Raw genomic sequence first — 72,089 nt, 5'->3', positions numbered from 1 at the left:
CTAAATAAAATTTTTTACTATATGTAACACGCTACGTATTGCGCTATTTCGACTTTGCAAAGAATTCTGCGGCAAAGACAACGTTTTTCAAATTGATCACTGATTTCGATTAAAACCTATCCAGGAAAAATTTTCTACCGCCGGAATTCTATCCAGAGAATAGAAAATCAATAGAAACGCGAAAGAGTTACCATTTTCAATGTCTCAATTTTGTGTACACAAATACTTTCACGAACAGAATACGAGGTTCATAAAAATACAGAATTAATCGAGACTGCACACCGAGCAGAAGTAAAAGAACAGGGAGGTCCGTCCAATTAAGCGTAAAAAGTTAATCGAGCGTTTACGACAGTATAATTCTCTCTCGTCTGCGGAGTCGTTACGGTTCGCGGGATCGTTTCTCGATCGAAGGATCGTCTCGTACTGGACCAGACGAGCTTTCCCAGATCATTAATATGTCTGTCGACGCACGAGGCAGCCCTAGAAAACGGCAAGAAAAACGGTATAAACCGGCTAAAATATCACGAGACGCGGTTAATAAGCCTTCGTATTACGCGATTTCAACGAGATCGGAACTGTTGTCACTTCGATCGTATCGGCGATTTTAGCGGATTTAAATACGACCAAAAGAGCCCCAGCTGACCGCGATAAATTATCCGGTCCACCGATTATTTCCTTGTAACACCGCCAGGCCAGCCAACCTTATTTAGAGAACTCGCGACCGCCCCAAGCTGGAAGCGTCCACGCGGATTCCCGAGCGCGGATACTCCCAGAATAGGAGAAATTCCCTGACAATCGGCTTGCAGACCGCGATCCTTCTCTTTCCCGATTGGAAGATACGCGCCGCCGATTCGGAGCGCCGTCCTCTTCGTCTACGTGGAGCGTGCTCGTCTCTCCGCGGCTAGAAACCTCGAGAAATCGCGGAAACCGGGTCGATCCGAAAGGTCAACTCGGCGACATTTCGCCGCGGAGGAGGATAGCTTATTTGTTATCGATAAGTAGAATTTAGGTTGAGGAATTGGACGGAGATGAGTCAGCGCTGGAAATTGGGTCAGGTAGTTTGCAATTTGGGAACTGTTGGTTACGGAGATTAGGGAATAAATTGCGGAGAATGTGTAAGGCGTTTTAATAAAATGTAACGAAATAGATAAGTTTTATTAGTAATATAAGATAATATATAAACAAGTATTATAAGTATAAACGTGGAGTCTGACTATCACAGTGAGATTAACGAGTACGTAGATTTGTCTCGGACAAGTTTGAACAAGCACGCGAGCATACCGTAACACAACGTATGGGATCCGAATATCACGATGAAACAGAAGAGTACGTAGATTTATCCGTTGAAACCAGACAGAGAACAACCATAGTACGTACTATTATCAACCAATCGAACATATTCAAAGGATTCTTAAAGAAATCTAGTAGAAACTGCCATTACCCCATTCAAACTAACAAAACGCTATACTTTGTAATAATAACGTATTTTCCACATACCACGCGTCACCATCATTCTACTTACACCGTTCACACCACTCAATAACGCTTACAAACAAATTCAAACCTCGCAGCATCCATAATTATCCCCGATTCCGCGATACACGTCGACAATGGCACACTATAACTGGAAACCAACGAAATTTCTCCGATTGTAAGTGGGCCGCGCGGCGACGTGTTAATTCGCCGCGTTCATTGTGCCAACGGGGTTCTATTTGTCGAGGTAGATTTACGAGCTCGGCTCGATGGATCGAGCGGGACGGTTGCGTGCAGGTATCGAGGGAGCTGTCTCGTTGCCGGGTTCGAAGGTGGCGAATGATGAAACACGCCGCCGCTACGAACAGTCTCGTCCATCAGTAAAATGACGTGGAATTAGTAGTTTCGAATGGGATGGCTGGTTGCAAATTTGAATTTCATCTGGCGGCGCGTGCACGCGTCTTCTTTCGCGGGGTTAGCATTCATTCGCCTCGGTGAAAGGCATCGAGGACACCTATATTCGTTGGATTTCCTTATCGTATTTATACAAAGAATGCAAGTGGTTTATTAGTACGGAAGTCTCCGTAGCTGGTGCTCGAACGATAAAAAGAGCCGAGTGTGAATGAAACTATGTATGAAATTATTTCTGATTATCGAAATTATTTAACCTTGTTGCGATCCTTAAATTCTTATATTTTTCTTATTCCAACGATGCGCGATAAACATCGTACGATCTTGCACGAGGCAACGATCGTTCGGAACGCGGTGAACGCGGCTTCCACGGTAATCGCGACGCACCTGTGGCCGTCTGTTACTCGCGAGCAACTTACTCGAAAGCGATCGCATCGATCGTGGGTACTCAAGTGCGGACGAGTTGACTTTTCCGACAATAATTGCGGCCACGGTGTGCCGATTGCGGCGTCGGTGATGACTCTCGTTTTACATCTTGGCTCGCCGTGAAACACGAGAGAGGAGTCGAATTATGCGCGCTGCTGGCAAAAAGAACGAGAAAGTTGGGAAATCGTGCTATGTTTACAGGAAGCTCATTTATTATCCTAAAGTAGCTTTGACTCTTTGTTTGCACGAATGAGACGATCGCCTAAAAAGCTAAAAAGGTTTTAGAAGTCTGTTCAGACGTAAACGAGTTAACTCGTCACGCGAAATGTCAATATCTTGGATGAAAATGTTCATCCATGAGGAGTAGAATCAATCTAATTGACACTAATTTTTCATCAGCTTCCAATTAACTCACTATTGAATTTGTACGAGTACGTCCGAAAATATAAGCTACCGAAACATATCACTACATTATACGACGACACAGGAACATTAAAATTTACCATGCAACAAGTATATATTAACCGAATGTTGAATAAATATATAGTCGTATACAGGGTGGTTGGTAACTGGTGGTACAAGCGGAAAGGGGGTGAATCTACGCGAAAAAAGAAGTCGAAAATATGGAATACAAATTTTTCGTTCGAGGCTTTGTTTTCGAGAAAATCGACTTTGAATTTTCGCTCGGTACGCGTGCACTGTATCGTTATAACGGATCGCACTGTAGATTGTTGTCTCGATTGACGCCATTTTTTTAATTTTTAAAATTTTTAAATTTTTACATTTTTACATTTTTACATTTTTAAATTTAAAAATTTTCAAATCTTCAAATCTTCAAATTTTCAAATTTTCAAATTTTCAAATTTTCAAATTTTCAAATTTTCAAATTTTCAAATTTTCAAATTTTCAAATTTTCAAATTTTCAAATTTTCAAATTTTCAAATTTTCAAATTTTCAAATTTTTAAATTTTCAAATTTTTAAATTTTTAAATTTTTGAATTTTTATTCTATATTTTCGACGTCTTTTTTCGCGTAGAATCACCCCCTTTCCGCTTGTACCACCAGTTACCAACCATTCTGTATAATGAAATCTACGCAAGACAGTCATTTTTTAAGTTTCACGGCATATCCTCGCTTTAGTCAAAAGTAAAAAGTTAAGAAACGCTGCAATTAACACGTACATCAAGTATACTGCCAAATAACAGTAACATATCGTAACCAAAAGAGAACAAATGAAGCGATGATTCTAATAGAACGAGGAGTTTCCGTAACATCGATGAGATCGGTAGGATACAAAGGTTCTTTGCGATCGAAGCAGTGGCAAAGTCCTCCAGTAACAAACGCGACGTTCTTGGCCACGGCCACAGTCGAGGTTAAAACAGGAGGAAATCGAGCTTGGCTAGACAAGGATAAACGGAAGAAGAATTTAAGGAGAGCGAGCTGACTTCTGCCCCATGAATATTTAGGGCCCTAGTGCTCCTGCAATGGAGTATTTATTCGCGAACGCCGGTTTTATATCACTCAAACGGGACGAACCTTCGCGATACGTCCACCGGCGCTGCCGGCTTCTCAAAGGGGCTTTCCCGATGGGGGTCCGTGTGCTCGATCGCCAAGATCGAGTTTCACCGTCCACTTGGTCCCGATCACCGTTGAAATATCACCTGGATCGAAGCCACCGATCGACGATACCGGACCAATCCACGCGTTTGCTAATCGCGGATTGTCTGTTATCGCTTCTCCTTCTGTCTCTTGTCGATTCGATATTCCTACTTGCTTCGAGTCTTCGTACAACGAGCGGTTCCTCGATTCTCAAGTAAAATCGAATTCTTTTCTTAGGAACTACTTGGGAAGAAGCTATTTGAATAAGTTGTAGCTTTATTATGATTGAGTCTTCGATTAAAACGATTAAAATGTCGTACGATTAAACGAGCGCTTTCTATGTTAGGCGAATGAATGAAAGAAATACAGAGAAAAGGATCTAATTTGCAAATGAACCACCCACGGCAGTGTTCAAAATTTGATGTATTAACTTCCAAACTAAATCATTTCTTTTCCTTCTTCAAATATTTTGTAAGATAGAACAGGAATAAGGATATCAAGGTATAGGGATAACAGGTATAAGAAACCGAAACGAATCGACGAATGAACTTAAACATCTACTTACAATATAACTCACAATATCAATATATCAATGTTTAATTGTAAGAGGTTCTCAGGATTATTTGTCAATATATAAACTCGTTACTGGCTCAATTTACCGCCCAACAGACTCCCTTCTAACACACCTCCACACAAATGATTTCATGGGGCATTGTCATCGTAATCGTTCAATTAAGTCGATGAAATCAAGCCCGTCGCTAATTGAATGGTCGTTGATGGAACAATTAGCTGTAGCAAGTCGTTAGAGAGGGCATAGTCGACGTTCAATCGTTCTCGATTTCGAGTTACAGGTTACAGGCAGGCGATAAATTAAGTCGCGAGCCTCGGCTACGCGCGTAATTAAGCTTGCCGGCTCGAATTGGGCCCGAGTATACTCGTCTGAGAGTTTCCCTCTCGCGGAGTTGTCGGTTAATCTCCTTCGATCCACCGTACTTCGAGGCTCATGCGTGAAGATGAGGCGCGGCGCGACTCGGTCCCTGGATCATCGATCTTTCCGGCTCGCGGCGTTATTTTTACGCCGTGCAATTGAGTTACGTTTACGACGGATCGATATGCAGCGTGTATACTATCCTTCCACGGGATTTCTTCCTGTTCCAGACGAGATATTACGTCTGGAAGATGGGTGTAAGATGAGATTCTTGCAATTTTTTTATCTCTCCTCTTTCTTCCTTTCCCTTTAAAAATTTGTAAGGCTTTTTAAGCTTCGCTGTTTGAGGACTTTTGAAGTTTTGTATACTCCAAGGATGAATATTTCGATTAACAGAACATTTTGCAAGTTCAAAAAATATTAAGGGTGAAGCAGTAGGAAATAGGGATATATGGAGATAAAAAAACACATTATTCTGAAATGATTATCGTTTAATTATCAAGATGAATTACAAAAAGTTATACCGACATTTAAATCTACACTTGCGTCTCGTTCGCATTTTAATATCTGCCAGATGTTGACTATTATTATCGATGTATAAAAATCAATAATGTTCTCCTTACAAGCCCGAAACCAAATACAAAACCTATCTCGTGTGAATAATTACTAAAAAAAAAAGCACTAAAAGATCTTGAATCCAACATAATCACCATTTAAAATCCAACTCATAAAAATCTCACCTGCATCCCATAAAAACTGATGTCTTTTTCTTCCCAAAAAACGAAAAAACGTGAAGAAACAAAACTTAACAAGTCTAAATTATGCTTCCACGCGCCTTTAACATCGGCGCGGTACAGAAGTCATCAAGAATCCGCAACCTCGTTGCTGGGTTCGCCGGTTCTTCCTCCGAATGGTACACCATCAACGGATGAAATCGAAGAAAAACGAAAAACAGGGAGTAATGCGAACGAGGGCTTCTCGGAGTTAAGTGGGACGATAGGCGGTTCGAAACGGTGGCACGCGTGATTGCGAGCGATCACGCCGTCTACTTTAAAGGTTAATGCCGGGACGCCAGAAAAATGGCGGAATTAATGCGTCGCGTGTGCTACCGGTTGCGTGGCCGATCGCCATTCCCGGAGCGAGCAACGGGAAAAAAGGCGACGTTCTGCTCGTGGCGTGGAAGCGGCGTAAACGCGCGTGCAGAGAAATTCGACGCGGCTCGGAAACTATCGGGAAGTCTGTTAACGGAATCGGTATTACCGGCCCGCTGCCGGCTATAATCCGGATCCACTCTGGGATCAGCACGATTACAGGCTGCCGCCGGTTGTGTGGTCTACAGCTGGTCCCAGGGTGGTTCCGTTTCGTTACAATGTAGAAAAACAGTATACTCGTAGAACCTGCTACTCCACTCGTGTATTCTATTGTGCGCTGCATTCTGTTGCATACCAGTAGACTGTTGCGTACTTGAACTCTACTTCGGACCCGTAAATTGAACTATTTGGTGGAATAACTTGGGTACATATATCTGAATTTTTGTTTACGGTAGATTTATACGTATTATATATCGCATATAAAGAGAAAAATATATCTCTTTTGGTAGAATTGTGATTTTTAAGTGCATGATATTGTAAAGTATAACAAAATATTCTGAGGAGGTCGAAGCTACGGAAAATGACTTCGAAAATCGAACACTTTTTTGGAACATTTTTCTTGATTTGGAAGAGGTGTTTGCTGGTTGTCCAATTTTATTGCGATTATATAGTCATAACTTATGTCATAACCATATAGAACATATAGAACTCATAAACTAGTTATTCTCGCATGTTATTTATATAAAATAAAAAGGAAATCGATTATTTGGGTTATATGTCGAATTTAAAAAGTAGTTTATTTGTCTATTAGTAAAGAAAGAAAGTACTTACTTGTGCTAAATTTCCGACGCTTTCATCTTCTTGTCCATCTACCTCGCTTGAATTCTATTGACACAACTATGGTGAACTATCGGCGCACAACTATCGTAGAAGACTCTTATGGCAAGTAAGACTGGATTGACAGAATTCGGTTTTTATTCTTATTTGTTGTTTAAAAGGTTTGAATTTTCGTTCTTCGGATACAAATTGAAAGCGAATTCAGGAAAAGCTTTATATCTGGTACGCTCGAGCTGCCTGATTTCTATACCAGAATCCATCCTTTATGGATTTAAGCAGATCTGATTTGGTTGTAACATGAAAGAAAGTATCTGTAATCTGGTACTTGTAGACAGGTTGATTGGTAAACCAGAAGTGTTTCCTAATGTGGATTTAATGAAAGTATTCGGTGAAATTCGCAAGAAAGTGAAGAAAAACAAATGCTTTAATTTGACTCATCTGGCCCCACAAAACCTCTGATCCTTGTTAATAAACTACTAATTCAAAGATTTGTAGTTCGTTGGAAAAAATACAGCGTGTCTTCTCAAAGATATCCAGCTTTCTTCTAAATTTCTTCGCGTTTCAGATAAATTTCTGCAACGAAAAATACAAAGTCTCGCTACGAGCTTCGTTCCGTCGTTATTAACTTTCTAAACGTCATGCAGTTCTACGTTTCTTGAAACTCATTTTATTTACATATCCTTACCGTATAGCGCTGTAACCATAGGACTATAGCATTTTATTGTTAGGTACGTCATTCCCATAATCAATCTACTTAAAAGTGTCAAAGGATTGCAGATCTTAAGAAACCCAAAAAATTGTTCAATCCTTATCACAGAAATATATCACATCTCCATAAAACTTTCTGCAAATCTCTACGGAAGAGCCAGCGATCAAGGGATTTCCGCGATGTTAGCATCTTCTAATCGAGCAGACGATCGTTCGGACGTTGCATTCGAGGCAAACGCCACTTAATAGTTCATAAACCCGCGATACGCGAATCGCGTTGCCCGCGGCTCGTTTCGAATCGTCCCGAGGAGATTCACAGATCGTAAGAACGCGACGAGCGTTAGAGAGTCGTACTATAGTTCGTTGGGACAGGGCTGAACGAGCTTTACTCGCGCGAAGGCTCGCAACAGCGGACTTTTGACGCTCGTAAGTTCCCGTGTAATGACTTAGAGGATTGCGGCCGCCACGGTCACGGACGTGTAATTTACGCGGCTCGTAAGTCGCGAGAGGTCCGGCGCTCGCAACGGTTCGGTTACAAAGTCGCATGCCTCCGCCTCTGATAGAACGGCTCGTAATTTTGACGCTAACGATCGGCGAAACGCGGATTGGATCTCACGCGGCCAGTCCCTTCGGCCGTTCCTTCTTGCGGAAGTGCTTGGATAATTGGGAAATGAAAAGCTGACTGGATAAGGGAATTGGATGCTGGCTGAGGCTAGCGGGGAAATGAATAATTATTCGACGATGAAAGTGGGTGCGACTGGATCGTTGAATTAGCGGATACCGAGAGCATGCTGATTCGTCGAGCGAATAAGTGGGGTTTTAGTAGATGGTGGATTGGCTGTATAGTTGACTTACGTAAACAGCCGAAGTACTTAATTTTTAAGCAAATTTTAAAGTGTCAAGTGTGTTGTTCGTATTATGAAAATTAATCGGAATTAATTTGTTTTTTTTCTAGCTGGATATTGGTCGGGCTAATACGAAAATGAATAATTATTCGACGGTGAAATCATCGATTGATCGTTAAACCAATCGTTTCGTTACGTAGTCTGCTACGTATAAAACATATACTCGTACCATTCGAAAGTAAAAGCTTAAGTTCGAAAAGATGAAGCGAAAATTATAAAGCGATGAATTTAAAATAAGGTGTATTAGCTACGAATCTAAAGCAAAATTTGTTAAAATTACTGAAAAATCGATCGCGAGTCGACTCAGGCGAGACATCGCCTCGATTACCGTCCAACGCCGCGAAAAGCGTATTAGTTTCGCCGGGCGATAATATCGCTGTATATCCCTCTATCCGGTATATCTTCCGATAGTATCTCTACAAGTGCTCACACACCCCCATGAGACTCGCACACCTTGCGCTAGCCGCACCATGAACACGAGTATTATCCTGTAGAGGCACATAAGCCCAGCCCTCGTAAGTGTATCTATATGCATCACGGCCGGTGCATCTCGAGCGCCTCTTATGGGTTCCGTTGGCGTTGTACCATAATATTATTAGATAAACGGCGCGCTGCTAGATAGTGTGTGCTTCTATATGGTTTACATAAGCGGCTGTGACCCCGCGGGGTCCTCTTCCTTTTCTTCCTCTACCTCTTCCTCCTTAGTTATTCTATACACCTTTCCTTCTTCGTTTAGTTCGCTACGAAACATCCAACTACGTTAAGCTACGTCCTCACTGAAGCAACGACGAGGAACTCTTCGTTGACGTTCCGCGTGCAGACTACAGAGAAAGAACATGTTAAAAGCAGTTTTAGAATTTACTATTGTTGTTGCGAATCAATCTCATATTACCAAACCTGTCGGTATATTTAATTTTAGAGCCGAATATATAGTCGTCCTCAACCTAGAAAGATATTCCTATTAAGATACTGCTCGCCTTGACAATTATACCTTTGGTTTTCATAAAATTGCATCAACTTATCGGCTATTTTTAAAAGAGTTACATCTTCTTGAACAAATGTCGTCTTGAAAGAAAATCTAAATGTCCCTCCGATTACGTTGGTTCGTTATGAACAAAATGTGTTTAAAAATTTTGTATCTACTGTTATGTTACACCGAGAAGTTGCTCGTCGCTGCTTCAGTGAGCACGCAGCTTTAGAATCTCGCGATCCGACACACCGTAGAACTGGCAAGCGACAAGTGCGATCTTCTACCTTTCTCCCCTTCCTACATTGCCGAGCCTGTCCATCCTCATCCCTCTTTTAAAATTGTCCCACCACCGTCTACAGCCACATCGTCGTTCATCTCCGAAGGGTTAATGGGGTTTCAGGGAAATTGCTTCGCGCCTAGCGATGGATAGAAACTGCGCACGACATGCTGTACGTACCTGGATGAGAGATGTTTGCTTGTCGCTGAAAAGAAGATCGAGGGAACGAAGGCGGAGGTTTTAATTAAGCAGGAAGATTTAGCGTCTCGTATAATTTCTTGATTAAGAGAAAGATTTACGTGGAAAGATGGAAGCAAGTGGAAGGTTTGAAACAATTTGGAACTTTTTCCTTGACACTGTCTTCTCTGTCCTTTTTAATTCAAGAATTCAAAAAAATCGATCGATAATTATCAATATAATAATATGTCTTCTATTACCATTGTCCTAAACAATTATTTACGTAGCGCATAACTACCATAATTAGACTGCGAATATTTATGCAAATTCATATCTTTGCAAAGAGATTGATAAGGAAGTGAAACTTGAATCGTTTAACAAAGATAATTCTGAAAGTACAGCGATTTAATAAACAAAATTATCATAATGACAAAAATACAAACGTTCCTAGTTAAGAGTTAATCGGCATAAGACACCATTATAACGATCCTAATCTCTATGCAACGTCTCGAAACAAACTGCAAGCGATACGTCGTCCAATTTAGGAAAATCATCTCCAGCTAGAAGACCGGATTAGTCGCACGAGCGTTTCCTCGTGATAAAGCGTCGTCTTCGATTCCCGTGCGATAGCACGCACACGCGTGCTCAGTGGACGAGATCGGATCAGGAAGTGTAAGATAGGATGAAGAATGTTCCGGCAGAGCGTCGGGTCCTTCGGATCTTCATTAATAATTGCCTCTCTTCGCATCGGATCAAGTTTCTCCGCGCGAAGATGCGTTGCGTACCTAGCGATCTTTCGTGAACGAAGCACGAGCGTGGCTATCTTGAAACACAGGGAGGAAGACTGAGGATGAAGACGTCTAGCGAGTCGTTAACGAATTCATAAGGAAACTCAATTAGGCGCGGGGAGAAAATCGAAAGTCGATCGACGAGATGAGCATTCCTTCCCTGGCGCGCCTGTCTTTCACTTCCTTCTGCTCGTCTGGCCCGATGATTCCGTCCGATTCCGCTTTTTTCTGCCTTGTATTCTTTTTTTGTAGAACGCAGGTTGTCCGCATTGTGCATCCTTGATTACGAAATCTTTTTAGGCCATTCTTTCGAAACGTTTTTCTTTTATTAATCATTCGTCTTTATGAGTATTATTTTTGTCGTTCAATTCCACAAACATATCTCTTACAGATTATACAAATTTTATGTGAAAAGTAACTGCATTTACTTATTTGAACTGGCGAGCATATACATTTTGACAAACATCGTTCAAATCTCCAAAGACACGCGATTGTAAGTCCAGTTTCGATAAAAATCCTCGGATCTATCGTTTCCACCACTTTAGTAGCTTTATCGTTAAATTCAGCATCCGAACCCAATAGGAAATAACCAACAAACTATCTAAAAGCAAGACAACAAGCTTCACCTTGTGCCACATTTAACTACCAATTTCGATCCAACTTGGAGACTTTTCCACGGTTCCGTAACCTTGTTTCCATGTGAAAGATCGACGGAAAACGGCGGTACGTAGCTGGATCGTGGGTATCGATCGAGGCGCGAGAGATCGTCGAAGAAGGAAGGCCGGTGGCGCGCGGTGCAATCGCGAGATTTCCGTGAGAGCCGACGTGATCGAAAAGCCAATATCTGTTGCGCTCGATCCGCTCCGGCCGCACGGAGAAACGAGCCTGATCCGCCTAATGAACCGATCGCTGTATCGATTAGCGCCGGTTAAGAGCGATCGATTGCGTGTCTTGTCAAATTTGTCAACGGGCGCGAACCGGCCGCAGACATAACGATCCCGTCGGCCAGCCTGCCGAGCTTGCGAAACACGAACCATGCTCGACAAGGAGAGCCAGAAGGTTCACGAGAGGAACAAGGACGATCGATACTTCTGGCACGCGTAACTCGATCGTTCGGTCCAGCCGAAAATCCAATCGAATTTACAAAAATTTTCTGTTAATAATGCTTGTATATTTAGTAAATATTATGTTAATATATAAAAACGAATGGATCGGTTTCGCGTGTTAAAATTGGGAGTTTGACTTTTAGAACGTCGATGTGACGTTTGCGAAGGGGTTAATAAAAATGAATATATCATCAATATATAAGACGTTCTTAAGGAAGGCGTAGGTTTGTTAAAATATGAGTAGAGCGAGTAGTATCGAGTTGTAAATTCATAAATCGATGACGTTCTTTGAAATATAATTTAAATAAATATGTTGTAAATAAAGGAAATGATCGGAGAAACACGGGTATACACCGATATTTTTAAGAACCTCGTAAATTTCCTAAAATGCTCATCCTTCGAAAAACAATTTTTGCTCGAATTTAAAATCCTGTATGAACTGAATTCGAGATCCTCTACCTCGCTTCTAATCGCACGAAGCTCGTCCCAACCCACGAAGATCGTTAAATCGAGTTCACTCGTGAACACGACTAGTTTCTCGGTCTCGTGTTTAGCCTCGATAAACCACCAGTTGTATCTTTGTGCAGGCTACAATCTGGTAAAAAATTTGAGCAACGGGTTGCTGGTAATAAGACGTTTCGTTTTTCCACGTATAAGTGGCGGTTTGCTATCGACAGGAAGGAACCGCACGTTCCGCCGCGTGCACGGCCGACCACAGCACGCACCGCAGCATCTTCTTCCGGTTGTTCGAACGGCACGTCCGCGTGCACGTTCACGCCACTCGATCGCCAATTTACGATCATCGAGAGGCGCTAAAAGCGACCCGTCCAAGATCTCTTGATCGCGAAACCTGTCGTCTTATGTTTCACTTGCCTTCGGAGCATGCTCTTACGACGTGGCAGCAGATGACGTATCAGTCCTCGAATTTGATATTTTTGTTTAGTCTTTTTATAATCACTTAAGGATATGTAACGTTCGATCCATTCATATGGCGTTAACGCGAGATTTCATTCGACGAATTTCAAACTTTCGAACTTTTTTAATACTTTAATTTCGTTCATTTTAAGGTTCAGGTCAATAATATATATTTATGATCCAAATAATGCAAAGTTGTTAGGAACGTGAGCTGTGCGTCGCATGGAAAATCCGTGGAAGAGGATCGATAGCAATAACTCTGTCTAATACGCAGGGTGAAAATATATCTATCGGACGAAGAATACCGTGGACGCATTACAATAATGCGTATCTTATCGCCACTATTTCTCTCAGCTATTGCTTCATGGGTACCAAGCGGTAACCGTTCAACCACACAGTGCCCATACAGATGCACGTTTATACTAAAAGGAAACACAGAGGGGAGAAAGAAGAGACCGCGAGGGTTACGAGATACCCCGTGAACGCGGCCCAATTACTATAAATTGAGTTATAACCGGATCAAATTGCCGATAATTGGCGATTGCATAGCTTAATCGAGTGGCATCCCCTAGCCCCACTCTCCTCCCACGTATTCTCTCGAACCACTCGATAGCTTGGCCTCGTCTCGCGTATGAAGTTATTCCAGCAAAGTGGTCTCCGCCATTGGAGAAACAGGGATTAGCTGGCGAGTCCCTTCTCGCAACGATACCATGTACGTATATTGTAATAGACGAAGCAAGAGGACGAAGAATAAGAAAGAGAAACCGATAGATATGTATAGAGAAGAACGTAGCCTTATCCCTCGACAATACAAATTGCTGATTATGCGCCCGGCTTTTACGTGCCTTCTAATTGGGCCGCCTTGCCTCTTGGGAAAGATCGAACGATCGCACGATCGGCCCTCGTTAACCCCTAACGCTCTCCGTGCACGCCACGGTTCCTTCTTTTCCGCTCCCTCTTCTTCCCCTTCGTTCCTCCGCCATGTCCTTCGTTCGTTTACTCTTCCTTCGGATCGTACGCGACTGGAGGACGCGTATATGGGCATGCAGGAAGTCGTACCACGCGTCGCTGGACCAGTTTCCAGCCTCGTCCCTTTTGACTATCGAAATCTGGATCAGGAGACGACCGACGCGTCTCCTCGTCGAGTCGATTCTTCGCTCGTCGGTCGCTCCTTACGGGATGATCCCTGTGCCACGGATTGGAACTTGACGTTGCGTGGGTTTTGGACTTGTTGACGGTCGAAGGAAGATTTGCTAATGTTTGGGATGGTTGCGTGTTTGGTTTTGTAAGAAATTGTTGCATGTTCGAAGAGATCGTACGGAATAGGTGATTTTCTGATTTTGACCATCCTATTTTCGCGAGATATTTCTCACGATGCAGAAACCGATTGTGGTCTGTGACAGGTACAATGAAAGGTAGTACGAAGATTAAAAAGTGTGAGTTTGACTCAAACTAATGACAACACCGTTTTATGCACCGTACTCTACAATTCGCGCACTTCTATCTTCGTGCAGTGGTCTGACAACTAGTCAGTCCACTGATAATACAAACCGGTGTACGTGATTCACATGCGGAGCAATTGACTACACCAGCGAAATATTAAATCATTCGCATGTTAGGCTATCGGTACACCGCGAATATTTACGCGTTTGTGAAAGATTTCAACACGCGCGACATGTAAAGATATATAAAATATCTCTGCGTAGCTTCATAAAAGTATGAATTTTCACAAAAATTCGCAGTCTAGTTATCTTGAGTGTATTAAGACCGCTGCAACTTGGAAAATTTGTTTGAGAATTCCTTGTTCTTTGATCTTCTCGTCTCAAACACTTCGATTTTAAAATACTCTCGCAAAAGGATATTTTCACATTTTTCCGTATGCAATGTATTGTCTCTGTCAACCGAAGCTTATCAACCAACGCACACGTGACAACGTTGCCTGTATAAAGCAATCCTCGTTCTAGGACACGGCTCATTACTCAGCGCCGTGGTGGCCAGTCGTTACGAGAGTATACGCATTCATCGTAATCGATTAAGGCTCATTACACTCGTCCTTTTCCTCTCCCGTTTCTCTCTTAAGACGCTCCGGTCGTTAATTCTCTTAACCGGGAAATGCTATATGGAGGAGAGAGGAGGGGGATAAAAGAAGGAAAAGGAAAAAATGAAGGAGACACGAGATAGCAGGCTGTGTATACACAAAGCGAACCACTTCTTATTCGACCCGCGTAGAAGAGTAAGTAATCGATCAATGGCTGGCTGCCCGTGTTCGTTGGACTTCCAGGTCCCTGGAGAGCTGTTGACATCGACCACTGGTGCGCTATGTTCACCGTTTTCTCGTATTCGAACCAGAGTTTCTCCTTTCGGAGAGAAGATCTTCCCTCGAAACGCAAAAGAGAAACGGCCACCGGAAAGGTATCGCGAGCGATCTCGCTCGCTCGCCTTTTGTGCATCTTAAAGGACTTCCGGTTACCGCTACCGGCTTAAGAATCCCGACTATGCGACGTCGTCTCCGCGTCTTCTGGTTTTTGTTTCGTGCAGATGAACCTATCAACGACCACGTTCCTTCTCCTTAATCGATCCGGATCGTTGAGACGTAACGCTGTATGGAATACCGATCTGGCTTAGAATTTCTATTTGGACGGGCAGCCAATCTTTAACATTTCGTCGTCGAGCAGGTTAATCGGGCCATAACGAATTTCTACGCACTGGTCTCTAATTTCAGACCTATTGCAGGATTCGTTACTGTCGAATCATGTTGTAGTTGCTGTGAACTGGTTCCAATGATTATGGCGAATTTGGGAAATTATTTTTTTATTTTAAACATAGCTTGTTGAGATCAAGATTTCATTGACTCTTCTTAAACAGATAGTTAGATGTGACAAAATCTAAATTTGCAAATCAATTTTGTCAGCTACTGAATCTTATTTTTAATAGTAAGTACTTTTAAATTTTCATTTATTGTCGTTAAATTTTCATTGATCACAATCCTCTTAAACAGATAATTGAATTCTTCCTACGCTAAATTGCAGTTAATTCTAATGATACTCACCTCCAAGTTAAATCGGAAGGAGGCAAATAGAATGCAAATCTTCTTCACCGTGATCTACGAGATCCTTTCGATCGAGACCCGATCTTCGATCACCGCAGAAGGCTCGTCCTCATCTAGATCGCTCCAGTTTCTCCCGCAGCGCGAATCGAAGTGGGCAGTGTCGATCTCCGGATGGCTGACCGGTAACCGTTCGTCGATATTTCACTCGGCAAGAGGCCGCGGAATCGTCCCGCGTGCGCCAGTATTGGCCAACTCTCATGCATAGAGTCATGACGGGTCTAAGCGATTGCTTATTGCTGCAGCAACCAGTCGCCTGTGACTGACGCACTGCCTCGACTATCGGCCGTTTGTTATCCCAGATCCATTGATCTACATGGTCCAATAGATGTTACGCTGACGTGAGACATTATCCGTATGTTTGGAGTGAATTTTGTTCTTCTTGGAGCGCCCGATGATCTGGAGAAAGCTTGCAGAATTTTTACGAGCGAGATGGATGAATGTAGGTTGATTTAAAATAATTTAGATGTAACGCAAGCAAGTTAAAATGATGGACTTGAGTTCAATAAGATCAGATGGCAGAGAAGGAAGAAAAAAGTAGTTTGAGAAACAAAGTTTGCGTTCTATTAATTCGAATATATGGATTCGGTTTTATATAATTTTTTTAAATTCTTGCTATATGATCCTCAAAAAGGAGCTGGAGAATTTGATGTTCGAAGTGATACATCTCGATAAAACCTTAATCATTCTCCTCCTTTTTACCAAATCTCTCGTAAATAAATTTATTATACGATAAAACAAAACCGATCTCGAACACTTAGGTAATATTCCCCGGTGAGTTTACCAGAAAACAAACTAGATACCACTGCTGAATACATGTGCTGGAAGCTTACTGTTCGCTAGTTGAACAAATCGACTTGGACGTAGCTACGATTTTTCAGGGTGTACCAGTTTTTTCGAGCGATACCTACCGCGCGCGCGGAACGCGGCTCCTCGTGTCCCGTATACATTACAGCGTGAAACGAATGATTCCCTTCGTACGAGTCATGGCGCCGTGAATTATGGCCATTTCCGCGAAATACGATCCTAATCGAATTTATTGCTAGGACCTAGGAATATAAAGACGTGAGATGTCGTCACAGTAAGAAGTTATTATTGGTCGCATATCGAGGTAGATTGTGCTGAACTTTCATCAGAAAGTTATTGGGACATCAAGGGTGTTAATTAAATTTACCAGTGTCTACAGATTTAGCTACTGACACATATACAGAGAAAGAAAGCATTAAAACGCAAGAAGTGACTCTCACTGGAGCTGAAAATTTACTCCACTCGTCTAAGAGCATAAACCAAATTTACGCTTCATCCGTATATTCTCAGATCTACGATTCAGACGATGAAGAAACAAAAACAAAATTATTCTATCAACTTGAAGATTTTCACATTTCACTAAAAAAATTCTACAAATTCTTGGTACGACGTATCGCGTCGTGTAACTTTCGCGTGTTACGTAAAACGATTATCGAGCGGCTTGAACGTGTGTAAGAAGACACGGTCGATTAGCATCGATGATCGAGGCTCGCGCGAAGACGATGTGTCACGTGGAGCGAAGCAAAGAACCGCGGAAGAGGGGCACGGACGCGAGAAGGTAGCAGCGAGGCGATCGCGTGCTATCCGGACGTGGAAGGAACATTCGACCTGGCAAGGTCAGCCGCGTGGGCAGGTATCCGTAACTCGACGATTTTGCAACGCTCTCGCGCTTCCTGCTGCAATTGATTAATGGCGACTGCGGCTCACCGCGTTATATATACCCGATCGACCGTGTCCTCGCTGCTAGTCGATGCAATCGAACCACCGATGATCATCTTCAAGGTTGATACGTGGATCGGCTGCTGGATTTCCAGAGTCTTTCGTGGTCCTCTCGTGTTTTTGAGGATCGAATGATTCCTCGTTTCTTCGTTTTTTTATTTCATACAATTATCGAGGCCGAGGGTTCCGTGTGTAGACTGCCTTCTTCGAAGTATGTTTTTTAAAATAAGTTTCAATTTTAGCTATTTTTTTATAGCGCGATACATATTCGGAACATATGAAACTTTTCATCGTTCTTCTCTTATAACGTCGAGTTCGATTTATGCAATTGTACCAATAATTGGATTTATTCTCGTTTAACTCGTTTCCGAACGTAATCGAATTTTCCAATCGTCAATTGATTTCTGAAGATTTCAGAAATATATGAAAAAATCATTGTTGATATACGTCATTCCAAATAAGATTGAGATCTTATGCGAAAGTTTTTCTTCAAATATTAAAAATTCTTTTGTTCGTCGAAGCAAGGAGCAAGATCGGAAGAAAAATGTTGGAATATCGTGACAAGTTTGGCAGACATAGAGCGTATTTGCAACTTCAATCTCCATTCTTAGAATGGGATGAGCAAATTTTGAATAAGAATTATATATGACGTTTCGATCATGCAGTATTACGATTGCAGATAAGTAATCTAGCAAAGAAAGTCGTATGTAAGTGTGGCGGATCGGTACCAACAGGACGCCGACAGGTCAAGGTATCAACGCGGCGCAACACCTCCCGGGCGATCCGCGGGTACCAACCGCCAACACCAGAGGGCTACGAAGATTGAATTCTGAACGCATTACTAGAGAAGAGAATACTAATTCCTACTTGGGTATATTGTTTCGTATATAGATCAGAGTAGTGTACATGGATATAAAAACAGGAATCGATTAGATTGCATCATAATTGCTCATAATAAAAACACATCAGCTCACTGCTGTTATCTTAGAATCCTAGAATTACTTATACAACAACGTAGACGCCATGTTCCTGTTGGAAACAAACACCAAAGGAAGAGAGGGTACTAGAAGAGGAAAACCTAAGAGGAGATATAGTAAGACACCTCATAGGGATTAAACAAAAAAATATTTAATTTCGCGTTAAAAGTTTAGGTACTGGCCGCTCGTGTTCACCGTTTACATGCTACTATGTACAAAATAAAAGAAATAAACTGATAGGGAATATCAGGAGGAGAGAACATCAGAATATAAAAACGTTGTGGCCCGTTAAGCGAAGGTTCGAGAGTTTCGCACATCAAGCTGAAGCATAGCAGAAGCGTACTCTCAATCGTAGCCGAGTCTCCCCTCTCTTGATTTAAACGCACGTATAATTTTTTATTCCTTCCCCCACCTTCCTTTTGCTTATTTACAAGATGATCGTTTGTTTTATGCACCGACGTGACGTCGCTTCTCTCGTTCATTTTTATTAACTGGCCTTTCGTTATAACAGGGTCGCGGATGTGATCGTTACCAATCGTCTTCTTCTCTGCCTTTCTCTCTCTCTCTTTCTCTCCCTCCCTCCCTCCCTCCCTCCCTCCCTCCCTCCCTCTCGCACTCTCTTTCTCTCCCTCTCTCTCGCACACACACACACACACACACACACACTCTCTCTCTCTCTCTCTCTCTCTCCGCGCCCACACACTCTTCGCTATGCGAACCATTCACAACCATGAAGAAGAATACAATTTACAACGATGAATCGTGCGTAGAACGAAGATAATATCCTAAAGCGGTCTGTTCTATGTATACATTTACATATACAATATGGAATATTTCAAATATAAATATATTATGTTAAGGCACTTCACTACTGGCCGGTATATACACGATTCTCCGACCTGTTTTATACAGTTAATTATATGTGATACAACCTTCGCGGCCTAAAACAAAGAAAAGCGATACGCAAATCGATGATAATGTCCTCGGTCGTAATAAATTAATCTCTTGTCGGACCGTGATCTATGTACAAATTTGAACACATTTTTGTGGTGTGTTATCGGCATTCCGTTGCAGTTCCTTAGCGAAACCTAACTCCCTCCTAACGTTCTGTTATACAACTTCATCGCCCTCTTACAACCTTCCATCTCATCTAATTTTCTCAAATATCCGTTTCTCCATTCTCAAATCCATCATCATCCTGTAATATCGATTTTTCTGTTTCCAGACAGACCAGCTAAGTGACTAGGCCGTTCGATTCTTCAAGCGAGAACTCAACGAAACTCAGGGTGCGTCGATAAGAACTGAACGAGGCCAGGCGTCGTGGGTCTATCAAACCGCCAGAAGCTTCATAGCGATATAGGTAACTCTGGCCTCTTCACACCTAACGTTAGATCCAATGGTTTGCTCTTCGTCGTGGCTTCCTCTTTCGCGGGACTATCGGGATCGCTATTGTTATCGTTTAATCTACTAGCCTCTTCTGACGACTGACTGGGTCCCGGAGTGCTTCTGCTCGATCTGACACTAAGATCTATCGGTTCGTCTTGCTCAACAGCTAGACCACCTGGACTGGGACTGACCAGAAGCAGGTCGCCGCCTCTGGGCGAAAGTTGAGACGTTGATGGCGTGACTAAACCAGGTGGAGGATACACTAGGCCTAGACCTTGATGAGGATGGTATCCTGTCGTCAATGTAACCGTAGCATTGATCTTCCTAGGTGGAAAATCTCTTTCGGACAAGGTCGGTGATGCGGCGCTGTTTTTGAAGTAACTCAGTGCTGAATTACTCCTTGATTCGGTATCTTGACCATCGACACCATCCACCGAGGACGCTCCACTATCACTTGGTGTGTCCGATGTCCTTTTATAAGTTGGAAGGTACGGTCTGAGGGCGTCCGATGGACTGCTAGGCACGCAAACGCTATCCCTTTGAGCGAAGTTCATTGGGAACATCGGAGAGCCTGGAAGTCGCTGCTGTTGTTGATGCTGTTGTTGTTGTTGTTGTTGTTGTTGGTGTTGTCTATAAAATGGCGGAGGTGTTGTACTAGGTGGCGTACCCGGAGGCTGTTGAGAACTTTCACCAACTCTTTCACGCTCCCTTTGCCAGGCTAACAGACGAAGATGGTTTTGAAGAGCCACGTCATCCGGATGGGGAGACTTGCTCCCCCTTTCTTGTTCCTGCTTCAGCATCGCCACGTGCAACAGATGCGATTGGAGGGCTAAATCTTCTTGACTAGGTGAAGTACGATCCGTTCCATCTTTGAATACCCCGCTTTGAGGTCCTTGAGCCTGAGGAAGGAATCCTGGTAGAAAGCTTGGTCCAAACGGCGAAACTGCTCCTGGAGTCATATTTTGATTTCCGTTCGTTTGTTCTTGGAGGAGACAGTGGATCTTGAACCAGTTCGAACGACGACCATACCGCGAGCCTGACTTTGACATCCCGACCACGAGACACTTTCGTAGGCGACACGCCTTGCACGATGTGCGATTCTTCTTGTTGATCACGCACACGCCGCCGTTCTTGCATTCGGAGATGCTTCCCAGGTTGTTATAGGTGCGCCCGAAGAACGACTGCGAACAGAAGGAAGAAAACAATGGTGAGATGTGGAAATGAAGAGCTTGAAGAGCGGTGTCGAGCTCGCTCTTGGTTTGATTTTCGTATCGTGAAAGATGAAATATTACGGCATGTTGACAAAATTTTATTAGCAATGTCAAGTTTCTCTAATTGATCGATTGTTTCACGTACTCTAGAAGTCAAGAATTTGGTCTCGCCTTTTCAATTGTATTTGTATCGAAGATTTTATTCATTTTATCATTATAGAATTTATATTACTATTTACAATAATATCTTTCGCCGATCACAAGATCTGTCTTCTTTTTAGTAATACCAATCCTTAATCCGTTACATTCAGCAGATTGGCGCCATATAGCTTTTCCCTATAACCGAATTCTCCGTATTGAACTCACCTATTAACACGTTTGCCACCGTGCGTCATATACGTGACGCATCAGTTTCGCGCTAGGTATCGTAAGTATGTGTGAACGTGGCTTGGATTCAATGTTTGATAAAATAAAAAAATGCAGTTTTGTCTGCATTCGACGAAGATATTTCTGTATGCAAAATATAAGCAGTGATGGATTACATTTGGCTTGGTGCTACACCAAACGTGTTACGTTGCAAAAATGACTAAATTAATTAACAAGTACAACATATTGAATTCAAATTTCTCTGTAAATAATATAACCAACGCGTCAAGAAATCCTATGCGCTATACTTTGTACTGAAAGCAAAATACAAGCACATCTTGAGAGAGTGATAAAAAGTGAAATAAATATTTGCAATCGGGGACAATCGCACGATCTCTAATCGAATTCGACCGATAGAGTATCCCAATTGAAAAGCATCTTATACTCGCCAAGAAGTTCTGCGAAACTTCGTTTCAAAAAACTGCTCTACCAAACTATATGTTAGCTTTGCTCGATAGCACTCGAAAAAGTATAAAAATCTTTTAGACGAATTTTCTCCGACTTTCTCATAAAAGATAAATTGTCCAGATTTAAACGCGGAAATCACGATTTAAGCAGTTATATATCAAAAGAGACCGTTCGCCATATAAAGGTCCATTTGGACTCGTTCAGGCCACGCGCAGATTCTCTGGCGGATTACACGTCAGGCCTTAATGTTCCGCGTGTCACAAGAATTAGCATGCCTCTGTCTAGGAGTGGAAGGTCGAGCAACGGAGGCAGGATCCGCGAAAGGGTGGACAGGGTGGCGCGTCGAAGATGGAGCGTTGTATGCGGCACGGCTGGTCGTAAAGTTAAACGCCTGTCGGCCGACGATAAAACCGACTGGAAAGCGGCGCATCGTGAACTAATTTACGACGCGACGACCCTTCTACCTTGGTGCTCGCTTCGGGGTCTCGACTAGTCGCTAATCGAGTATCTCTCGTGCGCCAAGTACAACTTTTCTTTCCTTTATGTTTTGAATTATTCCACTTTTATTTTTTCTGTTATCTCTATTCTAGGTATTTTTAAACCGTTCTATAAGGCATTTATAGTAGATATAAATATCTGTTGAAGTCGTTAGAACATATAATGGATGGATATAAAGCTTCATAGAAGTAAAGCTTCTATAACGAGCCAAAGCGATTAACTCCACTTGTCATGAATTTTTGTATTTCGTTACGTAAGCACACGATGAATATACAGTTGTCAAAAAAAGCGAATGACATGAATTAGTCTATCGGAAGAATAAAAACAGTAATTCAGTAAATTTAAAAACCAAGTTGTGTAACAGATTCCTGATTAACATAAAATACAATGAATCTTGACGTACACGCGAGGCTCGAGTCTTCAAGAATCTTAAGATCATAAATACGTATTTAACGTCAGAGTTAGAATTTAATCAGAAAGAAACACGGCGAGCCAAGTGTCGTCGAAAGCCGGAAAGGCTCTAACTGTGTTCCTCACCTGACGCAGCCACGTGGGCGGTCTGGTAACCGTTCGAAGCCGAAAAGCTCTCATAGCGGTACCTGTTCCAAATCGGATCGACGAATCATCCAGAAAAAGTGTCCACCGTATCGATCCATGACCTAAAATTTATACTTCGATAATGCGTCCAGATTACTCGAACGTGCGTCATCAGTGAATCACTCTGACTACCGGTAATCTCACGTATATTTTCAACCAACCAGCACTTTCTCGTCTGTCTTCGTACGACTGCAACAGACTCGACGAGTAAACGGGAAGCAAAGTTACACGTGTCCAACAGAAGGTCCATGCGCGATGATCGAGGAGAAACGCGGAATCGAAGGATTCCAGTGTCAAGGAGGCAGATCCGATGGCGATGATTAATCGCCGAGGTTCAGGAACAACGGCGTACACTCGATAAAGTGGTAATGATCGCGAGATGAAAACGGACCAGCGGTACCTCGGGCTGTAATCTCTCGATCTTAGATGAACAGGCGCGAGCTCGAAGAGCCTCCCGTATGCCAGATGATCCCTGGCTGTCACCGCAACTGCGTGAAAGAGGTCACGATGCCACCGTGTGCACGCGAGAGATAGTATGGTTCGAACCGATCGCTTCCGCCTACGAAATTCTCCTTGCTCGGAGATATTTACGATCCAGAGTACGTAGGATATCGAGTATTTTTTTATATGGTAGATGTGTCGTGGAATTTGGGATAGCGAACGTTAGAAACGATAATGAATATCTATTTGAAAGTATCGGGGTTCTGAAGTATCGAGATCAATTTGGTTCTTGTATAAAAATTAAATTAAGTTCCAAAATATACATACTTAAGGAAATTAATCTACGATATATAGTCCAATTTATATAGCATATCTTTTCTCGTTGTTATAAGAGATCGAAAAACATTTATTCCGGACACTTCCCTTTAACTTTGGCAGTAAAATAGCACTACCATAAGAATGTTTACGAAACTAGGAACACTACCACCTTCATAACCTGCCACAACCTACATCCCCAAATCGATCGATGATTCTTTCGAAGAAAACGGGAGGGTTGGAGAGAGCGTTTCACGCGGTGATTGCGTGTCGCTGCGACTCACAATCAGAGTCAGCTGCTGGGCTTGTGTATCTTGACCGTAGAGAGTAAACGAGGTGAACAACGGGATTCGCGAGGAAGGATTACGTAACAGGCGCGTGTGATTCGTGGCGTTTCCAAGCGTTTTTTTTTTTTCTTTTCTTTTTTCCCCTTTGACTGGTCCTGGTCCGGTCGCGAATCACGTACTCCAGAAAATCAGAATCGGCGTAGAAAACGTTCCTCGACTGTCGTAGCGAGCCATTTAGGGTCGACCGCGACAAATCCGTCATGGACAGGCCACGAGATTAGCGCAAATCAACAGGCACGCCCGGAATCTCGGACCGATTTGTAACGCCTTATAGAAACGCCGCCGGGGAAAACGTTTGTCCGTGATCGTGAACGGCCGCCGAGCGCGGGAAAGCTTAACAAATTGTCGATGAAAAATGCAGCAGATCGTTTCTCGTATAGACTCGGGCAATCCTACGTACAGTTGCTCACGAAGGGATTCCAACGCTTATAGACACGTTTTATGAATATACTGTGTGATTTTACTAGCACCGTAATGAGACACGATCATCGTTATTGTATTGACATAATTTAAGACAAATATGCAAATATATATAGGGTATAACATAACGAGGTATAATAAAATATAACGTATTTGCACTATACATAACATAAAGAAATTCGGTATTTGGAACCATCTTTAAAATATGTTTACGATGGTTTACGTTGATACTGTATACTAATTATTTTCTAAATATACGTTTGCAACTTCTTCCTCCCATATACATTTCCAGATTAGTTTCTTTTACCGATAAAACCTGAACATCAAATTTGAAAATATTTAGTATAAAAAATAGTACGTATATTCTTCGAATTAAACTCGTATTAAACTTTACTCGTCCATGCTACTTATCTCACTCTACTTATTAAATTCTACTTAGAGGAATGTTCGTCTATTACAAAATAACTGCTCGATAAACTATGCTTCGATAAAAACAGACCAACAAAAAGTCTAAACTACCGACAACTGCTTAAAAGTCAAGCACTTCCAAAAGCGTATTCAAAAAAGTACAGTCATCCTCGCACTCCATTTCTACAGGGAGCGAGAACGAGCGCAGACCCTCGTTATTAACTCGAAATCGTCGTTCGGCCATATACCGAACGCATCCATATTCGTATTAATCGCCGGTCGTCCAGTTCCAAGTATCGGCCGCAAATTTTCCGAACTGCCATTTCAGTCTGGTTCGAAAATTGCTGCTAGCGAACCACGTCTCGGTAGCGGGGCGATTTACAGCGTCGATCAATTTCGTCGTGTGCCGAACACGGGCAACGTTTCCTCGAGTCGGCGTCGGGAATGCGATTGGCACGGCGTGTTCGCCGCGGGAACAATTTCCTCGAGCAGATCGATGAAAAAAACGCGAGCATGCCGATAGTTTCCCGCACGTGACGGGAATCGAACGTCGACCGGCAGTCGGCGCCCGTTTCGAGTCACCGATTGTAAACACGCTCCTCTAGCGAGTTTAGCGGGCTTCGTTGCAGAGAGAAGGAAAGGGAATCGACGTTTCTGGGAACTCAATTTTCGATGGACATGTTGGTCAATTTAACCGAAGTACTCTCGTTTTCGAGCGTGCTTCGTGAATTTTCCCGATCTTCGCTCGCCTAACGTCCGGATCGTCTCGAGCGATCGTCTCGAGCGAGCATCTTTAACGACTTAGAAATTTATAAAAGCAAACCAAAAATTGGGCGATAGAAAATGATCGAACTTGTGATTTTTTTCCGGCCAGACACTGTCAGCCGTTTTCAAACATTGTACGACGTCGCGCGATCGAGCTAAGTGAGCTTGCAAACATCTGCTTTCGTGAGCCGACAGACGGATGACGTCACGAGTTAACGCGATTAGAGGGGAGTATCCGCCTCGAGGTTGAAGTAATTTTCACCAGATACACGAGTGTCGATTTTTAAACGCGTCTGTGGATGAACAATAAGATGGAGACTGGCATTATGTAAACGTTGAATCGGAGGTGATTAAAGGAAATGGCTTAATCGGTACGCTCGTTGTATAACACGAGACTAATACTTATTAACGGTGGAAATTTGTCACGAGCTTTGATCGATGTTCGGCATTCGAATCTTTATGTATCTACACGGAGAGGAGAATTAAGGTATTTGTATCGAAAAATTTTGTAATCCCGTGACGAATTACTCGCGTCTGAAATGTCACGAATCGTTTTCTTCGTGTTTGTACTTTCGCTGATAAATGTACGAACATAGACATCACTGTACCGTGCGCGTTATTCAAATTTCCGATCCTCTTTGCAGTAATACATCACGATAATCAATTACGCTAGAACCTCATTCCGCTGGATCAGCCGAAGAATAAACGGTTCATACCAAGTCTTTTCTACGTCCTTTTCTCGCCAAGAAATGAAAATCGCGTTTAGTTAAATTCGGTCAATCCATACTGCTGGTTTTAATAAACGAAATTCGAAGAAATGAAATTCAAAGCCTCGTTGGAATCCGACGAAAGAAGAATTCTCCGCTATTCGGTAACCAGAGGCCACGTCTTAGTCACTTGACAAAACCCAATCCAAATTCAAAATTTGATCAGCATCGCCAAGAAAAATGCCGTTTCATCGCCACGAACTACATATTTTTTCTCATTTTCATTCGAGAAACGCGAAATCTCGTCGGAATCTTGAACGAGAAGGATCCCAGCCACGCAACCATCCACAAAACGGATGCAAACGTACGAAACCACGATCGAATGCGTGAAACCACGAGACGAGTATTTCCCCACCTCGCAATTCGAAGCGCGTGACTGGAGCGAAGCATCGTGACCCTGATACGCGCGCGATTCAAGCGGCGGCGATTCGCGGAACACGCGTCATCCTCGTCCCAACGAATCTGTTCGCGTTCACGTTTCCTTCCTCCATGACTTTCCCAGTGAGGATGACTAGTCGTTGCATCGCTTCGCTCGCTCTGAATTCCGTGGCCTGGCACCTAGTGGTACCACCTGTTTATGACCACGGATCGATCACCCAAGCCCTCGTCACGCCGGGAAATCGCGTTTTCCTCTGGCTGTCTAGCAAACGATAGAGGCCGTTCCACGTAACGATTTATCTAGATCTGCGGTGCTATTTCTAGCTGTCCCGATGACGATTGCCACGCGAGAATAACACGTACCTCGTACTCGCTCTTTTATCCAAGCGCCTCGATTCGCTCGATTCGCTCGATGCATGATCGACCTCGCGGCACGATCGATATTCCAACGATTGATTCCTCCTCGTTAAGATTTCAGTTTGTTTAACGTTCAGCAGCCTTTGACCGATCTCCGTTTATATCTTCGGGTAGATCGGAAGTGAAATTGAAAATTCAATTTTGAAATGTGAGATCGTAAAAAGTATCAAAATTATGAAACAGCTGCTTATTGTCCGATTTTACATATCTATATGATATTACCGAAACCGCAATAGCCTAAGTGTAACTTTATATTTAATAAAGTAAGAATTTTGAAAACGAGAAAAATAAAATTGTCAGTTACGTGTTGTCGATGCCCTAATTTCACGCGTCTATTTAACGTTAACGAAGAACTAGAATAGCTTAACTTCATAAGTGATATTAAAATCATTAACGAAAGATGAAGATAACCAGCCCAAATTCTTCGAAAAATAGTACTTTCTATCCCATCGATATATATCTCTTTCCAATTTGTTGTTTTCAGGAGACAGCAAGGAATTTGGGAGAAAGACGGTTAAGCGCGGTTTCGTTGGAAGATCGAGAGGATTTTTTGGCCAACAGCCAGGGAAACCCAACTGAAACGGGATCGCTGAAAACCGACGGACTGTTTCTGACGTCATGCCGCCACGGAGACCTTGGCTGACGTGCGTCCTGCATGCTGAACACCGGTGCCACTCTCGTTTTCGTTTCGAGTTCGAGCATTGCGTCGCGTTGTAGATCGGACATCGTGATTGCGGCATCGTTCGAGTTCGATGGAACGCGATAGAGAAATTGAATTAGAGACGAAGGCTATTTAAATGTAGAACAATTTTCTACCTATGCTTCGATATTTGCTTCTCCGTTTGGATTTGCTTAGGACGGTGTTTTCAGGAACTATTCTACCGTGGACAGTAGAAAATTCCTTTTAGAACATAGCCGCTAAAATCTATGTAATAATATTACGTATAAATGCGACATGTGAATCAAGGCACATGGAAGAGCGTTTAAATGTAAGTTTCTAAAAATTGTATTTTTTAAACGAATTCCTCGACGTCTCAACCTGTGCTGCGTACATATAATTAATGGCAAAAGAATAAAATAAAAATAAAAAAATAGCGACACAAGAAATACGAGAATCATTGAAAATTTGAAAAAATTCTCCTTTCAAAATTGGATCTTGACAAGAATAGTTTGAACGAAAAGATTAAGATCTACTTGGCTGATTGTTTCGAAGCTTTAAACGTACACCGTCTTATTCATTACACAGCCCGTGACAGAATGAATCGAACCTCTTGGATTTCTTTCATAAAGAAATAAATCTTTGTTACACACGATTCATGAATAAGAAATGACGAGGCATAAGAAAAAAGCGGAGAATCTTTGAAGTTGTTCGACATACATAAACATGATTACATCTCTTCTAATCCGAGGTATATCTGATCTGTACGAAAGACAAACTCCATTAAGATTGATCGTTTAATTCCTAAAAAATTGAACGCTAATGAAGAAACGTTCAAGAAATAAAATCAACTGATTAATCGATTATTTCGATCTCGATACTTTTTTTATCGCGTGACGAATTAATATTCTCTCGTGAAAAAGTATTTTGCTGGAAAAAACCTTGCCGATCGTAGGAAAGCGTCAAGTGTTACAGGGATTTTAATGCCTCGTCATCGCAGTTCACGCGGTTTCGCGCGCTTTTATGACAGTGAATGCTTCCATGCCGGTGTAGCAGATTGAATTGCAGATCGCGCGTCGACAGTTCCTAACTGCAGGAACAATGAACGACCGTCATTGTATGCTGATGCTTCATCGCGATTTTGTACGTTCGTTTAGCTGGCGCTACGCACGACGGAAACGTACTTCAACGGAACGACACCTGAACATGGAACTACTATGTTTTCTAAGAAATATCTAGGTTTCACAGTAGAATCATTAATAATTTGATCGATGGTGGAAATTCATGACACGTGTTGATTTAACAGCTCGAAAAACTCCTCAAGATTGATCGCTTCGCGGAGAATGCGACGCTATGCGGTACGTTAGTTTTTCTTAATATAGTTGAGGAACTGGAACTTTTTATCGCACAACTCGTTCTTGGAGTTTTTATATATGTTCTTCTTACGAGCGATTGTCAGAATATTTGGAACGAGTTTTCGTTGAATTTTAAAGTTTAATCGTTTCGTCGATTCACTTGATAATTTGATTATTAATTTACAGTTAAAATAATATCGACGTTCGATAGTAATTTAGAATTTTGACGAATCTGTTATTTAGTACTTTATTGGATGACATAACATCCGATCTAGAAGCTCAAAGATCGAGAATCTGTAGCATGAAGTTGAGCAAAAAGTTATTGAATAAACAGGCTATTAAAAGCGTATTTTCCGATTCACGGTATGTTAAAGAACAATACGCGCCAACGTACTTCCTGGTCTGAGCACACGTGCACGGCAACATCATAATTTATACTTCTTGGCGTACCAAGCATAACATTAGGCGGCCCGCAATTGATTATCACCAGTCTATTACTTCTATCTGAAGCGATAAAATGGCAAAAGGTTGCATTCATTTATGCTAACACGACGAGCATGCATCTAATTTATGACACATCGACTACATTCTTCGATTCGATCGAACTCTAAGAATAGTAACTGAACATCGTGTATTCCCAGAATTCTTCTATCCGTTTTTATTATTATTTGTCCACTGAAACTGGATTATTTTTACCTACCATATTTTCACTTCTATCGCTACATGTAAATACGTATAGAAAAATTAAAGGGAAAAATTGAATGCAGCATCCGTGCACGATAGAAGCCTGATAAAATTCACGTAGCAAGTTATCAAAGCCTTCTTTTACTTCATCTTTTTAATAAGTGTAATACATCGTGTTGCTAGTAACAACTTGTGTCAATTTTCGTTAAAGTTTGTGGTATAACGAGACATTCCTTTTATAGTTTATCGATCACCTTCTTGACCGGTGTACTTGTGAAACTGACAATGACATAGAAATAGCATTAGGATGATTTTAAACGTTGCGATAGTTGCTCCGGTAGAAAGTAAAAATATTAAAGGCAAAATAAACAAATGAATCGTCCAATTAAAACAGAGACAAGAAAAAAGAAAAATCTTCTACAGAATACGTTTCTTACAAACATACCACTTTCTAAACCGATCAATCTCCAGTTGCACAAAATTACACGGTTAAAGAGAAAAAGCAAAAATCGATATAATCGATATTCCACATCCCCGATTCCTCCATTCACCGTTAAATCCTCCGTCTTTCGATAGAAATCAGCCTAGTCCATCCTACAAGAGTCTTCTGTGCGACATTCGAAGCTTCTTGGAGCTCGGTGCGCGAAGCGTTCCGCTTCAGGAAGTCATCGATCTTGCAGCGGCGAGACGAGCCAGTGTTTCAATGCTCGTCGCCATCGTCTCGATCGTCGTAGCTGTCTGGAAAGCTCCTCTTGCACCGGGGGCGCTTTATGGCTCCGTGCACGCTCGTACGTCAGCGATTTTTCCTGGGGCCCGATATGGCCGCGGGGAATTTGTCTGCGCGCCAGCTATTTGCTTACATTAGCCGTCGGAGTCGAACGGTGTTCCGCGGATCCGAGCCTCGGATAGCCCAGCATGCGTGTGGATTGATGCATGGCGAATCGCGCTCCAATAGCCAAGAAAGATACGAGCGCGATCGAGCGAGCCGCGCGTCGTGTCGAGCGTACAGCACGCGAATTGTGTGTTTTCTGTTCGAAACGAAGAAGAAACACGGGAGAAGAAAGAAAGAGAGATATACGGAGCTGGAGACTAGTATACGTGAGAAAAAGCGAAGAGAAGAAACCGTGCGGTGGATCGATGCTCGATAAAGGGAAGAATTATTTCCTCGAGCCGTTGATCGAGCCGCGAGAAAACGTTGCTTTCAACGATGGAAAAGTTATGCTCTGGCGATCGCACGCTGCCAAGTTATTCTTTTTCCTTCGAATCGCTTGGTATCTCGCTGTATATGAGAAATAATATAACAAGATACCCGATGATTCTGGTTTAATCGTATCGGATCTAGGATCGTGATATTCAAATTCGATCGGTTTACGAGACGACGACAAAGTGGTTTGGAGAAAGAATATGGATGTACCGAATTGAAAGGGGACGCGAGAGATCCGTGGAGGAAAAGTCTGCGCTACCCGAAAAGGATAAAGTCAGAAGACATCGGAGAGAGTTCTCTGGGAGGTTCTAGGATCGTGATCGATAGCGTACACCTAGGTGATTTATTCGTTGCGTGCGCGTGGAAAATGTCTTGCCGCAGATGTCGCGGCGCAAAGGCCGCGCGCATGCCATTATTCGCGAGATGGATTTAATTGCTTTGATCATATTCAATGGTGGGGAATGAGAAAAGTGCATGGAAAATGTCGAACGATCGACAGAGCCGAGTTGTTTCGTAACGCGCGCGATAAATCGTTAGGCTTCGGGGACTTGCCACCGATTGTTTATCGAACCGCTACCGGACCGTTGCTTAATCCCAGCGTAATCTGCGATCGTTCTCTACCTACGTTCCCTATTATGTCTCCGAGGGAAAGAACGCTCCGGATCAAATTTCACCTGGCGTGCCGGAAAGGGTGGATAATGAATATCCGCGTCCACGAGATCGAGTGTCGCGATGGCGTAACACTCGCGTTATCTATCATCGATTGGGGTTGAAACGTGGAATTGGGACACGAGATATTTTTAACGCGCATATAGAAAGCAGTTGAGTTAGACGCCATTGTTACGATTTATGATTCGTTTTAAGATCGCCATTTACCTTATTGTATCACGTTACTTGCTTCTTCTACGTTTTACGCTATAAGAAGAATCGTATACTTTCTCCAGAGACAAATTTATAATAACCAATAAAAATTTATTTACGATTCACTGGCAATTTAATTCACGAAATAATTTCAAGTTTACTTATTTCCATCGAATATTAACAAGGAGATTACCATCCATAAACTTACAGTCTTCTACTTTCCTAAGGAAACGTTCAGTATCTTCGAGTCTTTCTATCCCAGAATCTTCCACCAACGTTCTAAATCCATTGCAACCTGCTTTCACTTTTCAGGAGCCACCAAAGCCTAGACCAACGAACAAACGACGTAGATTTTCAACGGTTCACCAAGGTGGAATCATTCGACGGTAACGTGCCACGATATAGCTAATCTCGAGAAAACAATACCAGCGAGTTTCCTCGTTACGTGGTTCTACCTGGTTCACGAAAGACCAAGCTCGAGCCGAAAGATCATCCACGATGATGTACACCAGGCATCGTGAATCGTCCACGGGAATCCGGAAATTGCTCGCGTGAATCTCGATCTCCGCGTGATAATCGTTCGACGAACGCTTTCCACGAGAGCCTTGCGTTCGATATTTCATCCTAAGCTCGCGTGACTACGAGAACCACCGGTGGTCGCGAGCACCGGCGACACGACGATTGTCTCGCGGACAGACAGACAGATTTAGCAGACAACGGGTCGCCGCCAACGTAGACGACGCAACCCCGAGACCGGCGTTTATTTACGAGGTTGCGAGCAGACAGCCGCGTGTCTGTACTGCGTATTTCCGGTGAAAGCAGAAACAACGTGGGAGAAGGTTATCGATTCCTTGAATTGGGCACTTTCAGATTTTAAATGCAGTTTAGGGTATTTCACAGGGTATAGCATCTTGAGGATAGACTTTTTCGGTCAATAATTTGGACAGAAGAGAAGAGAAAAATAGGAAAAACGTTGTCAATCGTAGATGAAGATTATTACAATTTTTATCTAATTTTGATGAAAAGAATTTAGGCTATTTTGATAGACATACGACTGTAGAGGCAAAACGTTTGTTTAGCAATCGTGATAATTCGTTGATTTCGATAAATCGAATTTAAGACGATTTAAGTATTTTAAAACGTTTTATGTTTTAGGAGTTGATTTTCTGTCGAGCATCTACGACGAAAAAAAGATCGTACATGTCCGATATTTAAAAAATGCGAATTTAGAAACACCTAAACTTTCTAAACTCCTATCAACCTTCACCTAATTTTCTTAATTCCTAAAATTATCATAAAATCACGAAGAAGAGACTATTACGAGAAACCATCCAGGTCATTAACTGCTTCGGTCATGTCGCATGCAAATGGAACTACGAAGCACGCAATCGTTGTACCGAAGGTATTCAAGCAGCGGACAAGAAGTTGAGACGATTTCACGCCTAACTCATCACACGTCGTTTCCGTTCCAGCAAATGTCGCCGATTTTCGTCAGTTCGCTTTTGAGACGCCAAAAAGAAGCGTCGCGTTCAGAAGCCGGTTCCTTTTTTCCCGCGAATTGGATTCGGTCTAGGGACTTCCAAGAGCGGCAAATTTGGAAGGAATTCGCAGGTTGCGTCAATCGGTGGTTTCGCGTTTGCGCAAGCCCGATCGTTCTGAAAAGATCGGTACGTGAGCGTCACAGGGCGTCGCTCTGAATGCCAAATGAACATCCTCAAGGGCGCGTGGTCTGTGGCAACAACGTTTAGGCGTGAACTGGGCCATCTCGATACCTTCGTCGAGACCTTAAGCGCCAAAAATCGTCGATCGAAGATCTAAAAAGCTGCAGTCTATCGATAATTTTGTTCCGTTGCGATACGATATAATCTCGTTTGGCTGTAGATAACGTCTGGATTGTTAATGAGAATAAAATTAGAATTCCGAGTAGATCATCTTGATCTTGAGTTTAATCGATTCGGAATTGGCGATGTGTCGTGTGCGTCGTGTAAAGAATTTCACGATATAGTTAGGATTCCTTGAATTTGATTTCTTTGAGGATCTCTGTAGGAAAATCGTTGCAAAGAACATTGCGCGTAATTGGAAACTAGTGTTAGTTTCAAGATCAAGTATCATCTTTTATTCAGAAATTGATATCAAATGAATTAATATATAGAATGTAGAGAGAAAATATCGTAGATGATAGAAAATAACGTGAAATCAACGAAATATACGTAGTATCCAATAAATCAACGATACTTTATATCTAGTAATCAAATACCTGTAACATTTAACATCTTTCAATATCTGATGGTTTAATGATCCGTACTCAAACAGATTGCCGATATTTAAAGCCTTTGCTCGAACCTTGAAATACATTTATCCTAATCCTCCATCAAAAAAACTGAAACATCTCCTTCCATAGTCTAGCAAAAATTATACGTAATAAAAAACGAAATTATGTACAGATACCACGATTCTCGCGATGATCACGCATCTTGCAGCATTTACATCGACCTAACGAGAGACCGAATATAATCGACACTTCACCATAATCATCCTTAAAGTTCACAGCTCTCATTATCTCTAAATAAAGGCCGGCAAAAACGAAAAGTGCTCCCTGTGAAGCTACCGAAAACTATCGGTTTCGAGGTTCCGTTACAAAATCCGAATGCTTCGATGCGTGGAGAACTAACTAACTAACAATCGTAATTTGTAAAACGACCGTAAATTACGACAGGTGTTAAATTATGTCACGGATATTACGCTTTCGAAAGAGGCAAAGAGGGAGCAGGCTCGCAGCGTCGGATCGATAGATCGCGATTTATTGGCTCGTAAAAGAAGCGCACAGAGCGAACGTCGCCGCGATTTGGACCACATAGAAGCAAGGTGGCGGCTCGCGGTAAGTTTAACGCGACTGAGCTACGCTAGCCACCCTGTCCGCTCGTAAATCGCCATCTTATACGAGGGACGCGCCGTGGTTCGCGGTTTCCTCCCCGTTATACGTTTTATGCCAGTCCTATGTATCTACCGTCGAGGTTTCGTGTCGCTTGCGATCATATTCGCGGTTGTCATTTTCAACATGTTACGAGAGACGAATTTTCGTTGTTTAACGTAGATGCGAGATTTGTTCTACATTTCGAACGTCTAGTATCTTATGTAGATCGTGATTTATGGAAAGTTTTTCCATCGATACGTTGTCGATCGAACGTGCTTCGTCATTTGGATCGTTATCGATCCGACTGCGTTTCTCTATCATTGAAACGTTCTTTAAGTTGTGGTGAACGGCGCGATTAATTTACCTACTTTATTTTATTCGTCGATTATTTTGTTTCTATCATCTTCGTATCATACGCGTCGATTATTTTGAATAACATCGAGAATCTGGTCCAAACGAAAGAGTATTATTTACTGAAATAATACGAGATATTTACGCGTAACATTTTACAATGTCCATTTAAATAAATGCAACTGAGTTTCTAAGGAAACTTAACGAATCTGGTTAAGTTAAGTCTCGCTCAAATCCATTCAGCTGCTGCTTAATATCGTAAATGGTATCATGGATTACCATACGATAAACAAGCTTCGTTCATAACCAAAAGAGATACCGATTCTACTACACAGGCTACGAATAACGAACAAGAAGACACGAGATTCGCAACAAAATGAAATTGGCGAAATTGAATGCAACCGACCATTCCAGTTTCTCCGCGTCCCCCTCGACAACGCCGTAAACTCGATTACTGAGCCAATCTCGCCGCTATATCTCCGCCGGTACAATTAACTCCCTCATAAAACGACGCTTGGTCAGCTGTAAGGTGGCGCGTGTTAACACACGCGGGGAATCCGAGTTCTTCCGCCTCCACCGTCGCAACTTTTCCGCGGTTTCCTTCTCCTCGAAGCCACCGCGGCGAAGGTGATTCGGTTCGCAACTACGTTCGCGCATCGTGCCTCTTAACTGCCGCTATTACGTCGCCTAATTGCCGACCATCTAAATACCGCTGCTGCAAATAGATCTCTTGATAAACAGGCACCGCGATTCTCCATAATGGAACGAACGAACCGCAGCGACCTTTATGAATCTGTCCAGGTGTGCGAGGAGCTGAAAGAACGTGAAGCCGATGAGCAAGATAATTTCGATGGTTTTGCTTCTTATTTATGTGGACTTTTGCGAAATTTCTTGTATTTTTTCACATGACGATACGTACGATTTTAAACAGTGTAAGTTAACGGAGAAACATTTTATGAAAGAGAGATTTCTACCGTGATTTTAACGCATCTTTTAAACCGAACGAATCACAGCGATCTTTCCGAAGGAACATTACGTCGATGTGTTGGTTTTGCTTGTGTATATTCCGCGAATTACAATTATAATATACGTATAAGCAAATGAAAGAGAAAGGAAAAGACCCTTACTATAATTTTAGCAAACCTTTTAAGACATTTGTCGCAATACTTTTATCTACCGTTACAGCGAATTTCACATTCACAAATCTCATACAAAATCATCACTGAACCAGTATCGAAGCAATTCAGAACGACTAATTGTCACTAGCTACATGCAATTAACTGTTGAATATAAACGTTTCGATTAATTTCAACATTGTCGGTCAGTCAGCCTGCATATATGACTCTAATGTTCTTAATGTTCTAAATCGTCAAAGCGGGATATTGACAAAAGTTTTCGACTAAAAATAATCGCACCTCGGTAGAACGTAGTTGGTTACGATATCGCCGCTGCGCGAAGCTAAGATGCTATTTCGATACTGTTTCTGGTTGAAGTTCTTGCTCGCCTCGTTCATCTGGTTTTTCTCAGTTTGATTAAAATCGGTTACAGAAAACACATACTGTTAGCGTCGTGGCACAAAAAGTGGCACTGTTAAGACAACATGCACACGCCATAAATCAACCATCGCGTAATTGAATATATTCATAAATTCAGTGTTCCCTGCCAAGTTGCCTTTGTATTTTCAATAACCGAAAGATTTATCACCATCGAGCGAACGTTCTTAGATCAAATTTCCCATTCATAAGCGCCGCCAGAAACGATCGAGGCTCTCCCATTATACGCAATCTTATGCAACAATGCAGCGCAAGCTTCTTTCGCAAAACGAAAAAAAGAAAAGAAAGGAAAAGAAAAATCCATAGAACATGGAATCGGATCCAAGTAGTACTTCGCGTACGTTACCCGTACGTATGTTACATCACGAAGAAGTAGATTACCAGAACGCTTTATGCAACACGTGGGGAGCACGTTCGCGCAAAAGAGAACGCTTCTTCGTTCGTTCGAGTGGCAATAATGGCAAGGGACCAGAAAACATCGGGTGAAATGTTCAATTTCCATTTTTATTTCCACTCGAACATCGTAAGGATAAATCTATTTCTGCTGGTTTCCAGAGTTTGATTCTACTTGGTGGTTAAAAAGATGTACTTTATTATGAAACAGTTGAAAAGGAGATAATTGAGTCAATATATGTATAGGAATTTCAAAAATATCGATTTCAATAATAATACGATATAGTATTGTACATCTGTTATTTTAGACTGTGAACCTTTATGCAAATTTATATGTTTTTGAACACGCTCGAAGAAATGGAATACAAGTAGAGATTTGCTTCGCCCTCTAAATACGATACAATAACGACTACTGTGTAGCTTGAATATTTTTGAATAGTCACATTCCCATAAATGCATAAATATCCGCAACGTAGGTAAGCATCTCCGAAGTATCGAAAAGACTGACAGAAACGCGTGATTGAACTTAAAAATAAATAAAACGATACGTTTCTAACAGCTTGCTAACGTGATAAAATTGTACTTAAAAAATCTTACTCTTGCAAAGAGTGGACATGTGGCGTATCGTAATTTTCTCTGCGACCTGTCATCTTCATTGTCACAGAATTCCACGTAGATTTTGCGACTCGAGCACGATTAGCGTTTCTCGTCACGTCACGATCGATAGATTAGTCGACCGGTTCGTTCGATTTTTTCTTCGTCTTTTTTCCCCGTTTCTTTTTCCTGTTAGCCATTTGTTGCCTTATTGCTCGGACTGGGAGTGTCTAGTCGAGTAGAGACAGAATATATCGACTCGGTAGTCCCTCGAACAGAACTGTCACGTGCCGTATTTTATCCGAGCCACCGGTGAGAATCGGCCTCTCCTTTCGTTCCGTACACGCTCGTCGCAAATCGTAACGATTCCGCGACCAAGCCGACCGGTTACGCAAAGAGCTGGAACGCCGCGACTTTCGACGTTACCTGTGCGCCTTTGCAATTGTATCGTCGACGTCGGTTTACGAAACTCCGCACCACGGCCTCGCGAGTTACGACGTAGATGAATCGTCCACGACGCGATTCCCTTTATTCCACGGGTCATAACGGGTATAACGCAAATTTAAAAAGTTATAACACGAGCGTTAGCATGTTAATTTAAACGATTTAGGTCGGGAATAACGATTACGAATGGTCAACGTGTTCTCGGTTATCGGTAGACGTTACGGATAGCGGATATTATTTTTGGTTATTGGTAATCAGTGTTAGAGATCTTTTAAAAAAATTCTGCTTACAATTAGATCTTGAACTTTAAGAAATAAAGGGACGTGCTGCGATAAGAAGCCTTACTTTACGGCAATTCGAGTAAATCGACGAAACTCAACTCACTATGCTACGAATTCATAATCAATTAACATTTGTAGTTTTCTTCCTCTTCCGACACGGTAGGATTTAAATTAATAGATTAAAAATTATTGCCGCGAATCGTTACGAGGGAAAGATTTTCATGATTGAAAGAAGAAAGGTAGTTGGTCATAATGCTATCGATATTTGAATTTCTTCAAACTTTATAAAAGCGTAAAATTTTGATGCAAGAAGAAATAGTGGAAAGAAAGATATTAAAAATTTTCTTCGAGTTCTCTCTTATCCTAACAATATTATAAAAAATAGATATCAGTTACTTAAATTGACTGAAAAATATTGCAACTAAAACGCGTTAACGCAACGTCGGCCTTTAATGGGTTGACACCTTAAAGCACTGTTGCAAGCATTTCAACCTACCTAATCGTCCACTCTGTGCAATAAACGCATAAAACGCACTGCTTGCTTCTCACGTCCGGAAAACTCGACACTTCCAGGCGCTAAGTGCTTTCTCGAGTACTTCCAGCGGAAGTGGCTGGAATTCCAGGCTACGCGAGCCACAGACCGCAACTGGATCCGCCTCGAAAAAAGAAAGGATCGATGAGCTCGGCGTGAAAAGCGATTTCGCCACGAAATCGGCTCCGCGTCCTCGATCCGTCGCGGCTCCATTGTCGCGCGATGAATAACGAGCGTCGAGACCCAAAACGTGAATCACGCGTACGCGTTTCGTCGGGGCCACGGAGCGAAAAATTTGTCGCGATGTCGGTCGTGCATAATCGCCTCCGCGGAAAACAATGGTCTCCGAAGACGATTTGCATGAGAACGCGCTGCGAATCCCCGAATTCTCCTCCCCTTCCGGCCGAGACCGTACGCTAACGAGCGTGTCGAGCCTTGCAGATTGGTGCAGCGCAGGAGGATGGAAGCCGGGTCACGAGCGTTAATATTCACGCGCGCGTTCTGCGCTCCTCTTCGTTCGAAACCGACCGAATGGCCTTCCACTGACCAACCCGATGGCTGCCGTTTTTCATCGATACCGAACGGTTGTGGAATTTGGATGCGAATATGGCACACGACGAAACGAAGGATCGACGAGTGACTTTGAGAGATATAAGTCACTGTTTGACGACAGTTCAGAGGAGTTTGAGGTTGATCGGACAAATTTTCTTGGAGTATGACAGATATTGCGTAATGTAGGATGAAGATTTGGATAACAAATTTTTACACGTACAGTGGATACGAGAAATAATTGCACCTACGTATCCTTATTCACTGAGCGAAGCGTTTCTTCATCAGGTACTACATTTTATGTTTATGATATCAAATTCTCGGAGTTGTACGAAGGTATTTCCAAACGATGCGAAATTTATCAATTGATCTTGAGCTAAGTCCAAGACTTAATTGTCACATACAATAAGTTTTGTAGCAGATAGAATGGTGTCCAAATACTTTTTGTATCTTGTATGGCAAGCGATGGAATAAACCTAACGTACAAATATCGAGATAACTGCAATCTTTTATCTATAGTGCCCTACTCGCAAAAACGCACGAGATGAATAATATTCATTGAAAATATTGGACTTTGGACTGAGGCGACCGATCAGTCAGACGAGGCCGAAGACTGGATCATACGTCGCTTCTCGCACACATCCGGAGAACATGATGTCACCAAAAATGGAAGAAGTCCAAGCGGAAAAGGTGGCAAGAGGTGTAGAAGGAACGAGGGGAGCCTGTTCTTCGATGTAGCGCCAAGAATTCGAGGCAGTCGTTAGTATGCTAATGAGTGTTTCTCCGTTTCTTGGTTCGCTCCCGTAATGCGCGTTTCGGTAAATTATTTCAAATATTTCCCGAACTTCGCCCCCCCTCTCTCTCTCTCACATACACACACACACACACACACACACTGTTTTGGACAGACGCCTCTGGGCTCCGTGAGAATGGAGAATCTCTCTCACTCGCGGAGTTTCTAAGGAGACGCACGACGTTCTGTGTTGAAACGGAATAGAAGTAAAAAGTGGAGATAGATCGTGTGCGATTTGTCGACGCTCGTACCGACAATGTCAAAGTTGACCCTCATTTTTTCTCCTTTCACTGGACTATAAATGGAAAAGCGGAATTCTTTATGAACGCGCGAAGTCGTACCTGGTTCTATGTTCCCACTTGAGACTTTTTTTTTGTCGTTTGCTGGAGAGTGTTATTGGACACTAGAGAATACCGTGTATAATGGTCACGCGTAATGGTTAAAGGTTACTTTGCTCGGGATTTAAAAAATTATTATACACCGACTGCTACACTCATTTCGTCGATTGGCAAATTTATCCGAGTAACATAAAAGTTTGCTTATTAGTAAATCTGATAAGCTAAGATGTAGAACGGAAGATTATCTCTTACGCATCTAGAAATATCGTATCGCCATTAATTACTATAAATTTCATCTAGAGAAAAAATAGTTTCATTCCGATGATCCTACTAAATCTGAAAAACTTTATCGTATATATTTAACAGACGAGATAAAAATCTCAAGCTTCGCTGTATGTAATTTATTCAAGCCCTCTAAACCAACTAAACGACAACGTCGTGACAAACTTCCCTTCGAGCGCTCAGAAGCGCTCGAACACATTGAACACACATACCAACGAAAGCGACTTAGAGGTCGTCGCGTCGATGTGGATGAAAGATGGGTCGTCAGGACCTTTATTTCTTTGCCTTTGATTCTCACCTCTGGACTCTCGCGTCTCGATATCAGGCCCCGATGGCGCCGTTATATATCCCGGCGATAACATCGAAAACGCCGTGAGAGCAAACGTTCCAGAGCTCGGTATTTCTCTCGAGTTCGTGGCTGCCGTGTATACTTACACGGCCACGATGATAATATTAATTCCCCGGGCTGGTATATCGTTTTTCATACGATCTCACGGCGGTGATCCACCATCATTAATTAAACATTCAATTCGTATGAGAAATTTTCACGATCGAGAGCGCCGGCCTCTCATCTCGCTCCGGGGAACGTTGACATGATCGATGCTGGATCAGGGGCGGGAAAAAGGTCCCGGGAACTCGGCGAACGGCGATTTGTCCCGCTAACGGGAACCTGGGTCGAAAAAATTCGCCTGCGATGATGTTCGCCAAAGAACGAGGTCGTAATATGTGGTTCGAGGTTTTTGTATCGCGAGAAACATTAAGAAAGTAGTACATAAATGTATTGTGATAGGAAGGATAAGTAGTTTGTACAGTTAATCCCCCGACCCTATAGGTAAATGTATTTTCTCTAATTTCATGGTCAGCCGAGTTAGCTATGGTTCAGTCTATTATTCCTTTTTTTTTTACCGTTCTGCACTTCCAAAAGAATCTGACAAATTTGTGGGATTCGTTAATTACATTATATGGCGGAATACGCAACACATTGACGGAATGCTCGATTGTTGGATCGTGGAGTAACAGAAAATTTGGATTTGGCGCTTTGTAAGAAAGATGGGGACAGGCTGAGATTGTAAGCAAGACACTACCGCACATACAACCGTTCGTTAAGTCGAGTGCTCAGAATCTATTTGAATAAAAATGAAGATTCTTTTCGAAGGAATTCTCGAGTGAGATTTCTCGTGGATCGTCAACGACCTAGTTAACCCACGAAGGATTAATTACCAGAGGTCCAAGACCAGATTGAAGAACGATTTATATGGATGAAAAAGTACGGCAGTTTATCCCACGCGATACGTTAAAAAATGTAGAAGTTTCCTTCAAATCGTTAAACACGAATCGCTTAAAGCAATCTCGAAATATAAATACGCTAACGCAATAGCAAAGTGAAGACGCTGTAGGATGACCAAATCACAATTGCTCAAGAGTACCCATAAACCGAACCTGTCCCAAAAACCACACCCAGAACTTCGAACACCTCTCCGCTAGAAAACCACTAATAAACATGTAAGCGTCGCCGTCTTATCTCGGAGGTATCCAGCGTAGAACCCGGGCGAGAAAACCGTAAGAGGAAGGATGGATCGGAGCGCGTAACAGGTCGAGCGAGGAGAAAAGGCCGATCGCGGACAAGCAGGCTTTCAAAGACCACCGATAGGTATCCACACATAAATCCGTATCACGTGTGTAGGTCGTATTTTCCCTGGGTTCGTTCGATCCTAGAGAGATCCCACGAGTAGAGAGAAGAGAGAGAGAGAGAGAGAGAAAGTCTAATTTACCTAAAACGCGTTATCTGGTGGCTCGGTCTGCGGGAAAGTAAACGCACGCGGCAGAAAACAGAGACAGCCCGTGGCCCGTGGTTGCCTTAATGAGGTCCAATTACTATCGGATGGGTCACTTAGTATGCGGTACCGATATTCCACGGTGCACCACATTAGTGGGACGGTAGACAAGGAAGGGGAGGGGGGAGGAAACGGAGTTGAGAGGAAAGAGAGACGAGAAGAGCAAGGGTCAACACCCTTCGGAGGGAGAGAACCGCGGTCTAACGAGAGAGACTCCACTGGCTTCGTCCTGTCGTTCGATTCGACTCGTACGAGTTCCCGCGAGCGCACGTGCGCCGAGGAATCCACCGATTGAATATTATTCGCGGTCCTTATCGATCGCTGCCGCCGCGGGAACACCGAAGGACATCGCGATGAAAGCGCAGTCCCCGCTTTGCTCTAACCATTCTCCGCTATTCTTGCCTGACGGCTCAACCTGGCCGCTTGTCGTCTCCGCGAGGTCACCATTTTTCACCCTTTCGCAGCGAGGAAATAATAGATGCTCGAAGAATAAGAAGGAAAAGAAAATCGTTTAAACGTACGGTACAAAGAAATATGCTCTCGATTGTATTAACGTGGATTTGTAGACTCGTCCATTTGCATCGTGTGGTACGTTGGAGGCCGTATTTCATAATGATCGTGACACCTGTATCAATATGTATCACTCTTGTCGGAGGCCTTTTACTATTGAGATACGCGTAATAAAGATTTTCTCCTATTGATCGCTATGCCGTTATTACAAATTGTATCAGGCGCGCATGAAATGTCGTTTTTCTGACAAAGGGTTCAGATATACTGGGAGAATTCCAAAGAAAGTAAATTCGAGGCTGAAGAAAAGTAATACGAAATTCGTTCTGGAATAGTGGCTAGATAAATCGAAGGGAACAAACGTTTAGCTCGGTGTTAACTGTCGCACTTGTGTAACGGCGCAGTCGTCACTAGGAACTTTTTTACGAATTACGTGAAATCTGTGCAAAGTTGCACTGACTTTTCCTTACATTACGGCACCGTTCTTACGGCTCGATTTACGAGCCTTTCCCTGGAAAATTATTTATTGAAAATAAACCGCCTCTTGGTTACACGGCTATTTGCATACTGAGCGAAACCTGAGACATTTATGTTTCCACGGGATCGCGAAATGCGGCGAAATTCACGGATAAATTTTCCATCGTTCGTTTGTCTCCGGCTTTCGAAATTTTTTTCGAATTTACGCTTCATCGTAGGTCTTCTTACTTCGGTAAAACTTCCTAAACTTTCTTCCATAAACAAATGTGGAAATAGAAAGTACTAATTTCTCACAGTGGAATGGAAAGTTAAAAAAAAAAAAAAGAATTATTAAACCGTCGGTCAGTTACTAATTTCTATATCAAAGCTTGTTTCGGATATTAAAACTTAAAGTTTGTCAAGAGTCGATCAGAAATAGAGTCGATAGGAAAGAGAGTGAAACGTTTCGATTATCAGCCGTATGGTACACGAGAAAAAGTTTCCGCCATGTGTCACGTTTTCAAAGACAATCGCGTTATGCCCACGAAACCGTCCTCGAAGGAGGACGATCTGAGATAATCGATTAGTCGCGCTCGATTCTCTCGTCCACTTATGGATTCGAGCCGGGCGAGCGTTTTTCGCATCCATCGGAATGGGACTTTCTCACCTTCCTCGCTGATAGTCCGACGTGTACGTGCCTGTTGTTCCCTGTCGCGATTCGACACGGCTTATTAAACTTCCCGCCTTTTTAAATCGGAGTGAACGCGATGAGACGCGACTTCGAGCCGATACCGGAGACCATAGATTGCTGTTAATTCGATCTTTCGCCGGTGATTTTAACGAGTAGGTGAAGCGCCAATTTATCGTCCAATCGCTTTTTCTTATTTTCCGGATCAATATTCACAGTACTATTTTAAAATCTTGATTCCTATCGAATAATTTTTTTAACGCTACAAAGACAGTTGTTCGTAAGTGAACACGAATTTCGTAAGTTCAATTTCTTTGTTTTAACGCGATTTAACTTTCTTCTTTGTATATGTTATTTCCCCTAATGTCTCTTACGCTATCGATCGAAAGTTAAATAAATAGAAAGACAAAGGAAATTTCTACTAGTTTTCGTATCTTTATTTACGAAATAATGACAATATTAGCAAAAAATTGCAATATTTATCTAGTATCGACTAAAAAGCGATCGCTCTTTAACCAGATATCGTTACTGTATTTAATTGTCCCGTTTAAGAACAAAATAATTGGATCGGCTATCTATAAGAAGCTTAAGCCCTTCAGTAGCGTAAGCCATCTTACAATCCAGGTTGAAACGATGATTAAACAGATGCCTTACCTTGCACCCCTCGCAGGTGAACGCTCCGAAATGAAAACCAGCGGCCGGCTCGCCACAGACCTTGCACACTTGATTCATCTGCAATTATAGAAATTATGTTATTCGAAGGATAGCGGTGCGTCAGTCAGTTAGCGCGGTTCATCCTTGGCGAGATAAAGAGACGAAGAGGCCGACTCGTATACCAAGCGGGGAGGAGGAGGTTAGTCGTGGAACAGAGAACGGACGAGAGGGAAGAACAGGGCGAGGAAGGGAGAGGGAGGGGTGACGAACCGGTTCTCCGCGTTCGCTTCGATTTTTATTCCTCCCACAATATCTTACGGATGTTCGAATGCTATTTGGATTACCGGGAAGAGGAGAGCTTGAAAAATTATTCTCCCTCCTTCGCGAGCCGCTTTCTTTACGACCATTATCGCCCCTGACACGGTTCAACGTTGCGCTAATGCTTCAGGCATCCTCCACTCACGACGATCGATTTCGTTCGCGTTCTCATCGCGCCTGTCTTTATTCCCGCATTGTTTCGTTCGACGTGATCTTTGACTTCGGTTCGAGTACAGTTTGTATTTGCCCTAGCAGCCTGCGCTACGAACTATCGTTTCCATCGCGCCCATTCATCGTCGCTTCTATTTAATAAACGCCCCTTCTCCGTGCGATTCGTCGCGAGATTGACGGAGGACCATTAACAGTTTTTCCGTCAACTCCAGTCGACTCGACTGGAACTTTTTTCTTTTTTTTTTTTTTTTTTTTTTTCACGCACAGATCCGTTGCCAGTAACAACTGTGAGTCGAATCGGAGGACCGTGGCGTTCATAAATCAACGCTATCTCGGTAAAAGCCATCGCCATCCGCCGGTGCGCGCGACTCGGTGTCAGGGCGATGGTCGCGTTTCTCGGGTAAAACTGGAATAAAATTAGACCATCGATGATCCGATAAGGGAACCTTACCTATGAGGGGCCTCGAACGCACCTGGCTTCCTCTAATGTCGTTATACCACGTTTATCTCGGCCAAAGATGGCTGGCTCAAATCATTCGACCGACACGCGAGGCCTTGCGAAACACACCGAACCGAGCGTTTTCTAATATACCGGCTGAAAAAGGTTTAATTACATAATTGTGACTAGCTTTTTGAAATTCAACGGGGATGTCGAAGTTTCCAATTCGAGAGAATTATTCAGGCCTCTCCCGGAGAACCGTGTGTCGTTCCTCAAAAAATGACTATATTCGGAAGAACCATGGAAAACACGATTGCCTTTAAACAGTCGATCCTTTTTTAAACGTTTCTGTACCACGATTGATTCACGACGAACGTCAGTGGAGGATTACGCTGGCAACCATTCGATAACAAGAAATCTGGTATCGCGGTGAAGAGCATTGTATCGCAATAACGAAGGGTAGTTAATCTCGGCAAAGACGCGTTTTTGCGGCCAGCTCGTCTTAACGAGAATTCAAAGTGAGCGTAATTAGAGTCTAGCCGCGACACGAGCCGCTTCTAATCGTCTGCTCGTGATTGTTCTTCTAAAGGAAAGTAGCTGGCGCCCGCGAACGGTAGGCTGTCGGTATTAAACGACGAACAGAGAAACGGAGAAACGCTGTGAAGCTTCGAAGGGTGGGAGACGGTCGAGGAGAGAGGGAGAGATAGAGAAGAAGAAGAGTCGACTCGCAGGTTCGTTAAGGTTTCCAAGTTTTTTCTCGACGCAGTTGTTTGACGCCCGCTCTTTCTTTCATTCCGTTTACTGATGAGCCGAGACCATCCTCTTTTCCTCTCCTTCGCCGCGGAGAAACGGACAGAGCTATAGGTGTCTCTTCTTTTTTCCTTTTCCCTCTTTTCTTCGACGCGACCATCTCGTGCCACGACAATGACCTACTCGTTCGTCCAGACATTTTCGAATCATTATGCCGGAAGTCGTTGCCTTCGAACACGCTGTTTGAAACGGTTAGAGGAGTTTCTTGCGTCTTTGGAATCGTTTCTTGCGACGTTCGAGCGATGAAGCTAGAGCGATTTCAGGAAAACGATGAATCGCTCGAGATGCCGAGGATAAGTTGCAACTGTATTGTACGGGCAGTGAGTAAAATCGCCTAAAGACGACGCTCCTCGATAAAAGTATCCTTTTAGCAGCGATTTGTTAATTTATCATTTTTCATAGAACGTTTCTGAATTTTCATCACTTTTTTGTAAAGTTGATGCGCGAATAAAGTTTCCTTTTCTCCTTGTATTACTTACTTTTTCATATAGCTTGCATCTAGATTCCTTTAGCACGAGTTTCATACGTTAGTGGTCGATAGCTTTAACGTTAATTGCTTCACGAAAAACCTGGAAGATTCACGCTGCGGATTAGCCTCGATCAAATCGCCATCTTTCGAAAGTAAAAAATTATCGCTAGTTTATTACCAGAGGACATTTCACCGGCGAATGATGCATCAAAAGTAAGACGCGAGCAGTAAAAGGACGGTTATGCAATGGATTATTTATATTACATTTGATGATATAAAATACGATGTATTTGACGAGCAACGTGCTAAAAGCTGCAATATATTATACCATCTAAAGGTTGTATGCATCAACGAGACTTATCTTTCTTCACCACAGCCTAACGATATTACGTAGATTTCATTAAGTCACATAGGATTTTTCTTCGTTAATCTTTCCCGCTATTACCTAGAAAAAAGAACTTGAAATCCCCATCCGTAGATATACAATATTATTCCACTAAACGTAATACTGGATTGCTCGAAAGAAAGTAAACCTTCGCTTATTTCTCGCACAAGTGTTCGAATATTTATAGAAATCCTTTATACGTATATTATGTGTGTCATATCAAACACTTTGAGATTTCATTAGTACCGTGCATGGTTATAAATTGGTAGCTCTGATAGAGCTTAAAACAAACCAGGAAATGTACGTGGAAGCTGTGAAAGTAGCTATATGTTTCTTAGAGATCACAAAAGTATTTAAACGTTCGATTACCCATCGTATCAATAGGCCTCGATACTCAATGGCAACATCTTGTGCGCTTATTGTGTATTTCACACGGCTGTTCACGCTGTACGATATTCTTTTACCAAATCACCGTAAACTCGTCTCGTAACTTGTATAAATATTTGCAAATTGATTTCAAATTTTACCGATATAACCGTGTCTCGGGCCAACCGAATTTCGATATGTTTTATATAACAGACTCGACATTTACGTAAAAGTTCTCCGTGGTAAGCGTTCAAATAGCTTCATGAGCCACTGCGTACACATAGATAATTGAACTCCAAAAATATTTCGAACTCTGACATTTGACAGCCTCGTGGAATGCTCGAAGCAACAAAATCGAAACACAATTCTGCGCCGGCTATAATTCCGTTTCAAGGCGGCCAGAAACAGCGAGCGGAACGCGTGAGAATGCTCGCGGAGCTTTCGGGCTCGTAAGCGAGCGGATCTTTCTCTTTCTTTCTTTCGCTCATAAAGAGAGGAGAGAGACAAGGAGGATGAAAGGTTAAGCGGCGCAAAAACGGGGCGCGGAGCTAATATCGGGACGTGTTGTTTCCATCGATGCGCAACCGCGTGAGGAATATTCGAGCCGTGGCGTGCACGCAGCCAGACGTTGATTAACAGTGGTCTCGCGATTAACAGTAAATCACAGAGCGCATCGATTCAGCCTTCTCGTAACCGTATCCGTGGCCCGTAACCGACCGGTGACTATAACCAGCGAACGGTACCATTTAAGTAGCCGAGCCTATTGATTTTACAAAGGATCTGGACGCGCGTGCACGGACCGATATCGATTCTATCCCACGAGCTGACCCCGATTCGGGCCAAGGCTGTTCTCTACTTTGCCAAGAATCGATCTTTTTGCCCTAAAGTGTCTCGCGAAATCTGCCATGTTTACGGTTAACCCTTTCACGGTACGACGACGTAAGCAAGAAGTCAGAAATTCAATTATTTCTTCGACGTCGTCTCATCTTGAACGATCGAACTAATTTGCAAATTTACAAGTCGCAAATCGTAAGTGACGAATTTTCTTAGATGATGCTAATAAATAAGCGCTCGTGAAATTTTACAAATCGCAACGCAATTGCTTATCCAACGTTTCAGTTGCAACATTGCAAAAGCTATTGCAGGTGTCTGTAATCTGCAACTTACCAATTGTCAATTCATTAATTTTCGAGCTCCTAGTAATTGTCTACAATGATGCGTATACTACCGTCTAATGAAATATATGATCCTTGTACGAAGGAAGATTTTTATATCGTTTCTAATATCGAGTAGAGAATCGTGATACTAGATATCACGACAATAGTAGGAATCCCCTGGTGTGTCAGCGAAACAATAGGAATTTCCTATAAAAGCATAGTCATCGACGTGCGACCTCCGGCATTAATATTCATATAGACCGAGCGAGGGGATTTACGGAAACGATTGCTCCACCTTCCGTGAAATTTCTTCCCATGGTAAAGGATTCCGGTTACCAGTGCTCGGAGCGGTCTCGAGCTCCACATCGGCGAGGAGACGCTTATCACGGGCACGAAGCATCAGATAACGCGCGAACTACCAGCCAAGGAGCGTTCCCGCGCATTTATATGCAAAAATACTCGAGGCCAGTGCGCCGCATCGAGAGAAGCAACAAGACCGACTCCATAATCTGCCCATCGACGTCTCATTGGTCCCGGCGGATGTTGCACAAAGGCAAAACGCTTCGAGGAGAAGCGGCTGGCTCGTGTATGTACACGCGCGCACACCTCGTACCCTAGTTTCCACGAGTAGAGTCAATATTTGCTTGGCACTCGTTTGTTAATGAAGTCGATCGACCTGCTCCAGATATCGGTTTACCGTGCCAAGAGGTAGCTTTCCAACTCCTGCAACGGGAACGCCAACGATCGACGAAAAAGGGACAACGAATGGGTCAGGAACGGGAGAACCCCTCCTGTCATCGTTCCACTCGTCCTGCGACGCACCACGCGCGTCTAGGGGCACGTCGAACGTTTACGCGCCATTAAACTCGAGTCCCGTATGACGTTTATCCCTTTATGAGAGTTTTTTATCTCGACGATCCCTTCGCTGACTTCCTGCCATTGTCCTTTCACCCCGAACAGTAACCCTTTACTTAACCGAGTTCTTGTATTTTTTCTTTGGGGAGCAGCGGAGAAAGGAGAAAATGGTGGCGAAAGGATGGAAGGGAGTGACAGAATATCGTAAGAACATCTCGTAGATAGAACTAAATAGTTGACGAAATTTTACAAGTTAAAAGGTACGAGCCAGCAGTACCGAGAATATCAAGAAGTTTAGCGACGATTGAAATTTTACAAGTTCCTCTAGCTATTCCATATTTGATGAAAAATTTTTAAATTCCGAACGAGACGAGATAATCGATCAACTATGCTACTCGACGGAAAATTATAACTCTGGAAAAGAAATTTACTATAACTAGTAAATTGTTATGCAAAAAAAAAGAGTCTCGATGGTGAATGTTGAAATTTTGTATGATTATAGCTATTTTATATCATTATGCTTCGAATTACATATATGGATTATATATGGATTATATGTATAGCGTTGTCCATTTATTACCAAGTAAAAGTGTTTCCATTAAGCTTTTCGAAGAGTCAGCTTCTGTTCGTAGCAGCGTTCACTCAGTCAATTCCAACGAGGAAACAGGCTTCAAATTTCCTAATACACGAATAATAAATTCTCACTACCGTTACACGTATTTGCAATCCAGAATCACTAATATTTCATTCTTCCAAAATCCAACAAGTCGATGATATTTCGAAATTCTAGAGAGAAAGAACGATAAACGAGAATACCAAAAGATCGACACCTTCGTTCGCGTGGTCGTTCCAAGAACTGAAATCAACGTCCATAAAGTGGCTAGGCGCGTGTCGTTTCCATAGCTGTTTCGTTCCATTTCCTCGGAATTAATTTTACTGGACTGTAATAGAGGTGGGACGCGGTCTGGGTAGGCGACAAAAAGCAAAGAACGAAAAGCGTGCGAGAGGATAATCGTCCAATTAAACGGTCTCGAATAATCTTTCGTCGATTGCGTTTTCCACGAGCGAGCGAGCCGAAGGAAACTAGTTCTTCGGTCGCGTGAACTGTAATTACTCGGTTGACAGGGGACCGTGATTGTTACAATTCTACCGGTCAAGCCTTTGCTAGAGAAAGCGTGGCGCGATTTAATTAATTGGCGGGTATATTAATTCGCGAATTTATGGCCGCGTTAAGAATGACCGCTTGATTACCGGGCTGCCGTTTGATATACGGCTAGCCATTTTTCTCGCTAAGTTAATGAGTTAATGAGTCCGCTCGAAAGAACGGGTCGATATATCACCGGCTCGTACTGTGCCGTGTATAAGCAACTGCGTCAAGGGAATTTCTCGCACGAAAGTCACCGCTCGGAGAGACGGTTGCTCGCGATCTTATCGTTCTGGCGCAGTTACGCGCGCGCGGCCACGAGCGCGTGGATCATGCGGCCTGGTTAAAATATACCGACGATTATGTCCGTTTATCGCCAATTAGGAGGAACAAACGGGACGATTCGGTCGCTTTTACCCGAGGCGCGACAGCTAACGCCAGCTTCCAACAAGGTCGTTTACTACGGCTTCTAGATTACCTTTATCGTAGGAAGATGGGTGTTCCTCTGCTCAAGGGAAATTCCTATGCACCTCGCTTCGCATTTGCCAATTATATGTAACGTATCGTTTCGTTATAGAGGCTTCCACGAGTATTTTCCATGGAAAATGAAACACTTGGGTAGAACGTTTAATCTTCGAACAACATGCTTTTATCGTGAATTAAGCAATTTACTGAAAATAAGACGCTCGCGAAGCAAAGAATTCCAAATGATAAATCGAGGACTTGTACGAACGTTTCTGAAACACGACCACTCTATGACTACATTACCGGTAAACAAGAAAGGTTTGAACTACGTATAAAATTTTCTAAAAATAAAACTCTTAGAAGGACAAATTCCAAATTTCAAAATTAGGAGGAGTCGAAATTCCTTCGCTGACGAGACTCGCGAGAAGATAAACTCTAACCTGGCCACGATTACTAGTTAGTTGTTGCCGGACCAACGAAGAAATACGAGAAGTCTTCTCCGTCACCGCAGGTTGCCCAACATCTACGATCTTATGAATTGTAAAGGGATGGAGATCTAGGAAAACGGACTCGAAAGGGAAACTGCAGCGTGTTGAGAATACGGCCGGGCACAGGTCGCGCAATTTGTATCGGCCTGGATGCGTTTTTAACGATCGGTTTGATGGATGATGGCCGCGCCTCGCTGGCACGTCGATCGAGTCCTTGAAAAATGATGCTCCAGATCGTTGTATACGCGTTCAGACACTCGAATCCACGACGTGTCACGCACACTCGCATGCGTGCTACGTGTATACGTCGGTTCCGAGCATATGGCAAGGGAGGACGGCAGCTTCTTTTCGGTTAATATGTTTTCGCGATCCATAAAGCGCCCGGTTGGGAGTCAAAGACAATTAATAACCTTCCGTAGGATCATTTATCGCGACAGTTTAGCCCCACGAGGCCGAACCAGGCTTCTTCTCTCTTTCTCTCGACGTGGATGCGTATTCGTGAAGAAGAGGTTCGCTGACGGACCGACCAGAGTATTGTTCATCTCCTTGGCCCGTGACCGATCCAATTTTTAACACCGTCTATACATATACCTTCGTTGCTCTTCGAACGATTTTCCTCAGCCACTCGAAGTTAATCGACGGAAACCAACCCTTGCCGCGTGTGGGAATTCTCTTTCAGGATATCGCGTATGGAATTCGTTATGCCGAGATACGACGAGACGAGGGGACGATTTCGAACGATATTCATCGATGGAAATGGATTAAAAAGTGGCCTTTCGGGTTACATTTGCACGCTGATGAAGGTTCAGGGTAGTTTGATTTGGAAAGTATCTCTACGTGTTTTATCGAAACCGATGATTTTAAGGAGAAATCAGTTTAGAAGTGTCTGCTCTATCGTTCTGGAAAATATCCTTTGGAAAATCTTTCATTTTCTTTTTTTTTTTTTTTTTTTTTTTGACAATGAGAAACATTACCCTTGACTTTTGTAACATTAATTTCGAATTAGTAAGAAAATTAGACGGTATAATCGCAAATACTTTGCGAGATATTTGTCACGATCCAACGTGAAACTCTTGCTCGCCTAAGAAGACAGTTAGTGACGTCTTGCTAAGAAAAAGAGTACAGACGAAACAGGAGCAGGAGAGGGAACGTCGAACACGCGAGTTCACCTATTAACTAGTGCATACATTAGATCATGTGCGTGACAACGATCAAGTACGGTAGAGCTAAACAGAATTATCATTAACTAAAAACTCAAATCATCCTCCGTATTTAATCCAGTTTGCAACACGAAAATATTTATAGACGGATTACACATCTCTTTCGAAGAATATACGTAGTAAGAACGAATCGTCGCACGATTCCTCGTTTTAATCACGCGCCAATGATTTTCTTAAAACATAAAAAAACGAAATCGACACATAAAAAAAGTTCCTAGACCGCAGCGAGGTTTGGCAGAGTTTATTAAAAAAAATGTCTGTCAATTTGCTTGACATACGGACAAATCGTCGTAAACCTCGATTAAATCGTTCGCCTCCGTTGATTTATTCTCGTCGATTTCGAGCAGGGATTTTATGCGCGCGCTTTTCTCGCCGCCGGAACGGTCCATACGTTTGCGTCGCGAGTCTCTGCAATTTAATCTCCCTTTATTCGACGATTAAGCGCATCGTCGTTGATTTACGATATCGTAAACGCGCGACGCTAAAGGCCTCGGGGATATCGCGTTGAAATTGTCTCGGAAGCTCGAGCGTGCTCCGCTCGTTCACAAAGCAAATCGAAAATTACAAAACCACCGAACCTGTCAAATGCTCTATGTTCGTCGTGGAATCTCACTACTCGATCAGATCAATATGGTCGATCGACGAGAACTCGATCGAAATCTACTCATCTACGAAATCAATTCATCTTCGTTATATTACTGTAATTATAATCTCGTTTATGTATGGCGTGTTTCAACTCTTAAAAGTATCATTCCCTTAGCTTCGTAGTTGATTAAGTTGTACCTTATTCTCTACCGCGGTAAGTTTGCATGACTTGGACAGATATACATTTTTTATAACAATTTTACGTAAAATAGCAACGATAAAATAACAATAAAGTCAATTACGCGTTACGAGTTAATTATCCTGACGTTAACTATTACGCGTTTCCGTTACAGGTTGCTCGCGATAAAAAAATGATCGTTAAATTTCTTTTCCGCGAAAACTGCACTATTTTCCCGTACGCACGCAGAACGACCAACTATTTTCTTTGACGTCCAAGAAGAGAGAAAATAAAAAGGTTGGAACACATTCTCGGTTACTTTCTAAGCGATTGACTAACTGCGTCGAACATACGCGATAAAAGCGAGTATTACCAGTGTTTCCCCATCTGGAAATGCAAATGGGAGGAAGCTACGAAGAGTGTAGTTCCCTGTAATTCGCGGATTATCGCGAATCGGACGGAGTGCATCGGTTCAGATTAGAAAAGTAACGGGTCGGCCGAATCGAGCCACTCTCTGTACCGTTAAACGCATGTTCCTGGGGACGTACTGTCGCGATAAGGAGTAACTGGAAAACCTGCCATATTCTCAACTTCTATTTTCCTCCATACTCTCAGATATTTCGATACAAGTTCAACGAATAATGAAATTAACGAACAAATAAAACTCGGAAAAGACGTGACCGGGATCGAAGAATTTAGATTTAGAGGATCGCTGGACATGTGCGTTTCCCGCCAGAGAACACGGCAAAAAAGGAACGTGTAATACGAATTCGTGCGAAGTTTTACGGTTTTAAACGTGGAAGGGTGCACGAACGAAGGCGAAAAGGCGTTAAGTCAGATCACAACCCCAGTCACCAAGGGTTGACATGCAAATGAGGATCGACGATTCTGAGGCGGCTTACGAGATCGTGACCAAGGGAAGCGAACCGTTAATTGTCCTTAAAAAAAAAAAAAAAAAAAAAAAAGAAGAAGAAAAAGCGGAATATCTCATCGTAGGAATTAAAGTTGCTTGCAGATTCTCTGGCGTCGATGAAATCCTAAAGCTATTATTTATATTCACGCTTTCTCCCGATGAGACGGTCGTTTTCAAAGTTCACTAGCTAATATACCGCGAGCAACGTGCAGTTTTTTACGGACTTTCTCCTAAAAAACCAGCTCCAAGGCTGCGTAATCCGCAAGATTGTAGCCTCGAGAACACTGTGCGTGGATACGCAGCGAATTACTTCTTTCTACGAATTACCGTTCTTTCCTTTAAAATACACAAAAGCAAACGTTAAAGGAGGCGACACGCGGTTTATTTTCAAAGGCCGTCGAGAGCTTCTCCCGGTGTACAAGTGGGTAATAACCGTATGAAAGGGTAACAATGATGGCTGACACACCGCAACCAGGCCAAAAAAAGAGAGAGGGCAAAGGTAGAGAATGGAGGGGGGCAATAAATATATTTTGACATGGGAGAACCTGGTCCGGGCACCTATGCATAATAATTGTAACGCTCCGCTCGTTTCGTCTCTCTTTCGCACTTCTTCCGCTCTTCTTCCTTCTCCGTCGTCGTACACGTGCGTGTGTGTACGCTTCCGCCACGTCTCTTGCTCGCCTTTATTCCACGACGAACGTGTCGGCCTTTGTGCGACTCGAATTACTTCACTGTCTACCAGTAGGCAAATATTATAGCAACAGGCAGTCACGAGGGGTGACGATAATGTTTTCATTTACGACTAACCCCAGCCGACCGCATCGTTTCTATCGTTGGCGAGGGTTTCGAAAGCGCGAAGAAAGGACACTCGAAGAGAGGATACAAAAGGAGTTTGCGGCTGATGACCTTATCGCGACAGGATAGGAATAGAAATGGGACGTTCAGTTTGTTTCGAGAAGCGTTAGGTTGCTTAAATTCTCTCGCCAATGCCAGCTATACTTCCTGCTCACTGTGTAACTCACAAATCAATTTCAGGAATCAAATAAAAATGTATTTGGTCTTTGTACATCTTTGTAAGTTGATAATCGTTCGATAATAAATGAACACCTTTGAATTAAATCGTGAAAGATAATACGTACAAAATGCAAAGGTCTATAATTGTCTCAATGTTAACAAGAAGGATAGATTTAGAATAATAATTGGACAATAGCTCTTGACCAATTTTGTGTAATATATGCTTTGTAACTGAAAGTCCCTTGTTCCATTGAATCTTCCGTAAATCGGACCGTAAGGAGCGGAAGACAATAAAGTAGGGTAATTATAGGTCAGATGCCGCATTGCCGATATTATAAAAGAAAAATGACAGCTCTAAAGTTTCTACGGTATTCTACGGTTTCTACGGTAGGAAAAGTCAGATTCGTTACTTTTAAAGATTTCTCAATTTCGAGATAATACGTCCCGTTTCGCTTTATATTCGCCAATTTACGAACGAAGAAGTATCAAAAAAGAAAAGAAAAGCGATTGTAATTCTTACAGACATCCTTAGACAAGCTTTCAAAGAGGTCACAATTGTAATTAGTTTTACAAATTAATTACGATTGGAACAACGTTAACGAAGAAAAATATATTGAAAAAAAAAGTTTCGAAAAAGAATTCACTGCTCATCTAATAGGACCTCTCTGTCGCACCTAAAAATTCTAAATTACATTGGATCTTCTAGAATCTAGAATTGGGTGAATGGCAACGAAGAAGAACGAGTCGTGAAATTTTGTTCGAAGAAGAATTCATGATCCACCTGATAGACCTTGCGCTTTATAGCTGAAAATTTTTAATCTAATTGGACGTTTTACAGTTCGTATCGTAGAAACAAAAATGTCATAATTAAATTTAGAAGAACTAGGAATAAACGTCATGGGTTGAAAGATCGGAGCGTGAGGAACAAAGCCGTCAATATCTTCGTTCGCCGATAACACCGGTGAAGCGTAGAGCACGCGGTCTCACGGTTTCGAAATTATATTCCAATCAAAATTTACTAGTCGAAGGGGTATTTTTAACGGTCCAGGCGTACTTAGGCCGCTATTAGGTTGCATTATCAATTTCACGCCATGGTATAATCGCGAGCAACGCAGCCACTTTGGATGTAGACTTTAATTTACGAGGGATAAATGGAGCGGTGAATGGACTGTAAGATTGACGAAACGCCGGTGATTACTGGCTGAACGCGAGTGATTTATTTTCTAGTTTTTACAACTATCATTAGTCGAACATTTTTTTCATCCCCTCTCGCCGTACCTGTGTACCTACAGTTTCTCGGCACGAAACTCAAACTTCTAGTTCTCGTTTTAGGACGTCATATTTTCCTTGCAGGATGTCAAAAATTCCTTACGAACGTGAACGAGCGGCAGATCGTACGCGCGTATCGAACAAATTTTGCACGAAACAAACCATCATACGTATTAACGTATAGGAGAAAAAGCGGCGACTATTTAAACACTAAATTTCTACAGTCACGAATCACGAACATAGATAAACTACCATGGAAGCGTGGGAGATTTCAACGCCGGTGGATCGCGCCGAACGACGTCGATGCCCGCATAGGAAACGCGATCGCGGAACGCGCGGTAGAATCGATTGCACTTACCTTTGTAGTCGGATGATATCCACACGAGCGGGTTAACCGGTGCCTCAGTACACCACAAACGTAAACCTTGTTCCTCGATCGTCCTCGAGTCCTCTTTCACACGTTACACACCATAACCTTCGTCGATCGATGTTCGTCGAGCAAATAACCGAACAAGTTTCTCGCGAGATCGTCCGATCTTGTTCGACACACACTGCCCGAAAAATGTTGTTGTTCAGCGGCGATCGGTCACGTGGCGTGGTGCACCGGACACCGTGCACGCGTTTGTTCGCTTTCGTCGAAGCGCGGTAACCACGAAACGCGGTCGTTTACACGTTGCTGGGACTGTGTCACGCGATCGGCTTCACCCCCTCGGAACGACACGCGTCTGATTATTTCTGTACCGTTCCCTCGATGCAAATCCTTCGACTGCCCCCGAGTGCTCTGCTCTGCTCTCGATGATCCACGCGAATCCGAGTGTGGCTTCCAGCTCTCCGCACCGTCTCCTCTTCGTCTCTCTGCGTCTTCCTCTCCCTTTTTCCTCGGCCGTCCCCGATCTAAATTTTTTTTCTCTACGTCTTATCGTCTGTCTCTGTCTGTCTCTCTCGAACATCCACGAGTCACGGTGCGGCCACGTCGATGGACGGGAGAGGACTGGCGCTTCGCGATCGCTGCGACCTGTTCGACTGCATCGAAGGCGCCTAAGGAGAGCCACGGAGTCCCGTCGGTAACTCGATTTTCCCCCGTTGGCAGAGAACAGTCGTACCTGCCCACAGGTACACGCCTGTTCCCTGACCCACCAATGGGCCCCTACCTGGCCCGATCTTTTAACCAATCCTGAACTGCTAGCTTCCTCGAAACTGACTGTTCAGGTACCTCCCATCGGTTCCCCACTTTGCGCGATACTACACTCCTCCACTCTCAGCTCGCCAAAGCAACAGCGTTCCGCGTGCACCGTGCCGATGATACCGCCGCGGAAGACTGATTACCGGCTGCGTAAGGAGGACTGCGTTAGCTGACTCGAGAAACTGCCAGCCAGAGATTCTTTCTCTTTAGCATCGCGTTGCCGATGATCTTCTAGCAATTTTTAGAAAGGAATTCGTGGAATTTGTTGGATCGCTTCGTACTCGTCGATCCGCGTTTAGAATTGAATCGAGATATTTGACGCAACAGAGGTACGTAGAAGTTTAACCGGGTTTGGACCATTTAATCGTGTCTCCGCATCGATGTAACCCTTTTTCTATGGGATTTTAGTAAAATAAGATTTCTTAAATCGTCTCGCGTGTTTTAGAACAAGCGGATCGATTAATCGCTAGGCTTGTCAAGATTGTATACCGTCATAGCTGTCCACTGCATAATTGACAGGAGTTTTTAGAAAAATAAATTCTTGTTTACGACCCGATAGTGACCTTCATTGTCTTTCAAGATAAAAATCGTAAATTTAACAGTTGTCCGAGATTGAGTTTAACGTTGTTGTTTGAAATCTGGTTATGACTCGAAGTGGACTGAAAAGTAAATCGAAATCGGTGACTCGATACGAAGTGACAAGATGAAGCTAAAAACTGCTGTTTGATATCTGGTTACGATTTTCCGCGTTTCTCGACACGTAACGCGTAGAGAGCGGGTCAAAATCACTGGTTATAGTTTTGAAAGTAAAACGCGTTGAAAGATTTCATTGTGATGTAATGCACGTGTAACGTAATTCCTTTCTTCTTCTTCTTCTTCTTCTTCTTCTTCTTCTTCGTACCAGTACCGAGAAAATCTACCATCGGACAAACTAAAGTTTCGTTTCTGTGATTTTTACTTTCTAGTTCGTAAACATCCGCGATACGTGATCACAATGAACGATTCTTATCGTAGAGTGTAATATCCTTTCTAAAGTTTCAACCGTAAACCGTCCCTAAACCTATCTCTTCTCGAGAGATCTAAAGTCTCGCTCCAATAGCGCGGCAAACCGCTCGCGCGCGCGTCTTCTATCTATACACAGAGCGCGCCAGACTCACCCATATAATTTAGTCTCCGGCCAGCAAGACGTAAGCGGCCGTAATCATAGCTATTACCCGCTCGCTGCTTCAATTAACGTACAGATCCGATAAACACAGCGAGAGCGGCGAGAGCGTTGCGGCGCGGACGGAGGCGCGGAATCGTTGATCTTGTCGCTTCCACCGGTGGCTGGGAACGAATCGACCTTGCGAAATCAGTCGGGGCAATTGGACGCATCGCTTAATCGCAATCGTTGGAAAAACGATGAAAATCGAATGATTGTACGAAGTTTCGATGTTCGAAGCTTCGAAGCACGATCTCGTAGATCGTATTTTTACGATTAATATCGCGTGAAACTCTTTCAGAGCTTGGTCGTCGAAATTGTCGAGGTCTGAGAAAGGGATTATAATCGTTGGAAAAGGAACTGTAGCGGCACACTGGTATGGCACAATGGTACCGAGTATCTACGAGTTATCGGCGATCTTACTAACGAATTACACACTGTCTTTAACGAGTCCGTTAGTACGAGCATCTTAACGAATATTGTCTGTATATTAATTTATTTAATTGTTTTTAAATATATTCGACGGTTTCAACAACGAGCAATCTCGTCTTTTTAAACCTCACGATCAAACACCAGCCGCACAAGTCCTCTACAGAACGAACCTCTAAGGTTTAAGACTCAACTTTTAAAGCTCGAGTAAGGAAATTACTCCTGCGATATATATGCCTGATGTCCGTTGCTTGTAAGCTTTCAATTTCGTTACTATTAAGATTTTTTCTGGCTGATCGAAATATCGCTATCACCGTTCAAATTTTTCGGACGAGGTGTAGAGTGGAATCCATACGAGTTACAGAAACTGGTCGACCCAATAAAATGTCGAAAGGCGTTCAAAGGGGAGAGTAGGAGGGCAGGAAGACCGGGGTTGGACGGCGCCATAAATTAAAGAAGATGTCCACCCGTAGAAATTAAACCATAGAAACTGGTTTCGAACGTAAAACGATTCTCCTCCTGCTCTCGATCCTTCGTCCACTCTCTTTCTCTCTGTCCCCTCGCTTCATCCTCGCCTCTCTGTCGTTCCCTTCGACCCCTCTACCCGCGTCTTGACCCTATGAATCCTTCAGAGGCCGCTGTTTTTTGTGGTCGTGTCTCTTCCCTCGAACAGCGAACCTATCTCGCTTCCTCGTTTAACGACCGATTTCATTTTATCGAGATAATGCTCGAGGGAAGGAAACGAGGAGCGGCTACGAATCTGGGAAAGTCCGCTACGTTCGATCTGGTCGCCTTTTTTTTTACGATCCTGATAGCCGATGATGTCGATGTCGGATCCAATGTGGTACCGAGAACGATATCGTGGAACGCGTCTTCGAATCACACCAATTGCGTCACAAGACTACATCTGACGAACATCGTCCTTTCGTCATCGATCGAAACTCGTGTTTTATCTTCGTTGAGTTTTAATTCCAAGACTACGTACGATTGGGCTAAGCGGAAGAATATTTAAATCGTGTTACATTAGCTTGTAATCGAACGAAGATCAAAGCTTGGTCTTCGAGGCGGACGGAATTTAAGTTATCTTGGATTTAGGGTGTATCGATTCGTTGATCGAGTCATTTTTTCGTTGGAAGTTTGTATCATCACGGAACGAAAAACTGATAGAAGCAAGCAACTTTCGACTGGGTCGGCTTTAATCTTACGTGCGTACGATTTCATTCTTCGCGGAAATTTTATAAATTTCGCGACTATACATTTTTGACGATTTAAATAATCATTCGTAAAGCTTTTCCTCCGACAAATTATACCTCTCGTTTTTATTTCTATAAAGGCCCGTATTACAAAGATACCTTCACGATGTTTTTCAAACAAACGATTCCCATATCTCGATAAAGCCCAGATCCAAATTCGGGCGGAATCATCGCGAATAAACAAGTTTCTATAAAACGTTTCTACACTTTCAACACTGCGAAATAGAAAAGGCTATAGATTTCATAGAATAGCGTGTTTCATCGTCATAAATAATATCTTCGAATGTTGACAGCGAACAGAAGCGATGTGAAAGAGCTGCACGGTACGTCCGACGCTGTGTAGCAAACACGAGAGGCGCGGCAAGCTACGTCAGATTCGTGATCAATTGGCCGAAAATAATCCGGATGTATTTACGCGTTCGTCCATCGGTCCTCGTCGTTTTGTCCGTGGTTGTCTCATCCCTGTGTGTCTGCTCGTTCACGCAGAAGCCCTTCTCGAGGAGGCAGATGGAGCTAATATGAACTCGATTCTGCCTCCGAAGATATGAACTCATTCTTTCCAGAACGTGTCTGCTCATTGGCACGGAAGCAAACGAGATTTATCGCCCTATCTGAACATGGAAGGCGGTCACATCCTGTCGGGTGAAACGGTTCGTCGCGATACTCCGGAGAACCTGGCGTTCTAGTCATTCTCGTGTCAACGTCACGACCTTTCTCTGACACGGGCAATTTTTCCGATTGTTTCCTTCTGACAAATGACCTGGACTACCGCGGTCATTAACCGAACGTCTACCGTTTTAAATTACTTTTAGCAGATGCAAGTGGGTTGAAGTGAGAATCAACTTTGTATAGTATATATATAGATAAATGGAAAAAATATTGAGAAAAAACGAGAAATTTAAATTAACGATGCTTGTATGCTAATGCAACATCGGTTTCCATGTAATAATCACATTAGGTTTGTACTATTTTCTAGCGAGTGTAAATTATATCAATTATATATCAAGATTAGAATAACACGCGAGTTATATGTTTGCTTGTTAAAAATATAAGTAGTACAGTTATCCATACAGCTTCGTACGCGTTATAAGAAAGTCATTTTTGTTTAAATAAAGCATTTATAACTTCGTATAATAACATACCTATTTCTCAACTCATAAATCAGTAATAAAATACCTCTTAATCATCTTGGCATGGAACGCACTTTCACTCGTAGTAAAATTTTGTAACATTTTATTATAGTAGAAATAGCTTTCCTGTAGGATACACGAAAATTATCGTGCCTCTGGTAAGCCAAACAAATACACCTTTTATAGAAAGAAATATATAATTAATATTTCGCAGAAGCAAATTTTTTAATTTCGCAAGTTTGTTTTCGATAAACAAATGGCGCGAACGATGGTAAACTCTAAACTAAACCCGTGAAGCTAACGTTCGTAGTATCATCGTTCCACTCTACTTTCCAATCTACGAATTTGATCAATGCGTCTTGCCAACGAATCGCATAAATATATCCTAATAAAATGTCACAGAGACGCGAATAAAGACGTAATAAAACACCTAAATCTTTGTAACAAATGCCGTTGCACGTATCGTTAAAGATGCACGATTCGCGAATCCCTCGGCGCGAATCTCCGATCACGGCGCGATCAATCTCGCGGCGGCACGATCGAGCCGCGTGATTACAATCCGTTGAAATTCAGGCTATCCGTGCGACTGAATTATGACGTTCAGGCATGGTGGAACGGCGCGCGGAGTGGGATTGCCTACGGTATTCCCGAGATTTCAAGAACGCGGCGACGATTAATTGAATTCCGCGCACTGGCTCATGCGCGCACGCACGCCGCTGAAACCTGGCACTCAATCTCGTTAATTGAACGCACGGCGGAATGTCGTAAGACAGCTCGTGCCGATGTTTCACAGCCGTCGCGACGACGTCCCGACACGACGACGTCTCGACACGACGACGCACCGCGCGAATCGTCGTCGCGATCGTACGTGAAACGCCGCTGCAGCAATCGCGCGACGTTCGTTCGTCGTCGCGGTAATCGATTACCAGCGGCGGATTATTAAGAGTCTTCCCGGGTTCCCTGCGAGCCAAGAAAACGCACTAGGAGGTCAAAGGGACACGTACGGGACGCGACTTCTCGCCCCGCGCGTAAACCGCGACGATCTCACGGCCTGTGCGCGTATCGCTTGCGCTGGCGTTTAGGTCTCCGATAGAACGAGCGCGCGTTTCGCGTTATTAATTGCGAGCGCCTCTAGCGTTGCTAGCAAACTCGTGTGGCTCAGACGACGCGCATTCCATTCGTGCGGGTGGAACGCCGATCGACGGAATATCGGTGATTTTGCTGCTCCGTGGCAAAATTTCTTTTAAATCTGTTAATGGAAACTGAAATCTAATATTTTCGTATTGGACGTATATCAAATGTTTCGACGCTCTTTCGTGTGTTCGCGGTAGAAATTCCAAGTTCCCTTTTTATCAAAGAAGCGACTCCGATCGGTTTTGTATAGCGTTCTGACTGCTGTTAATGTTCGTTTTTATTTATTTCTATGGGAATTGACGATTGCTTCACAGTTGATATTCCAACTTAGAACAAGAACTTTTCTACCAAGTATTCGATAGAATAATCGATGTCCCGTGAATTCTTATAAATGAATACATCTGAAGATACTTGATTATGCGAGCCATCCTTCATACCAGTTAAAGCAGTTGTTTGAAACATTTTCATCGACGTGGACGGAAGGTCCTGCTCGTCGAGTTGATGAAACCTCCTCTACGTTCTTGGCTCGTTATGAATTATCAGAAACGAATATTGAATACATGGGTTTTCTGATATTCGTCGGGTTCTATCTGATTCGCTAATAAATTACATTCTTCGCGCAGTTCGTATATAATTAACAACAAACGTTCGTTTGTGCCGTTAGAGAATTATCAACGCGATCAGAATACGCTTTCTAATTAATCCATAAATCTCTTACAACTTTATTAGAAAGCACTTAACAAACGCACTCGAACCTCTCGGCAAATAGAAATCTAATCACACGTTTCATTAGTATTTCCTCTATAAAACTTCTCACCGTGTATGATAAAAGTACATTAAGTGAAATATAAAATGGAAAGAAAAATTACTCGCTAATGAATATAAATTTTCTATTAAATGAAAACATCGTCTCCCCTTTAACGGGCCTCCCTAAAGTGGAGGTGCTGTTACCAATAACGTTGTCGGTAAATATCGATGATATTGCCAAGATAACGATAAGAGAGTTAAATTTAACTAAATACGATACGCAAATTGTACGTCGCATCTAGATCGACTTCAAACGACACGCGTCTCCGTTGAAAACTCGTTTCGCCGAAATAACTTACGAATAAAATAAATAACGACCTTTGCCGATTTTCGAGACTTGGAAAATTCGATGTGTTGTAATACAATCGGTAGTAACGTCTCTCCACCGAAACAAAAACTAAGGGAGAGCGGATGAAATACGGGCGAGAAAGGTGGCTCGTTTACCCGAAAAAGGATGCTTTGAACATCTTGGTGAAATTCACTGGCGGTATTGTGGGCAAACATCGTTCAGTCAGTGAAGAACCCCGTTTTCGAGTGACCATTCACTCCCAGGACACCCACCATAACGATGATCCTGTGTCAAAGGATCATCATGGGTCACGAAAGTTCAATTGGAGAAATGGCTCATGCTGTTTCGACGATCTCGAACGACCAACGACGTTTTGACCGGAATCCCTCTCGGGTACGGAAAGAAATTCATTCTACTGAAAATCCTATTAGGACTCGTTAAAGCGGATTTATCGTCGATCTGCCAAACAGCGAGCTGTTTCTGGATGAAATGTTCCTTAGAAATCACCACGTAACGGATATCTTGCCTTACCGACTATGACTGTAAAACAGCAAACTCTCCAGATTTTTCGTATTTTCTTCGCATTAAGTTTCCGGGCTTTCTCGGAACCGAATCTTGGGTTTTAAACCTGATTTCTCTTCAGCCATTGTCAGTTGGTAGTCAAGTATCGTTTCCGTGAAAGAGTATCTCTTCCGCGAAAGAGATTAAGAATATAATAACGTATCATGGCAATCATTTTATATAACCTTCTTATATTTCAATTCGAAATTTATCTATCTAGCCAGCGATTAAGTGATAACACGAAAGAGATATATTTTTTTTTGCGACCAATACCAAAGGTATTGATAATATCCTCGCGACTTAACTTTCACGATTCTGGATTCAGCATCAAAAATTCAAGCAATATCATTGGCTAAATTTAAAAAATCCTACGACCCCGATATTTCAAACGCGTAAACCAAAAGAATGAAAATTTTTACCCGATAAATTACAACAATTCGATAACACCGAGCTCTGGTTTCCACAGAAAGGTGGTTTCTGATCGCGATACTAATGCCCGATGCGCGGGGGCGCATAGTCACGATCTTCGGCTCCTTCTTCCAGCAGCACGAGTCACTGCTCAACACTGTCAAGCAACGACGACTGTGATCGTCCGAGACTTATCGGTCACTGGTTGCAATCACCCCAAGAATAATTCCTCGTCCGAAGGTCCAACCCGTTTCGCCGACGTCGTACATCGGCGTATCGATTTCAGGCTGGTCGACGAATTATTTCGAATGATCGGCGGGAAACAGGATCTCGAACGTGCTCGTGCGTCCTTCGACGGGAGAGGATCCTTCCGCGGGAATGGGCGTAGGCGAATCTTCGATCTCGAAACCGTGCAACTGGAAGTCAAGCGGCGGCCATATGCGACCGGCGCGACCCCACGGGAACTGGGAGTGCACCGTCTTCGTGGTATCTCGAATCTACTTTGTGTCCTTCCAACCGGGCCGTGAGCGGTGCAGGTACAGCCCGCGATCCCCGGGATATACGTTTCAATGATCTACGACTCGGCTGGGTCGAATCCTCCGCTGAAAAAGCGCGGGATTCCACCGACTTGCTGAATCCTTTTACCGATATCCCGCAGACACCCAGCTTTTTCGAGAAGTTGCGGGATTCGTTCGGACGGCGCACGTGCACGTTTTAGGTAAAGTTCGAGACAATGCTGCGTGGAAAACGCGTGTCCGATACAAACTTTCGTATTATCGTAATTGAGATAAAGCTGTAATCTATCAGATCGCTTGGTAATTTTATTTATTAAATCATCGTGTTGTAGCAATTAATTTGATATAGATAGTTTTTTATGGTAGTATATTATACACTTATATACCAGAGTGTTAAAAATTCTCCACGAAATTGCGCTAACGAGATAACGATTCAGAGACGCAAGATCCGTATTTGATATATTATGGACGAATGAGATATCTCGCAAGTTCTACCTGTTTGGTAATTGTCAAACTTGTAGCCAACAACCGATTAGCAATAAGATGTCTGGTGCGTAGCGAGTCAAGATGCTTGAATATCGTATAATAAAAGATCAGTCGCAAGTTTAAATATACAATACGATCTGATCTTTCATATTTCATTCCAAAATCAACTTCTCCATTTTTCTATATCGGCCCTCGATCACGAAACTTTTACAAAATCATCCCCTAATAAAAGACACCATAGAACCTTTAACTTAGCAAAGAAAGGAACTACGCTCTAGGAGCGGGGCTCTAGATGACGAATCAGCAACGACCAATCTGTGATTAACATCGATCGTGACGTTCGAGTGTCGGTGACAAAGTGGCTTGGTCCTAACTAGACCTCGAGACATCTGTTCGATTTGTCACGGGTCGCTTTTCCACCTAAAACGAATACGCGCAGCCGTTCGCGACTCTACCATCCTGTGAATAATTGTTGAATACCGCTAATGAGAGTCTAGTGGTTGAACGACGTGTGCCACGCTCTCGAACCGTGTCGAATGGTGCGCGTTTTGCACCCGCCGGAAGAGGATTCTATCGGCCGTGAGAACAGCGTTTAGGCGACGATAGACCCGATGCCTCCTTTCGATACGCGTAACGAGCCTTCGCTCTCCGGCGCACTTTGTATCGCACCCTTAATCAGTAGAAATTTATGACGACCGATCAGTGCGAAGATGGAGAATCTACTAGGGCGGGCGGTGCTCGTTCCTCCCGGTTTTCAACGCCCGCGAAATCGTCGGCTTCTGATTAATCGTTCGGCAGATTTCGCTTTGAACGTGGCCGATGTGCGCTAAGTTCATGGCTACCGCCTTTCAGCTTCGGATATAGTAGCGGTTGATTAGAGCTACGCGTTGTGTGCTTTGTAAATTGGTAGAGACACGTACAATGGCTAATAGAGGTGAGGGATGATACGGTACGTCGCTTGTGCGGTGGCAGCATAGCAAAAAAATTATATATATTTGCGTGATAAAATAAATTCCAAGGAAATAACAAGTCTAGAATGACATATTAATATGCTATTACATACATGTAATTATTTTTGTTGTAAGTTGGCAGAAAAACATCGCACGGTTCGTAATCGTTATATATGTATATTTCACAAACGTTACACTTACACGTCTGAGTTGCTCGGCAGTCGAGATAACAATAAGAAAGTTGTAAAGCGGCAACGCTCAGCAGGCGGCAGTTACAGCACAACACACGACAATGACAACGACGTTTGTCTACGTTAATCGCTCGTGAAAGCGATAGAACCGTATGATTCGTTATCAATTTTGTTTCGCGTTGTAGAATAATAATAATAAAAGAAAAAAAAATACAATTCTATGCCTCTAAATAGTATTGAAACTACCAAAGTATCAAGTTTCTTCTACTACGCGATACTTGCTTCGTAACTGACGAAATTCTTAGGTCAGCGAGGAGATTAAGATCTCAGGCTGGATTTCAAGAAATCGAATCGAATGTACGAAATCGATTAATGGTTTAGGAGGTAAAACTGTCGCTGGATTGGAAACAAAAGCATGGATACGAGACCGTGGAAGGCGGCACGAGACCTGAAACGTAATCCGACGATGCGCAGGGACTACCAGGCCCTATCTGAAATTTAATATCGCGTCCTCGCGGTTTTCGCGATAAATCGACTGCCCACCGCCTACCGCCCACTCGCGAAGCCCGGCATATTTAATTACAGAAAATCGCTCGACCTTCGCGCGGACCTCCCCCACGTGTCTATACGGTTTACGCAGGCAGTGAGGCATCTTTCAGAATCGGACGCGCTGTCCGTGAACCCCACGCGAACAAAGAGTCTTAATGAATTCCCGTAAAGGACGACCGAACGCGAACGAATCGATAATTACCGCTTTCGATCCGAGCTGCCCTCCTGCTACGGTACTCGATCCAGGCTCCACTCTCGAGACTCCGATCTTATCGAAAGGATCTCGTTCGAAAAGTTAACTTTTTCGTCTTCGTCGTTCAAGTTTTCGATATACACTGACTCGCCAAAGTGTTTGCACGTTTATCGTAGAGAAATTTCTGTACATATGTATCGCACGTGTTATGTGAAATTATGTCGATATTTCGTTAAAATCGTAACGAAACACGAGTCCGATCCCTTTCCCTTGCTCGCTTGGGAAATCGTACCAGGCAAGGCTCTTAAGTGATTTTTCAAGATTTCCTTATAACCTGCGATAAAAGCATATTGTTCTGAACTATAATGGGATTTTAAATGGAATTTTGTTTCTTTAAATAAAGCGAAGGGCGTTAATCTCTTCGTCAAATATTTTTATAATCCTAACTGGTCTTTATTTTAAAATCCTAAATGGTCGATCATCGTATAACATATATAATATTTGTATTTCACTGGGGAGAATCGTAAAATTCCTGACCAACTTAGGAAATCGTTTTTTAGTTTTTCCTCGAAGAAAGCGATGTGCCCAATAATCTATGTAATATCTTATATATCAGAGCAATTTCTAGCATTCTAGATTCCTCGATTTCGTAGATGAAATAAGGTAAAGCGACCGAACCGGTGAATTATTTATGTAAATTCACATTGTGAAGATCTACGATACCCATTAACTTTTTCTATTAAACGCTTGAAACACCGATGCTGACTTACTTCATCTTTACACGAGTCATTTTGAATATTTTTTTGTTTCGAGTTCATTTCACAGGCAATAAAACCCTATAAGTTTCTGTAAAAAGTGGAAATATTGAAAAAGGACAAAATACAAATTCTCTTCGTCTTAAACACAAACAATTTCAATTTTACCTCTCCGAGTTGCACAAGACAATTTATAGAAAAATTAAGTAACTGATATCTCTACGAATCTTTATACTGTACGTACCAATTATTTTTATAACAAACAGAAGGTAATAAGCGTTCCAATCGTATCGAAATCGAAGATAACGTTGCTTGCTTGTTCGGAAGAACCTACTTTCCCGATCGAATCGACGACAGGACGCAATGACCCGTTCTGTCGGTAACTAGAAACCCCTCCGTCTAAATACGCTTAATGGATGACAACTATAAACTACCGCGCCAGTACATAACACGGAACCACACGGTGAATATCGTTCCGCACGATCGAGCGCTGCTTCGAGTACGAGGGTTCCCGTAGCAGCCTCGCTTTCAGGCCGATCAATTTCTCCGCTATCATTTCGGTCCCCCATTGTTTCTCCAGGCTACAAAATGCACCCTGTAGCGGCATCCTAGCGACCCTCTGGTGTCACAAATATTTCCCTAGCATTAACGAATCGCGCAAACTGGCAAACAAAACGTATCGACGCTGAGAAAACGTGGAATTCTGTTAACGAGTTAATATCTTAATACGGAATTTCTATTCGATCTCCTCGTATATAATTGTAAAATTATATGATCAACGTTTCATATTCCGCGCAAAGTTAAATCGTCTATTAATCGCGCTTCTCCCAACAAAAATCCCGACGAATTCTTCTAAAAGCCAACTGCTCGACGCTTCGTTCCCGATAGTAGTCCGAATATAGACGACGAAGGATAAAAAAGAACAGGGGAAAAAGTGGAGGAATAATGGACGCAGCTCCTCTGGATGCAACTCCTCCAATATTTTGACTACCGTGTCAACGAGCCAGCATGGAGCATTCAGCATGCTCGTCGGTCCGTAACGCCATTCATTCGGCCGCGTTAGCGCTCCCAAGAGCAGATTTATCGAACGACGTTGTCGCCGCGTTGAACGCTGCGCGTCCGTGCGGTTAGATTTGTGGCCGTTGCGGTTTTGTCCCGCGGGATGAAAAGGGACGTCTCTCGACGTGCCAAAAGGAGCGCAGGCAATTACCACGGCGGACGCAGGCCACCGTGCCCGAGACGCCCGATCATTTCCCCCCAGGATTACCATTGCGCAGGGAATATCTGTTCGCGCGACCATCCGCTGCCTCTTTAGCGGATTTTATACGACGCCCCGCGGAAACAAGTCTGGCGACCAGTTTCTGAACGCCTCGCTGCACCTCGCTATTGTCACGATCGACGAACTGGCTTTTCCTCCGCGATATTTCTTTTACCGTAAAGACAGGTAGATGGGCAGAGGTTGGTCTTTCAGATTCACTCGGCACTGACTCGTTGCTTTCTTTCTGACGGAGTGGACGACTGTATCTGGAAGCGAGTTTTGTGACTTTTGAATTTAGAAATTAGAATTTTTCACCAAGTTTGATCTTTTTTGTTTAATTTGCAAACTTTACTGCTAGCTGCAGGCTTTATCGCGGCTTTTTTACTATGCTTGGACGAAACATTTGACGACAATTGTTGTGGAAAAGTTATGATGCAGCTAACCGAAGGGGTCCTATTTTAAGAGAATGTGTTCTAAAGAGGGTCAGAATGGTCACAAATATGGAATCCGTTGAGTGATTAGGGGTTATTGGGTGTGAATGGAAGTTTCGTTTGGTGTGCTCTGAAACGTATTGTATATTGGAAAATAGGGAGTATACATCGTGCTAGACATTGAGTTAGGAAATCGTAAATCCTGCACACATACGTATATTCCTTTACAGAACTTCCAATAGAAGCAAACCGGGTTTAGGAATCGTTTTTAATTCCTTCCTCAAATTTTGAATTCCAATTCGATCGATAACGAGAACACGACAGAATTTAAATAATTGGCCGATTCTGAAAGGCGGCACTTAACTGTCCCATAAATCTTCGAAGCCTCGTAATAAATCCGACACCTAGTTATCAATTAAAAGACACGTTGAAACATCGCGCGTCGTTAACACGAACGAAATATAACCAACAAGGAAAAAGCTAACGAAACTCGAGAAAAAAGAAACGTTTCACGCGATAATACGATTATTTCGAATGGTCACGTCGTCCAATAACGGAACGTCTCGGATAATTAAAATATCCAGATTTGCTTTTACGAGTCGAATCCCCTGAAAATCGGAACACGCGCTCGTTAAATAAGCGATTTCCGTTCGGAACGAGGTCGAGAGCAGTGCCATTCTTCGACGTTTAATAGTGACAACCCGTTGTTCCAGCTCTTTTATACGAACACGATGGAAATCATAAAAAAACACCGCCAACGTGTTCGCGACAGGCTTTCGAGCCGTTTTAACGACGTACGCTTGGAACTTCACGGTGCAGCGCGTATCGCTCGAATTCGGAACTCCGTTCGACCGTGGACGAAAAGAGTCTGAAAAGGAAGACGGGATAAAAGGCGAGGAAAGGAAAGACGAAGAAGAAAAGGAACGCTCGTTACCGAGAGGACTCGTCCAGGCGCTTTATGCGAAGCTCG

At 42.9% G+C, this 72,089-nt stretch overlaps 1 protein-coding gene and 1 non-coding gene across 3 annotated transcripts; both read right to left on the bottom strand.

Moving 5' to 3' along the window:
- Positions 1 to 19,099: 19,099 nt before the first annotated feature.
- LOC117234553 (zygotic gap protein knirps-like) lies at positions 19,100 to 58,842 on the bottom strand. Of its 2 annotated transcripts, XM_033495901.1 has the most exons (4): positions 57,755 to 58,842; positions 49,602 to 49,988; positions 45,151 to 45,228; positions 19,100 to 21,007 (listed from the first exon to the last, which is right to left on the bottom strand). In XM_033495901.1, exons 2-4 carry the CDS (start codon positions 49,629 to 49,631, stop codon positions 19,787 to 19,789), a joined length of 1,329 nt encoding a protein of 442 aa, XP_033351792.1. In that variant the 5' UTR covers positions 49,632 to 49,988; positions 57,755 to 58,842; the 3' UTR covers positions 19,100 to 19,786. The 2 variants fall into 2 exon arrangements, with proteins under 2 accessions (XP_033351792.1, XP_033351793.1); XM_033495902.1 differs by lacking the exon at positions 49,602 to 49,988 and having other exon boundaries at positions 57,755 to 58,839.
- LOC117234660 lies at positions 36,536 to 36,711 on the bottom strand. The gene has a single exon (XR_004493558.1). It is a non-coding gene; the product is annotated as a U4 spliceosomal RNA (small nuclear RNA).
- Positions 58,843 to 72,089: the final 13,247 nt, after the last annotated feature.

The sequence above is a fragment of the Bombus vosnesenskii genome, unplaced genomic scaffold (assembly GCF_011952255.1).
Source record: "Bombus vosnesenskii isolate JDL3184/JDL3185 unplaced genomic scaffold, Bvos_JDL3184-5_v1.1 scf7180000013305, whole genome shotgun sequence".
NCBI lineage: Eukaryota > Metazoa > Arthropoda > Insecta > Hymenoptera > Apidae > Bombus > Bombus vosnesenskii.
This window is presented reverse-complemented; position numbering and strand designations above follow the sequence as displayed.

Coding starts and splice junctions, on each gene's coding strand:
- LOC117234553 (XM_033495901.1), bottom strand. CDS start 49,631: ATGTGGAGCTCGAGACCGCTCCGAGCACTG. Junction 45,229..49,601: donor CGAGACCGCTCCGAGCACTG/GTAACCGGAATC, acceptor CTATAATTGCAG/ATGAATCAAGTGTGCAAGGT. Junction 21,008..45,150: donor TCACCTGCGAGGGGTGCAAG/GTAAGGCATCTG, acceptor TTCTGTTCGCAG/TCGTTCTTCGGGCGCACCTA.